Below are 72089 nucleotides of genomic sequence, written 5' to 3'. Positions count from 1 at the left end.
AGGCGTGATTTCAGGGTGCGGTGGCAGACTGTGTCGAAGGCAGATAGGTCCAGGAGGATGAGGGCTGATGTTTCGCCGTTGTCCATTTGGCGTCTGATGTCGTCTGTGGCGGCGAGAAGGGCGGTTTCAGTGCTGTGGTTTTGTCTGAAGCCGGACCGGGAGGGGTCTAGGATGCCGTTGTCTTCGAGGTGGCTGGTTAGTTGTGTGTTGCCGATTTTTTCAATCACCTTTGCTGGGAAAGGGAGCAGGGAGATGGGTCGGAAGTTCTTGAGGTCATTAGGGTCTGCTTTAGGCTTCTTGAGGAGGGCGCGGATTTCTGCATGTTTCCATTTTTCAGGGAATGTCGCTGTTTCGAAGGAGTTGTTGATGACCTTCCGTAGTTGGGGGGCGATGGTGGAGTCGGCTTTGTTGTATACGTAGTGGGGGCAGGGGTCTGACGGAGATACTGAGTGGATGGAGTTCATGATCTTGCGTGTCTCTGTGTTGTTCACGTTGGTCCAGGAGGTCAGGTGGTTTGCACAGGTGGAGTGTTCGGGGGTGGGGTCTGGCGTGGGAGTGGCGTCGAAGCTGTCGTGGATGTCGGTGATCTTCCGGTGGAAGAAGGTGGACAGTGCGTTGCAGAGTTCTTGGGATAGAGGGATGTCGTTGGCGTTGGGGTTGGAGAGTTCTTTCACAATGCTGAAGAGCTCTTTGCTGTCGTGTGCATTGTTGTCCAGGCGGTCTTTGAAGTGGGATCGTTTGGCTTGTCTGATGAGTTGGTGGTGCTTGCGTGTGGCGTCCTTGTGGGCTGTGAGGCTGTCAGATGTGTGTTTAAGGAGCCATTCCTTTTTTAGCTTCCGGCAGTCGCGTTAGGAGTTTAGGAGCTCGACGGTGAACCAGGTGGCTTTTCTTCTGGCTTGGTTGTCGGTGTTTTTTTTGAGTAGCACAAGGGTGTTTGCGCAGTCGTTGATCCACAGGGTGAGGTTGTGGGTGGCGGTGTCTGGGTCGGTGGAGTCGGGGGGTGGGTTCTGGGCGAGGGCGTTGGTAAGCTGGTCTTCCGTAACTTTGCTCCAGCATCGGCGGGGTGGTTGTTGGGTGCGATGGTGCTTGGTATGTTTCTTGTAGGTGAAGTGGATGCAGTGGTGGTCGGACCAGTGGAGTACGGTGGTATGGTTGAAGGTGACGTGGGCGCTTGAGGAGAAGATGGGATCAAGCGTGTGGCCGGCGATGTGGGTTGGTGTGTTGTCTGAGGCCGTGGTTGGTGAGGTTGTCGATCAGAGTAGTGGAATTGGTGTCGTTGTTGTTCTCCAGGTGGAAATTTAGGTCCCCGAGGAGGATGTAATCCATTGAGGTGAGTGCGTGGGTGCTGGGGAGGTCGGCAAGGTATTCGCTGAATGGTGCTCGTGGTCCGGGGGGGTCTGTAGATGAGCGTTCCTCTGAGAGTGGTGTTGGGGTCGGTGTGGATGCGGAGGTGTAGGTGTTCGGCGGTCTTGAGGGAGTCGTCAGTGTGGGTGTCGACCTTGAGGGAGGATTTGTGGGCGATGGCAATGCCTCCTCCGATTCTGTTGTTTCGGTCCCTACGGATGATCTTGTAGCCGGCCGGGATTTCTATTGCGATGTCGGGCGCCGAGGAGTCATTCCACCAGGTTTCAGTCAGGAAGGCTACGTCTGGGGTGGTGGAGTCGAGCAGGTCCCAGAGCTCGATGGCGTGCTTGCGATGCTTGTTTCCGGTCCAGGGAGGACCTGGCCTGGCAGTTCGGGCTGGACTGTTCCCATGAGGAACAGGGTCAAGACTGATTTGCATATGGCTGGGTCCAAACTGGGGTGGCATGGTGAGCAAAAGAACATGGATAAAACCCATATCTGTGACTGGGGGTGAGTGTTTGCATTGTCAGCACTCCGTCCATCATCCTTTTGTGTTGCTAAAGTTGCCCTAAGTGGGAAGGGTATGCCCAGACATGGGTCCCTTGCTCACTGTGCCACTGGAATCAAACTAGCCTAGCTGATGAGTGGTGAAACCCCGAAACCGGTCCCAGGATGCTTGTTTCCGGTCCAGGGAGGACCTGACCTGGCAGTTCGGGCTTGACTGTTCCCATGAGGAACAGGGTCAAGACTGATTTGCATAAGGCTGGGTCCAAACTGGGGTGGCATGGTGAGCAAAAGAACGATGGATTAAACCCAGATCTGGGACTGGGGGTGAGTGTTTGCATTGTCAGCACTCCGTCCATCATCCTTTTGTGTTGCTAAAGTTGCCCTAAGTGGGAAGGGTATGCCCAGACGTGGGTCCCTTGCTCACTGTGCCACTGGAATCAAGCTAGCCTGGCTGATGAGGGTTGAAACCCCGAAACTGGTCCCAGGATGCTTGTGCCTGGTCCAGGGAGGACCTGGCCTGGCAGTTCGAGCTGGACTGTTCCCATGAGGAACAGGGTCAAGACTGATTTGCATATGGCTTGGTCCAAACTGGGGTGGCATGGTGAGCAAAAGAACGATGGATTAAACCCAGATCTGTGACTGGGGGTGAGTGTTTGCATTTTCAGCATTCCGTCCATCATCCTTTTGTGTTGCTAAAGTTGCCCTAAGTGGGAAGGGTATGCCCAGACGTGGGTCACTTGCTCACTGTGCCACTGGAATCAAGCTACCCTGGCTGATGAGGGGTGAAACCCTGAAACCAGTCCCAGGATTCTTGTTTCCGGTCCAGGGAGGACCTGGCCTGGCAGTTCGGGCTGGACTGTCCCCATGAGGAACAGGGTCAAGACTGATTTGCATATGGCTGGGTCCAAACTGGGGTGGCATGGTGAGCAAAAGAACGATGGATTAAACCCAGATCTGTGACTGGGGGTGAGTGTTTGCATTGTCAGCACTCCGTCCATCATCCTTTTGCGTTGCTAAAGTTGCTCTAAGTGGGAAGGGTATGCCCAGACGTGGGTCCCTTGCTCACTGTGCCACTGGAATCAAGCTAGCCTGGCTGATGAGGGGTGAAACCCCGAAACCGGTTCTAGGATGCTTGTTTCCGGTCCAGGGAGGACCTGGCCTGGCAGTTCGGGCTGGACTGTTCCCATGAGGAACAGGGTCAAGACTGATTTGCATATGACTGGGTCCAAACTGGGGTGGCATGGTGAGCAAAAGAACTATGGATTAAACCCAGATCTGTGACTGGGGGTGAGTGTTTGCATTATCAGCCCTCTATCCATCTTCCTTTTGTGTTGCTAAAATTGCCCTAAGTGGTAAGGGTATGCCCAGATGTGGGTCCCTTGCTCACTGTGCCACTGGAATCAAGCTAGTCTGGCTGATGAGGGGTGAAACCCCGAAACTGGTCCCAGGATGCTTGTTTCTGGTCCAAGGAGGACCTGGCCTGGCAGTTTGGGCTGGACTGTTCCCATGAGGAACAGGTTCAAGACTGATTTGCATATGGTTGGGTCCAAACTGGGGTGGCATGGGGAGCAAAAGAACGATGGATTAAACCCAGATCTGTGACTCGGGGTGAGTGTTTGCATTGTCAGCACTCCGTCCATCATCCTTTTGTGTTGCTAAAGTTGCCCTAAGTGGGAAGGGTATGCCCAGACGTGGGTCCCTTGCTCACTGTGCCACTGGAATCAAGCTAGCCTGGCTAATGAGGGGTGAAACCCCGAAACCTGTCCCAGGATGCTTGTTTCAGGTCCTGGGAGGACCTGGCCTGCCAGTTCGGGCTGGACTGTTCCCATGAGGAACAGGGTCAAGACTGATTTGCATATGGCTGGATCCAAACTGGGGTGGCATGGTGAGCAAAAGAACGATGGATTAAACCCAGATCTGTGACTGGGGGTGAGTGTTTGCATTGTCAGCACTCCGTCCATCATCCTTTTGTGTTGCTAAAGTTATCCTCCTGGGCACAACAAATTTATCTGACAGTGTGCCCACGTGGTCAAGCTGCACCAGTCCTATATCGCTGTAAAGATTACTTTGCCTTGCAGATGTTGAGTACCACATAGTTATACTAGATGGTTCCTTTGAAGTTGGGAGTGGTTCAAAGGGTTCTCTTTCGAACCACAGATGACTCCCCTACATTTCCTTTCTGTCCGCCCTGAGGCTCTGGAATGAAGACCATTATCTTTAGTGGGGCCATACTCTGGGTTCAAGAGGCCAAGTGTCAAAAACCTCTCGCTCCAATCTACCTATCCAGGCCCCAAATTGCAGGGATCTGTCATTCCGGATGTCTGAATTTTATAGCAGTCACCTGGGGAATGCACAGATGTTCTCTACCCCCATGACTTGTAGGATGAAGCCTAATTTGCAAGGCAACAGAACCATTTCAGCACCTATAAATGCCCACTTCCTAGAAGTGACATTTTTATGGCATCAATGACAAAACCACCTTTACCATCAGAAGGGTTTTGTCATCCTGACTACAACAATAGTAAACATCATCAGGCTGCTCCCCTGCAAGCCACTATTGCAACCAGACTTAATAAGACTCATTCTCCTGTGTTACCTTATGGGTATAGCGCAGTACTAATAGATAGTGCAAACATGCATGAGTATTTGGCATTCCCTGGCACATATGCCCTGGTGCACACCATTGCCAATTGGGGCATGTGGGACACCTTCATTAAAGCCACCACAAAGGTGCTAATGTCCCAATACTGACCTGTTCTATCAGGCTTTGTTCATATCTTAGTTTACCCATGCGGAAATGTGCACATCCTGGCAAGTGATACCAGCTCCAGTACCTATACAGGAAAAGCACAAGGGTGCAAGTTGCACACCAGGCGAGTGTTACTAGTCACCACTCACACATGGCAACACCTGTGTGCAAGTACGCACACACTGGCAAGTTGTGTCAGTTTCATTTAAGTGTATGTCACCATGGTGCAAGTACGCACATCAAGGCCATCTATGCCAAGATCCCCCTATACATGAGCTACCACATGCACATGGGCAAGGAGAGCCCCCCTGGGCCTGGCTCACTGAATGAGCCAACGCCCCATGACAAGTTTGCTCCTAATGGTAAGCTGTGCCAGGCTCAACATAAATAAAGTCCCCAATCGTGTAAGTGTGCACCCACTGGCCTGGTATGCCACACGCAGTATCTCTGAAGGCCTTGAGGCCTGTGCGCACACCCTAGGCCTGCCATGTGGACCCACACACGGTCAGCACCATGTCTCCTCTAGGGGAGGACATGCGTGCACCATTCCCCCCTGCTCATAAGGGGGACAGTGCCCATGGCCCACAGCCACTAGTAGAGGACCAGTCCACCCTTATGGTTGTATCCGACTCCCCTTTAGGTAAGGGACACCCACATGGTGGTAGTCCCCCACCTGGACAGGGTATACTTTTGTATCCCTGCCCTGTCCTCTGCCTACCACCAGCCCCACCATTAGGGCTATCTGGGGAAGGTGTAAGGCAGCTCAGAGTTAACCCCATCATTGGAACTGCCACCCAGAACTCTGGTGCACTAGTGCCTTTGTAGGCCTTTTCCATAGGCCTAGGACATGGTTAACAGGATTATCTAGGGAGTGCCACACCCAGTGCACATCCCCTAACAGCCAGGGCCGTTCCCACCCCCGAGTAAGTGGTAGACCTGTTTCACAGGGCCCTCCTGGGCATAGCACCTCAAACATGTCCCTACCTGCCCCCTCATACCATAGGTAGGACAGGCATGCCCACTTTCCCACTGCCAGGGAGTGGGGAAGTGCCCAGATTCCTAAGATCATGAACAGAGAGTCAGCAAAGACTGTTGACCTTTGGGAGAAAAAAGCAAAAGGTTCAGGAAATTTCCCTCAGCAGACCTATGCCCAACAGTATCTGATTGTTTTACCATATATTATTTTCATGCAGTGACATAGTTGTTAGCCTCGAAACAATAAGACATTTTTAAACATTACATATTTTGCCATGTCAAAAATGAGTGGTTCACACAGTTCTGTTTTTAGTTTTATCGTATGGCCACTTTAACTCTGTCAGGTAGTAATTATTGCTTAGGTATTGCAATAGAGTGGAATAAAGTTACACAGAACTTCGTATTTGACCCCCTCCCACAATATGCTACAATTTCTGTGCATGCAGTGCATTCAATATATGTTGTGATGGAACATGAAAGGAGTGTGGTAGGTGTCGTTTGGGAAGGCGATGACTTTGCCCACTCTGGTGTTTCACCCTAGTGAGATATATGTAGGAGGGATCTTGAGATTGGCAATCATAACTCAGGAGTGTTGGCTGTGCGTTGCTTATAAGTAGTAGTTGAGCAGTGGTAGCTTACTTCTCATGACTCTACACGTACTCTACATCATTTAGGCACACCACTCTCTGTGTGAGTGAATGGAAGAGTGTCTGTCTATATGAATTGGTGGATATATGTTAGCCGTAGACCGATTAACAAGTGCGCTGGGGGAGCATGTGATATTTACCAGTATCACTAATTACCAACATCACAATCAATAAATAACTTCCTGTGCAGAGTTCAAACTTGGAAACGGTGCATAACATGCAGAGTTCGGTGCCAAACACACTGAAGCATGCCCTCGTGAATACCAGATACTTTTCTCCAGGGAGAACCTGTTGAAATTGATCTGGTGTAATTGCACAGATGCACAGCAAATTTGTGGTCGGAGTTGTAGACAGCTGTTTAAGTACTCTGCTTCAATGTCGTACCTGAGCAATGGTGTAAAGGACTGGGTGAGAAGGTACCTCGATTCAGGTTCTTACACGTTGGAAGCAGTGGCATAAAGAGTGAACCCTCAGTCTCCCATATCGCAGAGCTATCTAATTGCCTTGGAGCAGATTGCCCCCCCCCCCCCCCGACCTCCCACCCGCCCCAAGGGTTGGAGGCCCACCCTGCACCACAAGGGCTTCAGAGGCTTGTGTTACCACCTAGTTGGAAGGGCTCAATTGTCTACTAATATAAATATTGTTTTTATACAAATTATTGAAAACCAAGATGTGAGTTGAGACAGCCATGTTGGAGGGCTGGCTTTCAGTGCAGTATAAAGCATGTTGGCTTTATTACTGTTACAAAATGCAAATACGTGCAACGTGAGTGAAAAAGTAGTTATACTTTTACTCGCATGGACACTGTATTTTTACAGAATGAGTGAGTCCAACTTCATTTAAAAGGGGGCCAAGCATTACTCGTCAGTGATGAATACTTGAAGCTGCAAGAATGTAAAATATTAACAACCAGTGGAGCATACTCTGAACGAGTGAAAATTGTACTGTTGTTGCCCATGCTATCCCTGCCTTTGTGTCTGTGTGCTAGGCCTAGGCGAAATTTAAATTACACCGGTGTAATTTGAATAAATTGAGGAATTTCACGTTACTCTTCTTACGGGAAATTCCTGAAATACGGCCGTCGCGCCACTTTGTGTAATTATGTGCTGTTTACGAATGGCCACAATGTAAGTGGCTGTTACTCACGCCTCATGTGTTTTTCACACTATTGTTTACTGCAAAATGTGTCCCTGTGTAAAAAATTGTCACGAGAGCACATTTCAAACTAAAACACTGTGCTAATTGTTGAATTTGCATTTGACATCAGTATGCGTAGTTTTGCATAATTTTCTTGAAAATGTGCGTAGCTACGCAAAAGCAAATCACAAGAATTTCACTCTCCTTCGAGTGTGTGTATGTGTTTGCGATGAAAACTTGCACTGTAGGGCTCTCTCTTCTGTACTCATGTTTGTGTTTAAGTTAGATTGCATGACTGCTCTGGTGAGATACCTGTTCAGTGTGTGAGGGAAGCTTGAAAATACACTACTTATGTTCCACCCATCATTTGTGAGTGAGAGAGGTTCATGCTTCGCCACCATGCTCTCTATTTTTTCCTTGTTTGTGAAGGTGTGTGCACTTCTGCTGGCCTTGTTAAATGTGTTCTGTCTGTGAGGGAAGTCTGTACTTCTCTGGCCATGCTGTGCCTTAGTGGTACTTGAGAATGCATTTCCACAAGCATTAGCCAATATTTTTGACTTAATACTACTTTTAACTACTAATAATGATACCAATAACAATATTAATAACAATAATATGAATAAAGCTTTTGCATATGGTTAGAATAATCGTAGTGCCGGAGTAGAACTATGAACAATAAATTACATAAAGATGCGGAAGGAAACCTTGAATAATGTGAGAATAGAATTAACTAGGTAGCATGAATTCTAATTTTCCTGATAAATCAAATTCGGCCATATTAGAAGTTGGCAGGCTGTCAGTTCATTGAGATTCCTGGCTGCACAGACAAAACATAAGGACAGAAATGAGAGAGCGCGCTATCATATTTAATGGGCTAGGACAAACGAACTGGAACTTGCTAAATTAAGTCAGAAGCAACTTTAATTATTTGGCTTCAGCTAGGTAAACATAAAAGCCCTGAACAACTCATTTTGGCAGAAATTCGCCCGAATTTGCATTTTAAGCCTAATTTTGTCAAGCCCTAGCTCCAGTGCTGTAGCAGTTCACGTTCATTGCGTGTGAACTAGGGGCAATGTCCGCGATATCCCTAGCTGGAGTTTGATGGTGTTACAGGCAGACTGGGAAACAAAAGGAGACCTGGCAAAAATGTTCAAATTGACCCTCTCCCTTTCTTCCCTCTCCCAAACTCTTTTTCTTTTCATTCATTCTTTCTAGCGCTGCTTCTTTCCTCTCTGCCAACTCCCTCTCATATCTCTCCATCTCTGCTCTTCACAAATTCACCGCTGTGCTTGCCACAGCTAACCTTACATAACTTTAGAGGCAGAAGTGCCAACAGTGGACACAGGGCTTCGAAAAGGGGCCTCCAATGTCCCTAGAGCCTTCCAACCTTTCTCCCTTTTGGGAAATGACCAAGAGGATAAATAGCCACTCTGGCCCTCTGTAGGGTAGTGTCTAGCAAATTGTAGAATAGTGGGCCAAGAGTATTCCAATTTAAAGTGAAATAGTGCCCTGTCATTTTGAACCACATTAAATCTGACAGTCACAACTAAGAGTTCAATATTCGACCCAAGGAAAAGATGAATGGAACGTCTTTCAAATAATGGGGTTCAAATGCTGTTAAAGGCTTAAAGAATGATGGTGAATGCATAGGACAGCGTTCTGGTGAGAACCGCAGTGCAGAACAGTTATCACTGCGGAAGTTCAACAAGGTGCTATCCATGGTGCTGATCCAGTGAATTTTCCTGACTGTGATGCCTGCTTGCGGATGCAAGAGACTGAAGAGAGACTTAAGACACGTTTTCACAAGATGGACTGCTAGTAACTGGTGTAGGGGGTATGCACACAAAAGATGGTTACGGAGAGCGACGGTGGGGGAAAACTGATTATTGTAAAGCTATGGCAAGGGCAAATGACATTTAGGTCTTTTATGAAGCTACATAACTATGTATTTGTAAAGTGCACATTTACCTTGAGGGGCAACTTGTCACTGAATGACAGATGTTACCCATCTCAGTGATTTGAACTCGGAGGGTGAAAGTTTGAGTGGATCTCGAAATCGCACCTGTGAATATGAGGTCAACCAAAGATTTCAGGAGTGGACACATTAGCAGGGACGGCTCCTCCATAAGGTTGGAGGAGCGTCACCCCACCCAGCCAGCAGCAATACTTTCACAAGGAAAGGATAACAAAATAGTTTACTATCCTTTCCTTGTGAAAGGGGCGGGGTATTGGGGGTGACAAGCAGAGGGGAGTGCACTCCCCTAAGTGCGCATGTATGTTAGTCTGGCTGTCTCGGGCCGCCCAAACACACATGCACCCTGGCTGGGCGCTCCCAGCCAATCTTGACGCTGCTTTGAGCAGTGTCAGGATTGGCTGCAGGGAAGGCTGGGAGCCTGTTCAGCAGAGGAGCATCGCGGATGCGCAAGTATGTTAAAAAAAAAATGCTATTAATCCCCCCTGTGCGCCGCCCCGCCCCCAAGAATCCCTTTGAACTGCGATTGCACATTAGTTTGCTGCACCACCAGCCAAGCTCCCACTTCTGCCACTGGATGTGCAAGTAGTGCCGAATTGTGGAGCCTAACACTGCAAAGACAGTGGCCCTGTCAGAATGAACACCTCCCTCTAGGTCATTCTGAACACATTTGCAAATCTGGACTTTTGTGAGACGAACAAATGCATTTTGGGTGCTGTCATCTGATTTTGCTTCTAATGAATAACTTGAACAAACACACCTTAAAACAATGGCATTGGTGTAGGATACAGAACTTGAGGCAGTTCCTAATGACCGGGAGTGAGGTAGTCACCCTAAACATCTGAGCATTGTAGGCCACTGTCAGTGTCTATTTACCAGTGCTCCTTAATGATGGCCTTTGAATGGTCTGTACTTTTCCCAGCATACCACACTCAAAGGAGTCCACTTGCAGGAGGAGAGAGGGGAGACAGCCTTGTCAATTCCTGGATTGCTTGGCTCACTATGGTTGGTGGAGACATTGCACTCACTTTGCTGAGGCTACTTTGGCCTTTTCGCATGTGATAAACCTAAACAAGCAAGCAAAGGCAAAGGAGGCCTTCTCAACACTTTATTTATTTTGCCAGTAGGATAATCTTGGGAGCAATTGTGCTGCTCCTACTGCAACCCAGCTTAGCAGCTAAAGTAATCCATCAAGTGCCTTAAAGCAAGCTAGTACTTTAGGGCAGCAAAGATGCAAGGATTTGTCCAATGAGAACTGTTAGGCTGTAACTTCAACCAGTTCGATAGTAGCATACCTTTATTGCCCCATTGTATAAAGGGCTTGTGCAAGTTGGCACACAAAGGGCATCTCTGGTAATCAATGAAGATGATCCTACAAAAGTGCATATGTAGTCGGCAGGAAATTCATGGTTGGCATCTGTTTTGTGTTTCTAGGCAGGAAGTTGTTGTGGCCAAATATTTCAGCCCAACAAATGCACACATTGTAAACACCTTGCATAGGCATTGCCAAAATACTCCTTCCAGTCAACCATTTATGGAGCAAATGTCCACTCTTGGCTATCTGTCCACAGCAAACATGAGAATCAACACAATTCACCTTTGGAGAGCAACACATTTCCTCCAAAAAAAAGAGATCTACACACGAAGCCATCTTGGTAACTCTGTAGGTTTTACGTTTAAGATGGAGCTGCTTAAAATGGCAGTCCGGATGCTCCTTTTGGTCATGTTTGCACAAAGTATTCTTTTAATCTTGCAGGGAACAACTGCCCAGATATTTTACTAGCCTCTAAAGAAGCTACACACTGGTATTTTGAAAGACATATTTGTCTGTCTGTAGCACTGAGGCCCATATTTATACTTTTTGACGCACAACTGCGCCAATGCAGTTGTGCGTCAAAAATTTTACCGCCGGCTAACGCTATTCCAACGCGCCATGCAGGCGCCTTATTAATGGAATGACGTTAGCCGGCGCTGCGGACTGGTGTGCGTCAAAAAAAATGACTCACACCAGGCAGCGCCGGCGTATGGGAAAATGGGGGTTGTGCGTCAAAAAATGGTGCAAGTCAGGACTGAGGCAAAATTCAGGCCTCAAACCGGATTTGCGCCATTTCTTTTGACGCCCAACTTCCATTGACATGACTCCTGTCTTAGCAAAGAAAGGAGTCATGCCCCCTTGCCCAATGGCCATGCCCAGGGGACTTATGTCCCCTGGGCATGGTCATTGGGCATAGTGGCATGTAGGGGGGCCCAAATCAGGCCCCCCTATGCCACAAAAAAATTGGAAACAAATGCTTACCCGAACTTACCTTTACTTCCCTGGGAAGGGTCCCTCCATCCTTGGGTGTCCTCCTAGGGTGGGCAAGGGTGGCAGGGGGTGTCCCTGGGGGCAGGGGAGGGCACCTCTGGGCTCCTTCCGAGCCCACAGGTCCCTTAACGCCTGCCCTGACCCAGGCGTTAAAAAATGGGCACATCAGGCTGTGCGCCGTTTTTTAAGGCCCACCCCCTCCTGTGCGTCAAAATGACGCCAGAGTATAAATAAAGGGCACAGGCCTTAAAGTCATTTATTGGAAGGGAACGCCTACCTTGCATACAATTAACGCAAGGCTGGTTCCCGTGGAATTTTGACGCCCGCGGGGTCGGCGTCAAAGTATAAATATGGGGCAGGGTTTGCGCTGATTGTGCGTCAAAATATTTGACGCACATACGGCACAAACAGAGTATAAATATGCCCCTGAATGTGCAGAATGAAATTCACATTGAGTTCAAAAGGAACAATGTTAGACCATGTTCGGGGGCACAGGGCTAGAAGGGGCTATTTGGCCTCAGCTGTGGGGGCTAGGACTATTTGCCTCTGATGCTCTGGGAGCCATTCTGTCATGGGCCTGCAAACTAGGCCAAGTACAACCCCTTCAGTACCAGCTTCTCAGTGGTAGTGATGGTGAGCAGTCATAGGCTTCATAGAGCAATAGTCTGGAGATGCTTACATTTCAGAAATCAACAGTCACCCAGCAATGCAATAATTTGATGCCCAAACCTTTGCCTATCATTTATTTCAATGTAATAAAGAAAACAAAATATTATACACTGCCGGATGCAGGTCCGAAACCCACTAGTGTCACGCCATTGTATCCTGGCTTCCCACCTTCCCCCATTCTCTCCTAAACTCAGGGTTGGATCTGGAATGGCAGTTTTGAGGAAAAAGTGCACTGCTATCCCTTTCTTTTAGTGTTTGTGCACTCAGTTATAACCGTCCAATCCTCAATATTTATATTTCACCAATGTGAGCTCTTCTGAAGTGCTTGTCACAGCTGGGACCCTCAGCCCATGTTTTTTACCCTCCCTCGCTCCTGGGAGGAGACGTGCTAGGTGCAAGTGCTTTGACACACAGGTTGAGACCTCAGAAGCAGCAGCAAAGGCCGCCAGCTACAGTCTGTTCTGGTGGGTAGTCTCTGATGCCACTTATAGTCTCTAGCTGGTCAAAGACCCTTTTCTGGACATTGGATTAATCTGGACAGTGAATTACCACGTAAGATGTCACCGAGGCATAGCAGCCACCTTTTTTTGCTTTGACACAGCTTCGATTCATCACCCAGCAATCAGAGATGGTACAATCCACACAGATCTAGACAGTTGCCACAGCAGTGCAATCCTATTTGGCTACTCATTTAAGACATGTAGTGTTCATGTCCACTTGGGCACAGTTTTCAAATTCACAGCAGAGCAGTCTGCTTGGACATTCCTCAGGGCAATGCCATGATGCAGTGTGCTTCAGCATATTATGAGCTTAGTCCTTTTGGGCACATATAACGGCAGTGCCACGATGCAGGCCCACTAGTCACAACCTAAGTGTTACAGTGGCACCATCCTCTTGGACACTCATTAGTGGAGTGCCATGATGTAGACTACTTGAGAAAGACAATTCTTGAACTGGTCCAGAGCTCACTGCAGATCTCTCTTTCAAGTCTCTTTCATGATTGATCCTCAGATCTGGGGTCAGCTGCTTCCAATCACACTGGTCAGTCACTCATCATGTAGGGTTGTCACAGTCCTTCACTTTCTTCTCTGGCAGGTCAGTCCCCAGGGACTTCAGGAGAAGTAGACAGCTCTTCCTTCCTGGTAGGACACCAGGTGATGTCCACTTACCTTTGGTAAGCTGACTGCCAGGCACACCAGTTCACATTTTACAGCAGACTAGTGAGTAATCTGCATAGCACTCCCTTTCCATGGTAAAATGAAATTTGAAACTGGAAGTAGGTCAGCATCTCACACTTTTATGTAGTGAAAACATGTATTGGATGTGTATTATCTGTCTGCATCCTTAAACCACTTTGGGTTGGTCCTTCTTTTGTGTGTCATCTCCAAGTTGTCTTCTACACAAAGCATTTTTGTAGAGTGATGCTTCTCACAGCAGGCTCATCTCCATTTCAGATCACACACTACAGAGGCAAAGGAGAAGTGAATATTCTGAACTTTCCTATCAAGCAAGTTACTTCCCTTCGGTAACGCTTTTTCTGGTGGATACATTAGCTACCTGTGGATTCCTCACCTAATGAATTCTCCCCATGCGTAGCATTTGACGGAAACTTCTCTCTAGCTCTGCACGTCGGCGAGGACGTCACAATTGCCCGACTCCACGCGGCTCCGTGTGACGTCATCGTGGCAATAAGAGGCCCTCGCTGGCGTGCTGACGTCAGTTTATGCCATTTTTGACGTGCCTTTGAAACATGTAGAGAACATCGATAATCTAAACACTTCATGATCATAAAGAATACAACTTTATAGAGAATCTTCATATAAAAACTTTTACATAACTCTATAAAAAGAGCATACCATCATGAACAGTTTGCAAACTTGGAAATAACCTGAATTGCAACTATAAACGTATATACATATGTAGAAATATAGAAATTAAGGCACTGAAGTGCACACCCAAGGCGATCCTGGTATGACCAGACAGACAACGGGGAGGTGGGAGGGACCGTGAGGAATCCACAGGTAGCTAATGCATCCACCAGAAAAAGCATTACCGAAGGTAAGTAACTTGCTCTTCTGATGGATACAACTACCTGTGGATTCTTCACCTAATGAATAGAGTCCCAAAGCAGTACCACCTCGGAGGAGGGTGTCTGTCTAGTCACACCAGGAACTCCTGCAGCACGGACCGCGCAAAATGGCCATCCCTCCACACCTCTGAATCCAGACAATAATGCTTTACAAAGGTGTGGAGGGAAGACCAAGTCGCGGCCTTACTGATGTCTGCCACCGGAACACCTCTGGCCAAAGCCGATGAGGTCGACTTGGCTCTGGTGGAATGGGCTCTGATCCCCTCAGGAGGATCCTTCTTCGCCAATGAGTAACATATTTTTATACAAAGAACGACCCACCTGGAGAGCGTTCTCTTGTGGACGGCCTTCCCCTTCCTCTTCCCCACTTATCCGACAAAGAGTTGTTCATCCAACCGGAACTCTCTCGTCCTGTCGATATAAAAGCTGAGAGCCCTCCTAGGGTCCAGACAATGGAGTCTTTCCTCCTCCTTAGAAGGGTGCGGAGGAGGGTAGAACGACAAGAGAGTTATGGACTGTCCCAAGTGAAAAAGAGACACCACCTTGGGGAGGAATGCCGCCCTGGTCCTCAAAACCACCTTGTCCTTATGAAAAGTCGTGAAAGGCGGGTGAACAGAAAGGGCCTGTAGTTCACTAACACGTCTAGCCGACGTAATGGCTGTCAAAAACACAGTTTTGAAAAACAAATACCTCAAGGGAGAAGAATGAAGTAGCTCAAAGGGGGAGCCCATAAAAAAAAAACAACACTAAATTCAGGTCCCACTGCGGCACAATAAAAGAAGTGGGAGGAAATCTATTAGTAAGCCCCCTCAAAAATCGTAAAACCAAAGGAGATTTGAATAAAGAGGGTTGATCTGGAAGACATAAGAAGGCCGAAAAAGTAGCCTTTAACAGTGGCCACAGCACAACCGCGCTGAGCCAACGACAATGCAAATAACAAAATATCAGAAAGATGGGCACTCAAGGGATACATTTTCTGCTCTCCACACCAACGAACGAATTTAGCCCACCTACTCGCATAGACCGATTTAGTGGAGTGTCGCCTGGCCGATAAAAGAACGTCTACCACCTCTGGTGGGAGAGAAAAGGAACTCAGGTTGCCCCGCTCAATCTCCAGGCATGAAGGCGCAGGCTCTGGAGGTAGGGGTGTAAAACCTGCCCCAGCGACTGCGAGAGGAGGTCTGCCCTGAGAGGGAGACAGAGCGGGGGGCACAGCGAGAGTTGAAGAAGGTCTGCATACCATACCCTTCATGGCCAATCCGGAGCTATTAGAATAACTTGGGCCCGGTCTTGGCGAATTTTCCTCAAAACCCGAGGAATCAAAGGTATGGGGGAAACGCGTAAAGCAGCTGGTTGCACCAGGACATCTGAAACGCGTCCCCTAACGTTCCTTGCATTGGATACTGAAGGCTGCAGAACAACGGACAGTGCGCGTTCTCCTGAGTGGCAAACAGGTCTATCTGGGGAAAACCCCACATCCGAAAGAGGTGAAGAGTGAGATCCGGATGCAGACGCCACTTGTGGTCATCTGAGAAGAAGCGACTGAGTCTGTCCGCCCGTACATTTTGGACCCCAGCCAAATGGTTTGCTACTACGCAAAGCTGATGGTCTGGAGCCCAGGACCAGAGTTGCAGAGCCTCTCTGCAAAGAAGGTACGACCCTACACCCCCCTGTTTGTTGATATACCACATCGCGGTCGTGTTGTCTGTCAGAATCTGAACTGACTGACCGCAAAGGGACTGGAGGAAGGCCTTGAGGGCCAAACGAATCGCCCGCATTTCCAGCAGATTGATATGAAACCTCTGCTCCACAGGAGACCAACGACCCTTGATCTCCAGATCCTCCAGATGAGCTCCCCACCCTAAGGTGGAGGCATCCGTTATCACCGTGGTCACCGGAGTTGGCAGCGAAAATGGCTTTCCTTGAGAAAGGTTGCCTTCCGCAGCCCACCATCGGAGATCCGCTGCAGTGTCTCTGGAGATCGTTATCGACTCCCCGAGATCTCCTCTGTGTTGAAACCACTGCCTGCGGAGGCACCACTGAAGAGCCCTCATATGCCAGCGTGCATGAGTGACCTTGAGGACCAGAATTACTGCTCCTTCTTGAAACATCGGAACCAACGCCTGAATATCCTGTATCCGCTGTGGAGGAGGAACGGCCCGATTCAATGTCGTATCCAGTAATGCTCCTATGAACAGGAGGCGTTGAGAGGGCTCTAGGTGAGACTTGGGCACATTTATTGAAAAACCCAGACTGAACAACAACTGGGTTGTCAGCTGCAGATGACGCAACACAAGCCCCGGAGACTCGGCTTTGATCAACCAATCGTCCAGGTAAGGGAATACTGCTACTCCCTTCCTCTGGAGGTGTGCTGCAACAACCGCCATCACCTTCGTGAAGACCCGTGGTGCAGAAGTAAGACCAAAAGGAAGGACCGCAAACTGATAGTGCTGCGACCCTACCACAAACTGGAGATACTTGCTGTGGGACTTGAGAATGGGAATGTGAAAATAAGCATCCTGCAAGTCGACCGACACCATCCAATCCTCCTTGTTCAATGGCAAAAGCACCTGTGCCAAAGTCAGCATTTTGAATTTCTCATGTTTGAGGAACCAATTCAAAACCCTCAGGTCCAAAATAGGTCTCCGATGACCATCCTTTTTGGGGATCAGGAAGTGCCTGGATAACACCCCTGACCCCTCTCTTGCTCCAGAAACCAACTCTACTGCGCCCTTCAACATTAGGGAGAGAACCTCCTGTTCTAGCAACAGGAGATGATCTTCTGAACAAAAGGAAGGACGGGGAGGGAAGGGAGGAGGAATCTCCCAAAAGGGAAGAGCGTAACCTTTTCCTACCACACTGATGACCCAGGAATCTGATGTTATGGACTCCCATATGGGAAGAAAAAGAGAAAACCTCCCCCCTACCGGAGAGACATGAGAGACAATGGCAAGAGGGCTACGGCTGCTTTCCTTGAGGTAACCCTCCAGAGGAAGAGGAAGGGTGCTGCTGCTGGGTGGCCCCTCTTGTGCGGACTCTACCCAGGCCCCTAAACGATCGATAAGGGAGGCTGGAAGACTGCTGCCCTTGCTGCTGTGACCTCCCACGAAAGGAAGCCCCTCTACCAAAAACTCGCAGCCATCTGAATGACCGAAACGGGGTGGAAGCAGCCTGCAGACCCAAAGACCTAGCAGTGGCCCTACATTCTCTAAAGCGCTCTAGCGCAGAGTCCGCTTTTGATCCGAATAGTTTTGCCCCATCAAAAGGCAAATCCAATAGCGTCACCTGGACATCAGATGAAAAACCAGAAGTGCGTAACCACGCATAACGCCTGGTGGCAACGGAAGTCCCCATTGCTCTTGCAACAGAGTCCGTGGTATCCAGCCCTGACTGAATAACTTGCGTAGCCGCCGCCTGAGCATCCGAAAGAAGGCTATGCAAGTCCTGGGGTATGTCTGGAAGAACAGTCTTTGCCGCATCCATTATAGCATGTATATACCTGCCAAGAATACAAGTAGCATTGGCAGATTTTAGAGCCATGCTGCACGACGAAAACACCTTCTTGGCCGATTGGTCCATTCGCTTGGATTCCCGGTCCGATGGGACTCCCGGAAACGAACAAGGGGCCGACCTCGAAGAGCAGGATGTCTGCACTACCAGACTCTCTGGTGAAGGGTGTTTGGACAAAAACTCTGGATCCCCAGAGCTATAACGCCTGGCCACTGACCTACTAACAGCCGAAGAGGTGACAAGCTTCTTCCAAACCTCTTCGATTGGTTCCATCAGAGCCTCATGAAATGGCAAAAGAGGATCCGCCATGGCTGTAGCAGGGTGCAAAACTTCCGTCAATGGGTTGGTGTTAACCTGTGCTGTAGGTAAGGGAAGTTCCAAAAATGTTGCGGCTTTCCTAATCACTGAATGGAAAGTGGCTGCCTCCTCTGTATATTCTCCTGGGGAGGCCAGATCATATTCTGGAGAAGTGTCAAGTCCACTTGCAGTATCCAGTCCTGGGAAGTCACCCTGGGGATCAGTGATCTCCCCTTCTTCAAGGAATTGCTGTTGATATTCTCTGTCTTCCAGCAACCTAAGGGCCTTTCGCAGAGACCTCAACTTAGCCTCCAGCCCCGGCGTCAACATGGAGTGCAACTATGTCAGTGAATGGTGCCGGGAAGGCGTCATGATAGGATCCCCGGATCCACCCGCCGCCGCAGATGGATCCATCGGCGCCATAGACAAGGCCCCTGCATCCGACGCTGCCATCCGACCTCTAGGTTCCATCCCCTCCGACACTGGCGTTGAAGGTCTCTCCCTCGACGTCGAGGGCTGCGCCGCCGGCAGAGGTGCTTGACCTGAGTCTCCAGCTGAACAGAACTGCATAAACGGCGTCGGCTTGTATGGGGCCGGAACGCCGAGATTGAATCCAGGGGACCGGTGGGGCCAGCCGGCGCACCACCTCCCGGAGCCATATTTTGGAATATGGCAAACATGGCATTAAGAAATGCCGCCGTATCCGTACCCGGAGCCGGGAACGAAGGATAACCTTGTGGAGCCGGCGCCGGGCTGGACTCTTCAGCGCCTGGATGCACTGGTGAAGCCAGATGACTCTGAGGCTCCACGACCTCGAAGACTGACGGCGCGGGGGACGTTTGCGGTGTCACAGGCTGTGGGGACACCGTCGGACTCACTTCCCAAGACTTGCGGCGCCGAGTCGATGGAGACCTCGACTCCGACCGACTTCTGGACCAACGCCAGGAGACACGATGACGCAGCTTCTTGTGAGACGACTTTCCTGAAGAGGACCCATGGTGCCGCTTCCTCTCCTTCTTCGACTTAGCTAAAAATAGCTTCGCCTCACGCTCCTTCAACGCCTTCGGATTAATCTTCTGACAGTACCCGCATTCCTGGACATCGTGATCTGAACTGAGGCACCAAAGGCAATCGTTGTGAGGGTCAGTCTCCGACATCCGACCTCCACACTCCCTGCAGGGCTTGAAAGCCGATTTCTTTGGAGCCAACATCAAGAAAAAAACAAAGTATCCCTTCCGAAGAGCGAACGATACAGGTAGCCAGAAAAGTAACCGTTATCGAAGGCACGGAAAAAAGGGAACTGACGTCAGCACGCTGGCGAGGGCCTCTTATTGCCACGATGACATCACATGGAGCCGCGTGGAGTCGGGCAATTGTGACGTCCTCGCCGACGTGCAGAGCCATCGAATGCTATGCATGGGGAGAATTCATTAGGCGAAGAATCCACAGGTAGTTGTATCCATCAGAAACAGCTGTACTGAACAGTGATCCAGAAAGAGACAAAAGGCTCAACTCACCTAAAGGGCCCTTCATGCTCTTCACACAACCATCTGCCAAAGGGCAGATCTCAGGGAGACCTGTCAGCAGTTCTTCTCACAAAAATACCTAATTGAATTTCTTAAGGGAGCCCATGATCCTCCTTACATACTTCAGTGTTTAGACCGCCTCCTTCCAGCTTCAGTAATGACATTAATACACTTCAACTGTCTAGGAAAACAAACTTCTCTTCATCTTGCTCGTAAAAGAAGGCCTGGGGCTTCCAAACTGTAACCCACAGGCCTCCATTACTCTGGTTAACTCATGCACAAAATATTTATGTGCCACATGGCTGCACCATACATATGCACCTAACATGCACTCTAATATTAAGTCAAGCGCCCAGTTAAATCTTAAAGATGGAATTTTAATTGAGTGTGCCAGTAGGCCTCCAATCTAGTGGCACAGAAAAAAGGTCTGCTCACAACTACTGATTCACAAGTCGGCTCTACAAGCTAAACACACGACAGGGACAATAGTGCCCTCTCCAACGAATGAAGGCATGTTTGGGATACTCCTGCTGATCTAGCAAATATCCAGCACCTACCCATGTCATGGTGTCCAGCACCTACCAATGTCAAGGGACAAGCCCAAGCCTTCATGAATACACTAGATTACCATGAGAGCTGGGGCCAAGATAAAAAAACAAAATACCAGATACTTACTGTTGGGCACTTGGAGATAGAGAAACAAGGTAATAAAACATGCAGGTTATATCCATGTTGTAGGACCCCTGTAGCACCTAGTTTGGGCACCTTTATTTTAGTATTAGGCCTGTAGCCTGTGCCTTTTATAGTCATATGCATTTTATTCATATCATAATTTTTAGTACAGCCAGATTGTAGCTTCCTATCTTAACATTTTAATCAGCTGCTTCTTTCCAAGAAGACATAGGGCCTGATTCTAACTTTGGAGGACGGTGTTAAACCGTCCCAAAAGTGGCGGATATACCACCTACCGTATTACGAGTCCATTATATCCTATGGAACTCATAATACGGTAGGTGGTATATCCGCCACTTTTGGGACGGTTTAACACCGTCCTCCAAAGTTAGAATCAGGCCCATAGTTATTCACATTGCACATTTTATCAGCCATTTGTACACAGTTCACTTTGTGCCCTGTCCAAGGCTGCCATGTACGGTACATGATACGCTAAATTCTATTGTCACTAAAGGAGTTCAGGAGTCAGTTCCCATTTTCTACACACATCAGTATGCCAGGTCTATTCTTAGAACCCTGTATGGGGCACACCACACCACAGACAGCTTCGCTGATCCTGGCCCCGACTCTTCAGCTTCCAGTCACGATTGCCATACAGACAGGCAGACTCTGCCATCCTGCTTAGGTATGGGGTCAGTTAACTCCCTTAGATTGGGACAGACAGATGGGTTACTACCACTATGCTCTCAGAGCTAGACATAGGGTGTTGGCAGAAATATCTAGGCTTTCTGCAATCATACAAAATGGATGGGTTGTTTTTCTTCTTTACACTGGTTTTATTGAGGATTGCCGTACTGTTTCATCTGCCTTATTTTCAAAGCTCATGTTTTTTATACTAGGATGCAATTGCTTCAATAAATGCATTGAAATCCAGTTTGCATCTTGTATCCTGCCCTGAAATGTGTGAGTCACCGAGTAATTGAGAGAAAAGAGTATGGGCTGTTTCCCCAACTTCTCTGAGCAGTCAGAATGTCAGGTTTAGGTTGACACAAATCATGTTTTCCTTTCTGGGGTTGGCCAAGGCACTGCGGGCTATCCAAGGGTCGGGCCAACAGCTTCTAAAGAGGTGTGGAGTTTACGCAGTCGCCCACTATGGGTGGTGCTGCTGCCCTAAACCTGCAGTCTTATTACCATAATAGGAACCGCACAACATCCCCATCCCAACAAACAGTCATTGAAATTAATTGGTCTGGTCTTGGGCCTGCAATGTTTTTTTGTTTTTTTTTATATTGCAATAGCCATTTAACCTTTTAGGTGCGGGCGTCGGCCAGTGGGTATTAATAAATCCTCGGGTGCGTCGCACCCGAGGATTTATTTATTTTTTTAAAACTTCCCCCGGGAGACACAGAAGCTTCCGTGTCTCCCCCCGCCCCCCACCCGCCCCTTTGTGACGGCGCGCTGACGTTTCAAAGGTGTTTTCCCCATCAAAGCAGGAAGCAGCCTTGCGGCCGCTTCCTGCTTTGATGGGGAAAACGGCCTTTCCCACGTTCGGGAAGGCCTCGTAAGAAAGGGGAGAGTCTCCCCTTTCTTACGAGGCCTTTTCAAAGTGTTTCCTGGCCCCCCGATCGCAGCTCTGCTGCGATCGGGGGGCCAGGAAACCTGAAAGTGTTTCCTGGCCCCCGATCGCAGCACAGCTGCCATCAGGGGCCAGGAAACACTTTCAGGAAGGCCAGGAAACACTTTCCGGAAGGCCTCGTAAGAAAGGGGAGACACACAGTTTCAGAAGGCCTCGTAAGAAAGGGGAGAGTCTCCCCTTTCCTACGAGGCCTTTTCAAAGTGTCTCCTGGCCCCCCGATCGCAGCTGTGCTGCGATCGGGGGGCCAGGAAGCCTGAAAGTGTTTCCTGGCCCCCGATCGCAGCACAGCTGCGATCGGGGGTCAGGAAACACTTTCAGGAAGGCCTCGTAAGAAAGGGGAGACACAGCTGCGATCGGGGGCTAGAAACAGTTTCAGAAGGCCTCGTAAGAAAGGGGAGAGTCTCCCCTTTCTTACGAGGCCTTCTGAAAGTGTTTCCTGGCCCCCGATCGCAGCTGTGCTGCGATCGGGGGCCAGGAAACACCATTAGACACCAGGGATTTCACTTTGGGGGGGCGGCCCCGCCGGAAAACGGGCCGCCCCGCCCCGGCATAATTTTTATTAAAAAAAAAAGGTAGGTGCCCCCTGGGGGGGGGGGGGGGTGGCGCAATCGCGCCCCCCCCAGGGTATTTAAAAAAAAAAAAAAAAAATGACAATTTTTTTTTTTTGATGTTGTAGGGTTTCCCTGGGGGGCATTTTGGCCCCCAAGGAAACCATACAAAAAAAAAAAAAAAAAGATGTATATATAGATCTATATATATCTATGTAGATAGATATATCTAGGTACATGGATATATCTATAGATATATCTATGTAGATAGATATATATATATATAGAGGTAGATCTATATCAATCAAAGAGATTTATAAAGCGCGCTACTCACCCGTGAGGGTCTCAAGGCGCTGGGGGGGGGGACGGGGGGAGGGAAAGGGGCTGGGAGGTTCACTGTTCGAAAAGCTAGGTTTTGAGGCCCTTCCTGAAAAGAAGTAGGTTTTGGGTCTTGCGAAGGTGGGTTGTGAGGGCGTTCCAGGTTTTGGGTGCAAGGTAGGAGAAGGATATGCCCCCGGTGGTGGTGTGTTTGATGCGGGGGACAGAGGCGAGAGAGAGGTCAGCTGAGCGGACGTTTCGTGTGGGGGTGTGGAAGGTGACTCTCGTTGAGGTAGGCAGGGCCTGTGTTGTGGAGTGATTTGTGTGCGAGGATGAGGATCTTGAAGGTGATCCTTTTGTCAATGGGGAGCCAGTGGAGGGATTTGAGGTGTGGAGAGATGTGTTCGTGTCGGCGAGGTCGAGGATGAGTCGTGCTGCTGAGTTCTGGATGCGTGTAGTTTGCGCTTGAGTTTTAGAGTGGTGCCGGTAGACACTTTGGAAAAAACAGCTGTGTTTTCTATAAAAAAAATAGGATGTGTCCATGTTGTGTTTTGGGGCATTTCCTGTCGCGGGCACTAGGCCTACCCACACAAGTGAGGTATAATTTTAACGGGAGACTTGGGGGAACATAGAATAGCAAAACAAGTGTTATTGCCCCTTATCTTTCTCTACATTTTTTCCTTCCAAATATAAGAGAGTGTGTAAAAAAGACGTCTATTTGAGAAATGCCCTGCAATTCACATGCTAGTATGGGCACCTCAGAATTCAGCGATGTGCAAATAACCACTGCTCCTCAAAACCTTATCTTGATCCCATTTTGGAAATGCAAAGGTTTTCTTGATACCTCTTTTTCACTCTTCATATTTCAGCAAATGAATTGCTGTATACCCAGTATAGAATGAAAACCAACTGCAGGGTGCAGCTCATTTATTGGCTCTGGGTACCTAGGGTTCTTGATGAACCTACAAGCCCTTTATATCCCCGCAACCAGAAGAGTCCAGCAGACAAAACGGTATATTGCTTTCAGAAATCTGACATCGCAGGAAAAAGTTACAGAGTAAAACATAAAGAAAAATGGCTGTTGTTTTCAGCTCAATTTCAATATTTATTTATTTCAGCTGTTATTTTCTGTAGGAAAACCTTGTAGGATCTACACAAATTACCCCTTGCTGAATTCAGGATTTTGTCTAGATTTCAGCAATGTTTAGCATTCCAGGATCCAGCATTGGTTTCACACCCATTCCTGTCACTAACTGGAAGGAGGCTGAAAGCACCAAATATAGTAAAAATGGGGTATGTCCCAGTAAAATGCCAAATTTGTGTTGAAAAATGTGGTTTTCTGATTCAAGTCTGCCCGTTCCTGAAAGGTGGGAAGATAGTGATTTCAGCACCAGAAACCCTTTGTTGATGGCATTTTCAGGGAAAAAAACACAAGCCTTCTTCGGCAGCCCTTTTTTCAATTTTTTTTGGAAAAAACAAAATTTTCACTGTATTTTGGCTATTTTCTTGGTCTCCTCCAGGGGAAACCACAAACTCTGGGTACCATTAGAATCCCTAGGATGTTGGAAAAAATAGGACGCACATTTGGCGTGGTTAGCTTATGTGGACAAAAAGTTATGAAGCCCTAAGCGCGAACTACCCCAAATAGCCAAAAAAGGGCTCAGCACTGGGGGGGGAAAAGGCCCAGCAGCTAAGGGGTTAATTGTCCAAGGGATAAAACGTAAACATATTGCTACCTAAATGTGGTGTCTCAATGTTTGCAAAGAAAAAATATGAATGACACTTGATCAGAATGCTCACACCAATGATTAAAAAAAACAGGCTGAAAGGCCAGGCTGCAAACACACAAATATATATATATATATATATATATATATATATATACACATATATATATATATATATATATATATATATATATATATATATATATATATATATTGTACATTCATACCTTTTTTTGAAAATATGAAGCTGGCAAGACATAGCTAAACTTCTCTCTAGATCAAGCATATAAAAATACAGAATGACAGAGCAGATGTCCAGATGCCTTTTGCCAAGAAAAACCTGAAAAGCAAGGTAACACACGCAGCATTAATCATTGATAAAAATTCGGAAGCAAATTCTCAAATTCTGTTGGCCAAAATAAGAAAAGGTGACATGTAAGACTTTCAAGATTAAGATACATAATAGATAAAGATTTCCGGGAGGCTTTTGCACTTGAGGAAATGCAGTTGGCGTCCTTGTTTCCCATGCACAGAGTATCGCCTCTACCAAAACAAGCTTCCTGCACTCTGTTAAGTTCACCAGCTTCTCCTTCTTACAGAAAGTGATGAAGTCATCTTGTCTCCTTTGGCGGTTGCTATGATTTCCCATTCCTAGAGAAAATGCGCTCGTTAAAATGGACACATGAGGGGAGAATTTGAGCTTTCCATGGCTGAAAATGTAGACGCAAATGTCCTCTCTGTGTTATTGCCGCCTCTGCTGGCAAACTGTCACCTTAGTTAATTAAGTTTATTTATTGATGTTGGCACAGTGACCATGCCACTAAATCAAGCAATTAACAGGCTTGCACAGAGCGAAGTAAGTGGGTGCCAGACAGGATTTATTCCTGTTTTAATGTTTTTTCCAGTGCCTTAATGTTTAGGCGTTTCACTTCCCTCAGGCTTCCACCAAGTAGGTAAGTGGCTCTTGGAGACTATTTCTCGTGATGAAGCAGGTGTACACTAAACACAAGATCAAAAGAACAAGCATTAGCAAACCCAATAGTTTGGGGTTTAATGTGCTAACTTATGCAGCTTTAGCACACTAGAGCAGGATAATCGAGAGAGACAGCAGAGGTGTAAAGAGAGGGCCGTAGTTGTAAAGCAGTCCTTCATACAGTTTCATGCAAGCACTGGAGTGGTGGTAAAAGGATACACCCGAACACCTAATAGCATTAGGTGAGACATGAAGACCCTGCTGGTTGAGCCAAGTCCTAAATTACAAAATTCACAAGTCAATGGCGGGAAGAGGCTGGTTGATTAAAGGGAAGGATTAAAAGGAGTGAACCATATCCCACTCTTGACCTTTTAGCAACAGGTCTGTTTGAAAGCTGCACCAAGAGAGTGTCTGTTCATTCTGCTGCAAGTACTGAAATAGGACCTGTGCTAGAATTGAGTGTTAACAGAAAAGCCTGTTTCTGGGGAAAGTGGCAATTCAAGAGCAGAATTTCTGGGAATACTTCCCTCTTCTATACTGTCCCTTTGGTGAAGGGGGTTGTGCCACTGGGGTTTCTCACAGATTTAACATTTTCACCAGAAATCAGTGGATGTTCTCATGCCACCCAACTTGAAATCAGAGGTCAGTACAGGGAACTTTATTTCTTCATTTACTGCAGTACCAGCTATAGGAAATTATTTTATTTTTATAGCTTTGACTCCATCAAGATGGCATAAAAGTGTGCCAAACCTTTGTCATTAATGCAGAATATCAGCGCGCATGTTTATTATTGGAACACTGTGGTAAAGCTGCAGTAGAACACTAGGATCTCAACTGACAGGTTGCCTCTGTTGAAAGTACAGTTTTTACTCAGCATTTTAGAGTTTTTTTCTGGCCTTGACAAGGACTGTATTTGAGAATTTATAGAAAATGCTTCCTCATTTTAGCCTCCTTAGTTCTAGACTTAGGCCCAGGTTTACAAGAAAGTGCACATCGGTCCAGATATGCCACTTTTCTTGCTTCCCCCCGCCCTACCCAACGACACCATGGTTGCCGCGTATTTACAATACAGTGGACCATGGCAGTCGTTTCCACAATAGTGTCATAATTTATGCTGCTATTGTGGCATTGCAGCATTAGCACCATAAATTATGGTTGTAGTGGAGCAAAGCACTAAAGAGGCCTATAGGTTACTATGGTTCTGTCACTTGAACGCCTGCCCTCTGCAGGCATTCAAAATGATGGCAAAAATGATGCAGTGAAATCTTATAGATTTTACTGTACCATTTTTCTGGGCCTCCTAACGGGGAACGCCCCCCTTACATACATTATGCCTGGTGCAGGTATGATGTGGCGCCAGGGCTTACAAAGTGGCGCACTGCAAGCATTGCATCACTTTGTAAATATGACGCTAGGTAATGGCCTCCTTAGCAACACATTAGCATTAAAAAATGATGGAAGTGTGCGCAAAGAGGCGCAAGGGCCTTGTAAATCTGGCCCATAGTTTCTATGATGAAATGAACACCCTCATTTCCTTCATTTCAACGAGATATGTTTTCATTTTTACAGCTTTGATTCCATCAATAGGGTGTTCAAGTGTACCACACTTTTATTATAAATGCCACACTTTTGTCATAAATATAGAATTTTAGCACACTAGTTGTTTATTAGAACACTGTAGTGAAGTTGCAGTAGAACAATTAGAAATGAAGTGAAAGGCCGCTACTGGTGTTAGAGTACATGTTTTGCTCCTAACATTAGACTTTGTTCTCACATGGTTGAGGTAGATGTTATGAATTTATAGAAAAGATGTTTTCATTTTAGCTTCTGTGGCATGTTCCATAACCTCCATGAGAAAATCATGAGATAAAAATGTTTTTTCCTCAAACATGGGTCGTTAAAATCCCAGCAGGGGATCATCAGCATTTTACATAGGGTAAAATCACCTTAGAACACACAATTCCTAAACTTTTACGGTACTACCAACAAATGATTTATATTGTTAATAACATCTGTTATCACCCTTCATAAATGTTCCTCAAAAACAATGCATTTGAGAGGACAGCATGTCCCCAGATCATGTAATGGCTGTCACAACACATTGTCCATACTGTGGCAAACCAGGCAAGATGGAGTCCCCCAACATGTCCTTCAGGGTCAGTGTGTCCTCGTCCTGCCGTATTATGGGGCATATTTATACTCTGTTTGCGCTGAATGTGCGTCAAACATTTTGACGCACATTCGCGCAAACAATGGCCCATATTTATACTATGACGCCCGAGCCCGCGGACGTAAAAATTCCTCCGTGTGCGTCATTTTTTGGATGCGGGAAACTGCCTTGCGTTAATGACATGCAAGGTAGGTGTTCCCGCCCAAAAAATGACTTTAAGGCCTGTGCGCATTATTTATACTCCTGCGTCATTTTGGCGCACAGGAGGGGGCGGGCCTTAAAAAACAGTGCACAGCCTGATGTGCGCTGTTTTTTAACGCCTGAGTGAGGGCAGGCATTAAGGGACCTGCGGGCTCACTTCCATGGTCTCTGACCATGGGAGGAGTCCAGAGGTGCCCTTCCCTGCCCCCAGGAACCTCCCCTGCCACCCTCGCCCACCCCTGGAGGACTCCCATGGATGGGGTGACCCATCCCAGGTAAGTAAAGGTAAGTTGAGGTAAGTATTTTATTTTTATTTTTTAAAAGTGGCATAGGAGGGGCTAATTTGGGCCCCCCCTACATGCCACTGTGCCCAATGGCCATGCCCTGGGGACAGAAGTCTTTGCTAAGACAGGAGTCATTTCAATGGGGGTTGTGCGTCAAAAAATGGCACAAGTCCGGTTTGAGGCATGATTTTTGGCTCAAACCTGACTTGCACCATTTTTTGACGCACAACCCCCAATTTCCCCTACGCCGGCGCTGCCTGGTTTGAGTTTTTTTTTTTTTACTCTGACCAGTCTGCAGTGCCGGCTAATGTCATTCCTTAAATAAGGCACCCGCATGGTGCGTAGGAATGGCGTTAGCCGGCGGTAAAATGTTTGACGCAAACCAGTGCCGGTTTGCGTCAAAAAGTATAAATATGGGACTATGGGCCTGATTCCAACTTTGGAGGACGGTGTTAAACCGTCCCAAAAGTGGCGGATATACCACCTACCGTATTACGAGTCCATTATATCCTATGGAACTCGTAATACGGTAGGTGGTATATCCGCCACTTTTGGGATGGTTTAACACCGTCCTCCAAAGTTGGAATCAGGCTCTATGTGTTTTAAAAAAAATAATTTCAGGGTGCAGGCAGCATATTCCCGAGTCCTGGAATGGATGCCTCAACATATTGTTCATGTTCATAACTTTGTAGTGCCGTGTGAGGAAGAAGGGCTATGTGGTAAGTGCCAAAGGCATGTATACACAGTGTTGTCTGCATACAGGCCATTTCACATTCCGCCTACTGCTGTCATTACCCATACTGTCTCCCTCATTAATTGTCACATTGGACCTTTTCAGGCAATTACCTGCAATGTACAGGACAAAATACGTATCACATGGATCTAAGTTATAATCCATAGAGAAATGTATGGATAGACACTTGGATATGTAAACGACTACACTGAATTTTCTGAATTTCATTACGTGATCTAAGTAAAAGTGTTCCAGGTATGTACATGAGTCAATATTTTAGAAGTGTTGATTTGGAGCTAGCTAGCCATACTCCGTCTATGTTAAAACTACCTGACACTGAGTCATTCCATGCTGCAATGTGTGTGAGGTTGTGTTGTTGCCATAGCAGTGAAGCATTGCTTAGGCACAATACGTGTACTTGCTACACATTACTCATTTCACAGTGGTGATTGGCCATATTTTTAACCCTGTTGTATGCTGCATGACAATCCCCAAGGAGTACCTAGATGAACCATGTATACCATTCCAGGTGTAATAACATCATTGTTCCCAATCCATCATAATATTAACCTGTGTTTAAGATTATTATGCCAGACACAGCCATTTCATGTACCTTCAAGGTCAAGACATTAGCACTTTAGAATTGTGAGTGTAGGAAAGGTAGGTTTCTCACGATGGTTAGTCATGATTCTTTCCATATATACCTATTTTTTGGCTGGACATGCCATTTGTGCTTCTAACACCTGTTTATGCATGTCATGACAACCTGGACAACTTCAACTTGTCTGAGATAAATGTCCTTCCTCTCCAACAGACAACATGGCCCAAGAACAAGCGAAGACATATTGGACCCACTTAGAATGTTATTGGCACCTTGGACATGTTGCCAAGGCCTTCAGGTGTATGGGGAGGAAGCATGAGGAGTGGAAGGCAGCAGGGACCTGGACTCCACCACCTCAGGGCCAGAAACTGCTGGAAAGGCCAAGCACCAGTGCAGAGTTTGTGGGATTCCATGCAGTCAATCTGGAGGCAATTGCTGGACCCTCTACAGCAGTTGTTCACAACCTGTGGACCAGGGACCACTGGGGGTCCACAAAGCCTCCTCAGGGGGCCCACAACTGCTTAGACATAAATTAAAGAATATTAGCAGATTAATAAAGTGTATATAAATAAAGTGGCCAAATGTACAATTGAAAATGTTACCCTCAGATTAATTCGTGGGAACAGTGCAGGTGCTTCAAACAGAATATAGGCCCTCATTCTGACCCTGGCGGTCGGTGATAAAGCGGCGGCCAAGCCGCCAACAGGCCGGCGGTCTAAAATATGCAATTCTGACCCTGGCGGGAACCGCCAACAAAGCCCGCCAACTTAACACTCCGACCGCCACAGCGGTACAAACAAACAGCGCGGCGGTTCCCGCCAACCGCCCGGCGGCAGACAAAGTACCGCCCACCCTATTACGACCCACCAATCTGCCACCTTTTCCGGGGCGGGAGCACCGCCGATAAGAACACGGCGGAAACAGACTGCGAACGGGAAAACGCTCACCTCTACGCACTCCACGCGAGATTCCGGCAGTATGGAGCCAGAGTTACAGGTCATCCCCGCACTCCTATTCCTCCTCATATACCAGGAGCACGCCCGGCGGCGCGGAAGACATCGGTGAGTACTGCACCTACGACACAGGGGAGGGAAAAGATTACCGGCACACACCCACCCACCCACACCCACTACAACACACACATCAATGCATTCCCACAGATCACTGTCACAACCCACAAACCACCCCCCTCCGAAATAATGCAAAGACCAAAAGAAGAGATCATAAACGGGCAGATATATTGAAATATGTACGCCATTAATCCCAAAAAATAAATAAACTATGTACAAAATATATACAGCTACTAAATGTAGTCCAACCACTGTCCGTGGATCACAGGGGTCCTGTGCAAAGGGGCAAGGCCCAGTCCCACGACAAGAACTCCACGGAGAGAACACTGCAGGGGCATCAGAAAGAAAATAGGACAGGCACCTCAGGGGGAAGGGAAGGGGGGGCACCTCAGCCACTTGAGTACACGACGCCAGATCCACGAGGGGACTCCATGACCACTGGGCCATCCTGGGGAGAGCAAAGCCACAGTCCATACAGTCCATACAGTGGGTGGCCTGCCCACTGGGCCATCCTGGGGAGAGCAAAGCCACAGTCCAAACAGTCCATACAGTGGGTGGCCTGCCCACTGGGCCATCCTGGGGAGAGCAAAGCCACAGTCCATACAGTCCATACAGTGGGTGGCCTGCCCACTGGGCCATCCTGGGGAGAGCAAAGCCACAGTCCATACAGTCCATACAGTGGGTGGCCTGCCCACTGGGCCATCTTGGGGAGAGCAAAGCCACAGTCCAAACAGTCCATACAGTGGGTGGCCTGCCCACTGGGCCATCCTGGGGAGAGCAAAGCCACAGTCCATACAGTCCATACAGTGGGTGGCCTGCCCACTGGGCCATCCTGGGGAGAGCAAAGCCACAGTCCATACAGTGGGTGGCCTGCCCACTGGGCCATCCTGGGGAGAGCAAAGCCACAGTCCAAACAGTCCATACAGTGGGTGGCCTGCCCACTGGGCCATCCTGGGGAGAGCAAAGCCACAGTCCATACAGTCCATACAGTGGGTGGCCTGCCCACTGGGCCATCCTGGGGAGAGCAAAGCCACAGTCCAAACAGTCCATACAGTGGGTGGCCTGCCCACTGGGCCATCCTGGGGAGAGCAAAGCCACAGTCCATACAGTCCATACAGTGGGTGGCCTGCCCACTGGGCCATCCTGGGGAGAGCAAAGCCACAGTCCAAACAGTCCATACAGTGGGTGGCCTGCCCACTGGGCCATCCTGGGGAGAGCAAAGCCACAGTCCATACAGTCCATACAGTGGGTGGCCTGCCCACTGGGCCATCCTGGGGAGAGCAAAGCCACAGTCCATACAGTCCATAACAGACCCCACTGCCACTGGAGGAGGCAAGTTGGCCAGAGGACATACTGCAGCCCTGCCCGAGATAGATCCTGCCCTGCCACGTCTGCCAAAGGGCCAGCGGTTCTTGCCCTGAAGGGCCCAGTTCAGCGGTTCTTGAGACGGCGGGGCCCAGTTCAGCGGTTCTTGCCTTGAAGGGCCCAGTTCAGCGGTTCTTGAGACGGCGGGGCCCAGTTCAGCGGTTCTTGCCTTGAAGGGCCCAGTTCAGCGGTTCTTGAGACGGCGGGGCCCAGTTCAGCGGTTCTTGCCTTGAAGGGCCCAGTTCAGCGGTTCTTGCCTTGAAGGGCCCAGTTCAGCGGTTCTTGAGACGGCGGGGCCCAGTTCAGCGGTTCTTGCCTTGAAGGGCCCAGTTCAGCGGTTCTTGCCTTGAAGGGCCCAGTTCAGCGGTTCTTGCCTTGAAGGGCCCAGTTCAGCGGTTCTTGAGACGGCGGGGCCCAGTTCAGCGGTTCTTGAGACGGCGGGGCCCAGTTCAGCGGTTCTTGAGACGGCGGGGCCCAGTTCAGCGGTTCTTGCCTTGAAGGGCCCAGTTCAGCGGTTCTTGCCTTGAAGGGCCCAGTTCAGCGGTTCTTGAGACGGCGGACGGTCTATGGCCAACTGCTAAATGCCTGGTGGTGCCCTCCTGGGCAGCGGGGATGGTGCTCCTTCACTGCCCACCTGGGCTGTGGGTGGTGGGGCCCTCCTGGCCAGCTGGGCTGGGTCCTCCCTGGGCAGCGGCTATGGGGCTGGTGGGCTCTCCCGGGGCAGCTGTGCCGGTTCCTCCCGGGGCAGCGGCTATGGGGGTTGTGGGCTCCTCCTGGGCAGCAGGCCTGCTGCCTGACCTCTCCAACTTGCTGCCCTTGCCCTCCTTAGTCGTCGGCCTGTGGCCCTTTCCTCCCTTTGGAGCTGTGGCTGGTGACTGTCTCTGGGTGGTGTCCGGGGGGGATGTAGAAGGCGGGCTCCTCCGGCGCCCCTTCCGCCTTCTGCTCCTCTTCCCAGGGGGTGGGCTGGCTGTCCCCTTGCTGCTGGGCGAAGATCCAGACATGCGGGCTGGCGGGCTCCAATACCCCTGCACCCTTGTCAAGGGGGCTGCAGGGATGGTGGTGGCTGAGGTGCTCTTCTTACCCCGACGAGAAGGAGGGGGGGGCTCAGGGTCAGGAAAGAAGTTAGTAGTGGCGAGGAAGAGCTTCTTGGGACAATGGAGAGTGGTAGGTACAGTGGGAATGGGAGTGGAGGGAGAGGATGTGGTTGTAGGTGAGTCACGTTTGCTGTCTTTGGGTGCAGGTGCAGGAGGGATAGGCTGTCGTGAGGTGGATGGCTGTTGGGTGGGTGGGTGGCTGCGTTTGTGTGGTGTGGAAGAGGGGGTGACAGACACAGTGGGAGAGGACACAGGGGACGTGTAAATGGCAGTGGGGGTGGTGACTGCACGTGTGCGGACTGGAGTGGAGGGTGTGCTGGTGATGGAAACACTGGCTGATGGTGAGGTGAATGGAGGTGTGAGTGTAGACGTCACAGGGAGGGAGGAGGGAGACGAGGAGGTGGGGGTCACAGAGGTGGTAGTGACTGTTGGCATGTCTGCATCGGAATGTTGCGTGTGTGAATGTCTGCGTGATCTGTGGTGCTTATGTTTGGATGAGCTTCTCTTGGGTGTTGAGGTGTGTGCAGGCTGGTCTGATGGTGTGGGTGGGACAGGCAGAGGAACAGGAGACTGGGAGGAGGGAGTTAGTAGAGGCAGGCAGGAGACAGGGACAATGGCTGCCGTCAGTGCTGAGGCCAGAGCCTGGAACGATCGCTGATGGGCAGCCTGACCCGAATGAATGCCCTCCAGGTACGCATTGCTGCGATGAACCTCCCTCTCCACCCTCTGGATGGCATTCAAAAGGGTAGTCTGCCCAACAATGAGCGTTCGGAGGAGGTCAATGACCTCCTCACTGAGGGCAGCGGGGGTAACAGGGGCAGGGCCTGAGGTGCCTGGGGCGAAGGAGATGCCCGGCTTCCTGGCAGAGCGGGCACGGGGCGAACGCGGAGGGGCTGCTGGGAGGGCGGAGATGGTGCGCTGGGTGGCGGCTGTACCTGTAATGGCGGGGGGCACGGATGGTGCCACCCCCGCAAGGGAGCCCCCTTCCGAGGACGTGTCCGTGTCGCTGCAGGCTCCAGTCGTCCCCGTCGTGGAGCTCCCCTCGCCCTCCGTCTCACTGGTCCAGTCTGACTCTGTGGCATGGCCCTCCTGGGCCATGTGAGATGCAGCTCCCTCCTGCCCCGATGCCACTTCTCCTCCGCCTGATGATGCTGATGCACACAAGCACAGAAAGACAAACAAAAAGGGGAGGGGAGAGAGAAATAAAGGGATATTGAGTACATGGATCTCCGGTACAGTTAGCGGACATGACAGACACAGATGCCCCCTGCACTAAGTTGCGCACTTGGGGTCCGCTACGCATTCCGTGGAACATGCCCTACACGCCTAGAGTTGACAACTGCACCCATGGATGACACGGCCCAGGGATGGCTGTACTGACACACTACTGAGGGTGGTGGCTGGGGACACAGGGGCTTACGGGGGTGCCCAGCCTACAGATATCGCCCTGGCCTAGGGGGACCCACAGCCCTCCTCCCCCACCCAGACACCTCCACTGCGCAACAACAGAGTAGATAATGCTTGGACTCACCCCCTTGTGTCTGCTGTGCTGCCCTCACGCGCCCATCCAAATCAGGGTAGGCCACCGCCAGGATCCGGAACATCAGGGGGCTCAGTTGACGGCAGGCACCCCGCCTACGTTGGGAGGCCATCCCCAGCAGAGACTCGGCGGTCTTCTTGGTCCCGCGGCGGATGTCCTCCCACCTCTTGCGGCAGTGGGTGCCCCGTCGATGGTGGACCCCCAGGGCCCGGACTTCCTTGGCGATGGCACGCCAAATCCCGATCTTCTCATGGGCGCGGACCTATGTGACACGTACAGGGAGGGAGAAATACCACGTTCAAGTTACTCAGCATTTTCCTTTCCAGTGGCCCAACGCCCCCCATCCCCGCCAGGCCCCCCGCCAGGCCCAACATGCCCCCCATCCCCGCCAGGCCCCCCGCCAGGCCCCCCGCCATGCCCAACATGCCCCCCATCCCCGCCAGGCCCCCCGCCAGGCCCCCCACCATGCCCAACATGCCCCCCATCCCCGCCAGGCCCCCCGCCATGCCCAACATGCCCCCCATCCCCGCCAGGCCCTCCGCCAGGCCCCCCGCCATGCCCAACATGCCCCCCATCCCCGCCAGGCCCCCCGCCATGCCCAACATGCCCCCCATCCCCGCCAGGCCCCCCGCCAGGCCCCCCGCCATGCCCAACATGCCCCCCATCCCCGCCAGGCCCCCCGCCATGCCCAACATGCCCCCCATCCCCGCCAGGCCCCCCGCCAGGCCCCCCGCCAGCCCCAACATGCCCCCCATCCCCGCCAGGCCCCCCGCCAGGCCCAACATGCCCCCCATCCCCGCCAGGCCCCCCGCCAGGCCCCCCGCCAGCCCCAACATGCCCCCCATCCCCGCCAGGCCCCCAAGCCAGCCAGTGGCCCCAAATCCAGATAGAATTAAACTCACTTGTTGGTCTGGAGGACCGTAGAGTAGCGCATACTGGGGGAGGACCCCATCCACAAGTTTCTCCAACTCCTCTCCAGTGAAGGCAGGGGCCCTTTCCCCAGTCGCAGCAGCCATTGTCCCTTCCAGACCGAGGTCACAGCAACACTTGCAGTATAGGTCCTCTCCTGTGAAAGTTCAAGTCGCAAGTGGATAAGTAGATAGAAAATGGCGGTCACGTCCGCGGCGGTGCGTACCGCGGCGGTGCGTCCCGCCACCGCCGGCGCCCTTCGCCATTGGCTCCTGAAACCCATAGGCTTCAATGTTAACCAATGCGCCTTCGCGCCGCGGTCTTCGCCCGCCGCCCGCCGCGGTGTGCCACGCCAGCGCATTGACCTCACATCCCATTGTCACACTTCACAGGTCAGGCAGCCGCCATTTCCAGGGCCCACATGGCTCAATTTCAACTGCGTCACACAGGCCTAGGCCTTGCATAGCCACTCAGACACGCCATTCACTGCATAGAGAATCGTATACTGTGCTAGCTGTGAGTACGTACCTGTGGGTTGCCTGACTGTGTGCTCCATGTTGTCCTTCCTAGGCACCGTCCGCTGGGTTGGGCGAGGAGACGGATGAATCCTCCCGTGTACCGACCGCTGGTGGACCTGTCGACAATGGAAGAACGCCACATTATCCTGACCTACCGTCTTAACCGTGCCACTATCCATGAACTGTGTGCCCGGCTGGAGCCCGACCTGATGTCCCCCATCCGCCAACCCACAGGGATTCCCCCTCTGGTGCAGGTCATGTCAGTACTACATTTCTTGGCAAGTGGGTCATTTCAGACAACCGTGGGAATTGCTTCCGGGATGTCTCAGCCCATGTTTTCAAAGGTGTTATCCAGAGTGTTGTCTGCCCTGATGAAATCCGTGAGGAACTACATCATTTTCCATGAGGTGGGCGAATTGGCTACAGTGAAGGGTGATTTCTACGCCCTTGGACATATTCCCAACGTAATTGGTGCCATTGATGGGACCCATGTGGCTTTGGTTCCCCCAAGAGACAGGGAGCAGGTGTACAGGAACAGAAAAAGTTACCATTCAATGAACATCCAGGTGGTGTGTTTGGCTGACCAGTACATCTCGCATGTAAATGCCAAATTCCCAGGGTCAGTGCATGACGCCTACATCCTGAGGAATAGCAGCATCCCTTACGTGATGGAACAGCTACAGAGACACCGTGTATGGCTAGTGGGGGACTCTGGGTACCCCAACCTGTCGTGGCTACTGACCCCAGTAAGGAATCCCTGGACCAGGGCAGAGGAACGGTACAATGAGGCCCATGGGCGTACTAGGAGGGTGATCGAACGCACCTTTGGCCTCCTAAAGGCCAGGTTTAGGTGCCTGCATATGACAGGTGGATCCCTAATGTACTCACCTAAGAAGGTGTGTCACATCATCGTGGCCTGCTGCATGCTTCACAACCTGGCTTTGCGCCGCCAGGTGCCTTTCCTGCAGGAGGATGGTCGAGACGGTGGTGTTGTGGCAGCGGTGGAACCTGAGGAGAGTGACGAGGAGGAAGACGACGGGGCTGAAACAGACAACAGGGACAGAATCATTGAACAGTACTTCCAATAGGACACAGGTAACATTTCAAAGATAATTTAGTAAATGTTAACTACTCTGCAGCATCTCTGCTGCCTGTCTATTTGCCCCAGTGTATGATGACTGAGTTTTGGCTTTTCCCTCCCTATTTCAGATCTGGGGTCCCCACTACGAGTCCTGTGCTTCGTTTCCCCATGGACTACAGCTTTGTGGCAGCTGTTTGTTGACTTCACCATGTACAAGGACATATTTGCACTGTCATGTCAATTACAATCTATTGAAATCACAGCCAGACTCCTGATATTTTGGTGCAAAATAGGTGTTTATTGAAGTGCTCAAAATGGGATGGGTGGTTTCAAGTGGGTGGGGGCTATGGTGAAGGAATGTCCATGGCAGAGTCCAGAGTAACAGTCACACAGGTGCATTGTCCAGAGGCCTGTGGAGAGATGGAGCATGGGCAGTTCGAGGATGGACAGGGTGACAATGTGGGACAGTGGGATGACATCAGGTGGTATCCATTGCTGGCGGGGGTCTTGACATCCTACTCTGTCTTGCGAGATCTCAGGGCCCTCTTGCGGGGTGGTTCTTCTCCTGCAGGAGGTGGGGGTCTGGTGGGCTGCTGCTGTGCGGGGGCCTCCTGTCCACTAGCGCCGGCGGAGGTGGATGGCTGTTCTTGGTCCAGGCTAGTGGCAGGGGCCCTTGGGTGTTGTTCAGTGTCCGCCCTGCTGTTTACGAGGTCCTGCAGCAGCCCTACCATGGTAACCAGGGTGGTGTTGATGGCTCGGATGTCCTCCCTGTACCCCCGATAGTGTTCCTCCTGCAGCACCTGGATCTCCTGGAACCGGGCCAGTACCGTCGCCATCGTCTCCTGGGAGCGGTTGTATGCTCCCATGATGGTGGTGAGGACCTCGTGGAGAGTGGGTTCCCTGGGCCTCTCCTCCCCCCCCTGTCGCACAGCTGCCCGCCGAGTTGCCCTGTTTCCCTGGGCCTCTGCCCCCTGGCCGGTGTGCCCACTACCACTGCCCCCAGGTCCCTGTTGTTGTTGGGGTGGTGGGTTATCCTGGGTGCCCTGTAGTGGTAGACACACCGCAGATTGACGCGCCCTGGAGACAGAGGCATGGGCCCGCTGGGTGGGAGCTGTGCTGGTGTTCCCAGAGGGGTTAGGGTCTATAGTGGCCTGTGCCTGTGTGAGGGGAACCGACTGTCCAGAGGTCCCCGATGGTCCGGGCTGGTCATCGGTGTCCAGATCGACAGAGCTGCTGTCATCGCTGACGGCCTCTTGGGTGGGGGGTGTGGATAATTCTGGCCCCTCCGCCGCGGTGTGTTGACGGTCGGGTCCTGCAGGGGTATAGAGGTATGGTTATAGTTTCAATGTGTGGCATATGGGTGTATCTGTGGGTTCCCGTGTCCCCAAGTGCTGGCATTCGTGTGTGGGGGCTTTGGTGAGGGTGGCTTGTGGGGGGGATGTGTATATGCATTGGGCATGCTTTGGTGATGGGTGTCCATGCTTAGTGGACGCATGCAGGCCTAGGTTTTGGGATGTGTGGGTTGTGATGGTGAGACATTGGCGGGGAATAGGTGTGCTGGGGGTGGGGGTGAGGATGGTGGTGGGGGTGAGGATGGTGGTGGGGGTGAGGGTGGGGGTGAGGGTGGGGGTGGGGGTGAGGGTGGGGTTCGAGGATGGGGGTGAGGGTTGGGGTCTGATTTGGCATGCAGGTGGGGGGGAAGCAGTATTGAAGCTTCAACTTACCAGTATCCATTCCTCCGCCGACTCCTGCGAGGCCGTCAGGATGCAGGATGTTCAAGACTTCCTCCTCCCATGATGTGAATTGTGGGGGTTGAGGTGGGGGTCCTCCGCCAGTCTTCTGCACGGCGATGTTGTGCCTGGATACCATGGAACGCACCTTCCCCCGTAGGTCGTTCCATCGCTTCCTGATGTCTTCCCGATTTCTGGGGTGCTGTCCCACTGCGTTCACCCTGTCGACAATCCTCTGCCATAGCTCCGTCCTCCGGGCAATGCTGGTGTATTGTATCTGTGTGCCGAACAGCTGGGTCTCTACACAAACGATTTCCTCCACCATAACCCTGAGTTCTTCGTCTGTGAAGCGGGGTTGTCTTTGGGGTGCCATGGGGTGGTGTGTATGATGTGTGGGGTGGAGTATGTGTATTTAAGTGAGTTGAGTGTGGTGGTGTGTGTTGTTTTGTGTGTGGATAGTGTGTGGGTGATGGTGTTGAGTGGCTGTGGCTGTTATGTTTTGGATGCTGGTGTCTCGCTCTTGCCTTCTTTACGAATTTTTAAGCGTAGGGGTTTGTGGGTGATGTGGGTGGGTGTTTTATATTGTATTGTGTGTGTGGGAGTGGTGTGTGTATGTGTATCAGGTGTGTGGGATTCAAATCGTCCAATGTGGGTGAGTTTTGTTCGTTTGTGTGTATTCTGACCGCGCCGGTGTGTCCCGCCAATGGAATACCGCGTTTGAATGACCGCCGCGTGGATTCGTGGGTCGTAATGGCATGGGCGTATTTCTGTTGGCGTGGCGGTGGAGGTTTGGTCACCTCCACCTTTCCGCCGACCGCTGGTCTGGCGGTCTGTTGTGGCGGTCGGATTTTCGGAGGTTTGCCTTCTGCGGGTCAGAATGACCGTGGCGGGTTTCCGCGACCGCGGCGGGATTATGGAGGATTTCTGACCGGCGGTAGGCGCCTTTTACCGCCGAGGTCAGAATGACCACCATAGTATGGTCAATGTGTGGCATCAACTGAATTAAGAAAGGTTCCCACCTTCCTATTAAAATTTTTTTTTATTTGTTTTTATTTATATTTGTTTGCAAATTAAATAGAATGTGTTATCATTTGTGTTTGATGAATGCTTGTTTCTGTATGTTTCGTGTATTGTTTTGCTTTTTAAATCATCAACAATGTTTAGGCCGGGGTCCCAAGCTTCTAGTAATGACTCAGTGGGGGAGGGTCCCAGACTCCAATAATGATTCAGTAGGTGTTCCCAGGCTACAGTAATGATAAAGTGGGGCGTCTACCAAAGTCAAAACATTGGGAACCACCACTTTACAGCACAGCCGGCAGTGACACCATAGGCTGACACCACAACACCAGGACAAAAGACAGACTTTGAGCAGCATGCCTTGAAGGACAATGCCAAAGTGAAGTTGAGAATGGCTGGCCTAGAACTTCAGATGGCCAAACTTATGCAAATGGTCACGACCTTGCAGAAAACTGTGGACCGGATTGCGGACCAAATCTAGGACTGCCTCTGACTTGCTGTCCATCCCCAGTTCATGTCTCTTTTAATAAATGTATACATTTTAGCATAGTCTTAGATAGGTTTTAGAACAGGGATAGGTTATGTTAGTTTTAGTGCTTTTCTAGATTATAATATTTGATGGTTATTAGTTGGCTGTATGGGTGGGTAGGTTACTTAGTGGGTGTGGGTCAATGCTTAATATATGTATAAAAAAATAAAAAATATTAAAAAAACAAATTCTAGAAAAATACAAACAAATATAAATGCGTGGGTTTTATTGTTTAGTTAGTCTATGTATAGGTGTAGTCTATGTTTGCTTGCCTGCTAATGTGTGTTAAGGGGTGGGGGTTGATGTTTAACATGTCTGTTGTGGTATATGTGTAGAGTCAGATAAGTTAAGGTTAGGTTAGTTGTAAGTTAAGGTAGTGTAGGCAAGTTAGCATAGGTTAGTTTAGGCACAGATTACACATGATTACTTAGTTAGTGCAGGTTACTTTATAGCGTTTTTAGCAGCACTTCATGCATGTGACCTTAGGTAACTACTTGCTAATTTAGGTGCTCATAAGGTTCACAAGTACTATTTTACTTGGCCTGTGCAGATTTTGGCATGGGTCCATAGAACACAATTCTCTTTTGAAAGTAGGTTGTGTCTTTAGGAGCAGCACATCCACCATGGTCTACTTAGTGAGATCATGAATTGACATATAACACACTGATTTCGGCAAGTGATTTTATTGACACATGAACCATAGAGCAAGGGGCAAGTGGCAGTCCTTGCAGAGACAACTCCAACATTGTTTGTGAGCCATAAGATGTTCAGACAGAGTCCATGGGAGATACATTGCATGAGACATGTGGAAGAGAGGAGTCTTTCAGTGAGGAAGAGGAGGAGCAGATTTCCAATAGGGAAGTTAGGTCCCATCAACAGTCCTCAAATGGGTGAGATCAATAGGTGGGACAGCAAATTGAGGACAGTACCCGTTGGAAAGTATACTATGATGGTCATCAGCACTGAGCAAAGGAGAAGTTGGCAATTTGACACAGAGAAATGCTACCGGGAAGTTTATCGGTGGAAAGAGGTGAGGTCCACATCTTCCTCTTCTGATGTATTTGGTGCTCCTGTGAGGGAAGTGTTGGTGTCAGAGGCAACAGAAGTACACACACATCAGGTGCTAAAAATGTTGATCCCCTGTCTTCAGCAGCATTTTCTGAGCCAACAAGTGAGGCAACACTGCACTGAGAAGGGCCTGCTGGTTTGCCAGCACAGCCCCAATGTTGTGGTGGTAGGCACCCATAGTGGTGATGTACATCTCCTGTTTCTACTCCATGGACTCCATGATGTTGCAGATTGCCCCCAACTGTTTGGCAACCTCACTGGTGCCACTTTGGCAGGGCAGTTGTTCGTGCCCCTGCCTCGTGACACCAACAATGTCAGTCAGGGGCTATTTGAGGCCACAGAGCAGAGGGTAGGTGCTTCAGACAGCCTCCAAGGTGTCCTTATTGTGACTGAAGCACCCACTGCCTGCCTCTAATGTGCCCGCTGTGGTCTCCATCACCATCCACACCACATGTAGCTTCTCCCGATGGACTCCTACTGTATGACACTGGAATTCAACTTAGGGGTCCTCAGAGTCCAGGGGTGGGGATAGGCTGGCTAGTGGTGTTTGTTGGGTGATGGGTAGACCCTATGGAGACCCTGCAATGCAGTTAGCCCTTCTCTCAGCTGGATATGGTGTAGAAAAGGATGCCAGGATTTGCCGGAGAGAGGAGGTGTATGTACACCCTCTGCAATGAGACAGAGAAATGTTAATGGTGTTCTATGTTAGATGGTGACATAAGTAATATGATTGACAGTCTAACTTGCTAATATTTGACTTTCAGTGCAACATTGATGCGTAGGATGTCAGTTCCACTGAGGCATTAAGTACAAGTTGCACTCTAGTTGCCTTTCAGATGGCAGTATCTCTGCATTGCTCATACAACTCCTGTGACAAGGCTGACTGTTTATGTCGTGACACATTTTCCAACACAGTTACACAGATTGCTGGGCCTACCATTCCTACATGTATGATAAGATGTCAGGTCCACATTTGCCATAGCGATTTGAATTCTCTTCCATGATGCCTGTACTGATTGTGCACTGACATATTGACACCACTACATTTCACATTGCGCCTAACCAGCAGGGTGCCTGCATTCCCTGTGGCCAGTATTAAGCCCACAGCTCATGTGTAGGTGATGTGGGTCTGGCCATGAATGAGTTATGATCCTGCCATCTAGCTTTCTCACTGTATTCTATGGCACTCTGCCTTGTTGTGCTGTCTTGCAAACACTTTGTGCGTTCGTGTGACTAAGGGTTGATTTTGTAACACATAGGCCCTCATTCTGACCTTGGCGGGCGGCGGAGGCCGCCCGCCAAAGTCCCGCCGTCAGGTTACCGTTCCGCGGTCGAAAGACCGCAGCGGTAATTCTGACTTTCCCGCTGGGCTGGCGGGCGGTCGCCTTCAGACCGCCAGCCAGCCCAGCGGGAAAGAGGCTTCCACGAGGAAGCCGGCTCAGAATCGAGCCGGCGGAGTGGAAGCTGTGCGACGGGTGCAGTTGCACCCGTCGCGTATTTCACTGTCTGCGCAGCAGACAGTGAAATACTTGTAGGGGCCCTCTTACGGGGGCCCCTGCAATGCCCATGCCAGTGGCATGGGCACTGCAGGGGCCCCCAGGGGCCCCGCGACCCCCCCTACCGCCATCCGGATCTCGGCGGTCCGACCGCCGGGATCTGGATGGCGGTAGGGGGGGGGGTCGGAATCCCCGCGGCGGTGCAGCAAGCTGCGCCGCCGCGGAGGATTCAATGGGGCCGCGGTACACTGGCGGGACCCCGCCAGTGGTGCCGGTCCGACCGCGGCTTTACCGCCGCGGTCGGAATCCCCATTGGAGCACCGCCGGCCTGTCGGCGGTGCTCCCGCGGTCCTCCGCCCTGGCGGTCAAAGACCGCCAGGGTCAGAATGACCACCATAATCTGTACAGTTCTGTGCACCAAACAACCTTGCTGTACTGTCAGAATGTGTGAGGGCATGTACTTACCATGTATTTCCTATTTGTGTATACTAATATGATTTGATATGATACATATTTGGCTTCATATATGTGGCTACTGGGCACTGTGTACCAGTGTATCAGGGACTCAGCAAATTATGGAATCCAGATCATGCACTGGCTCTCATGTGCCTACAACACCAACAATATGTGTGGCCATTTCCAATGAACTGACATGGCTGGCTGTTATTTGTAGTAATGCTGGAGTTGGTGCATGTATCTACCCAGGTTTGCAACATTACTTTGCACATCCATCTCAGCCTCCAGCCATTGGCGACTCATGCCCTTTGTGGTGGAAGATTAGTTTTTCATGTGCCTTTAACAGATCCCTATTTCACATCCTCAAACTGAGACATATGTGGCATGGTGAGACATTTTCCCCTCAGACCCCCTCCTGTCACATGCTACATCATAACCCAGGACCACATCACATATAGGATGTTGTACCACAATGGGTTCTCCTCTGTCATCCCTTCCCAGCTGCAATACAAGTGTGACATTGTCATAAACATCAGTGCATGTGTATTGGTCAGGCTACCTTGCATAACACATATCTATTCTGACCTCCTTGCTATGCAATGTCTCCCTATTCAGACATCATCTTTGTTTTCAACACACATGGTCCTCTGGTGTGTATTACCTTGCATTCACCCTGACCCAGTCTGATTTTGTATATGGCATGAGTTCTGGTAGTCCCTACCATGGCAGTTAATACCTGTGTGGTCTCACCCTACACATCAGGACAGCTGCGCTATGTATTGTGAACCCAGTTAATGTACATGTGTCTCTTGCCAGGTTTCTGTCATAGGGCATTGCGTATATGAGGGCATGAGTCAGACATGTAACTGCTTTGGCATGTGTGGATTAATGACATGCCAACTCATACCGATCCTGTCTGCCGTGAGGTAGAAATAAACACAGCCTTTGTGGACCTGCTACACAAGATTGGCCATACATTGCCATGTGTCCGCCTACACTAACAATGTGCATCAGACAGGCAGATTGACGTTCATCCCTCCTATTTGATATTCACATCCACTTCCATGACAACATCCTTCATACCACCATGCTTTTTGGCATTTTGGGGGTCATTACAACATTGGCGGTAAAAGCCGCTTACCGCCGTGCAGAAGACCGCCAACACACCGCCCCGGCCGTGGAATTCCGCCACGGTCATTATGACCCACAGCTCGGAATCCGCCAAAATTTAGACACCCACACAAGTCCGCCACACCAAAGGTCAGTGATAAACTGGCGAAAACAAAACCTCCACCATCACGCCAGCAGTAATACGCCCACACTATCACGACCCACGAATCCACGCTGCGGTCTTTCAACCGCGGTATTCCATTGGCTGTACACACCACTGCGCTCAAAATACACACACTCTTACAAAACACTACCACATTGGACAATTCCAAATACACACACCTGATACACATACGCACACCACTCCCACACACCCAATAGAATGTAAAACACCCACCCACATCACCCACAAACCCCTACTACCAAAAATTCCGAAAGAAGGCGAGAGAGAGACACTACAATCTACAAACAAGCATCCACAGGCACTTAACACCATCACCCACATAACATCCACGCACCTCACACAACACACCACTAAATATCACCTCACACGTCACAACATACACCAACCCACACATCACCCACACCACCCCATTGCACGGCAAAGACACCCCAGGTTTTCTGAGGAGGAGCTCATAGTCATGGTGGAGGAAATCATCCGGGTAGAGCCACAGCTATTCGGAGCACAGGTGCAGCACACCTCCATAGCTAGGAAGATGGAGCTATGGTGAGAAATAGTGGACAGGGTCAACGCAGTGGGACAGCACCCAAGAAATAGGGATGACATCAGGAAGAGGTGGAATGACCTACGTGGGAAGGTATGTTCCGTGGTCTCACGACACCACCTTGCGGTTCAGAAGACTGGCGGTGGACCCCCACCTCCTCCCCCACAACTAACAACATGGGAGGAGCAGCTCTTGGCTATCCTGCATCCTGAGGGCCTCGCAGGAGTTGCAGGAGGAATGGACTCTGGTAAGTCTAATCTTTACTATTACATCCCCCACCCTACCTGCATGCCATCACATCCCCCCACCCTTGTCCTCACCCCCATCACTCCTACTCCTCACACATGTCCCAATATCGCAAACCACCCATCCCAACACCAAGACCTGCATGCAGCACCAAAGCATGGACACCCATCACCAATGCATGGCCACTGCACATACCCATACAACCCCCTAAACCATCACCACACAAGGTCCTACACAGGAATGCAAGCACTGGGGTACACGGTCACCCACCCATTGCACACCATGGCACATACAGATGCAATAATCATGCCTTTACACCCCTGCAGGACCCCTACCCAACGTCACCGGACAGGAGGGTCCAGATATGTCCACTCCACCAACAGAAGAGGCCCACAGTGATGACAGCAGCTCTGTCCAACTGGATCTAGATAACCAGACTGGCCCATCTGGGACCTCAGGACAGTCAGTTCCCCTCACACTGGCACAGGCCACTACAGAGCTTGCCCCCTCTGGAAACACCATCACAGCACCCACCCAGCAGGCCCATACCTTTGTCCCCAAGACACTTCAATCAACAGTGTGTCTACCACTACAGGGAACCGAGGCTAACCCACCACCCCAACAACACCAGGGACCTGGGGGCAGTGGTAGTGGGCACACGGTTCAGGGGACAAAGGCCCAGGAACACAGGGGAACTGGGAGGGCTGCTGTGCGACAGGGGGAGGACAGGCCCAGGGAACCCACTCTCCACGAGGCCCTCTCCAACATCATGGGAGCCTACCACCATTCCCAGGAGACAATGGCAATGGTACTGGCCAAGTTTCAGGAGACCCAGCGGCTGCAGGAGGAACAGTATTTGGGCTTCAGGGAGGAACTCAGATCCATCAATTCCACCCTGGGCACCATCGTAGGGGTGCTGAAGGAATTCCTCAACACCAGGAGGGACACTGTGGCACAACAAGCTGGGGTGGCATGGTGAGCAAAAAAACGATGGATTAAACCCAGATCTATGACTGGGGGTGAGTGTTTGACAATGTTCAGCATTCCGTCCATCACTTGTTGTTTTTGCTTTGTCGCCCTAAGTGGGAAGGGTATGCCCAGACGTGGGTCCCGTGCTTCCCGTGCCACTGGATTCAAGCTAGCCTGGCTGATGAGGGGTGAAACCCCGAAACCGGTCCCAGGATGCTTCTTTCCGGTCCAGTTAGGACCTGGCTTGGCAGTTCGGTCTGGACTGTTCCCATGAGGAACAGGGTCAAGACTGATTTGCATATGGCTGGGTTCAAGCTGGGGTGGCATGGTGAGCAAAAAAACGATGGATTAAACCCAGATCTATGACTGGGGGTGAGTGTTTGACAATGTTCAGCTTTCCGTCCATCACTTGTTGTTTTTGCTTTGTCGCCCTAAGTGGGAAGGGTATGCCCAGACGTGGGTCCCGTGCTTCCCATGCCACTGGATTCAAGCTAGCCTGGCTGATGAGGGGTGAAACCCCGAAACTGGTCCCAGGATGCTTGTTTCCGGTCCAGTTCGGTCTGGACTGTTCCCATGAGGAACAGGGTCATGACTGATTTGCATATGGCTGGGTTCAAGCTGGGGTGGCATGGTGAGCAAAAAAACGATGGATTAAACCCAGATCTATGACTGGGGGTGAGTGTTTGACAATGTTCAGCATTCCGTCCATCACTTATTGTTTTTGCTTTGTCGCCCTAAGTGGGAAGGGTATGCCCAGATGTGGGTCACGTGCTTCCCATGCCACTGGATTCAAGCTAGCCTGGCTGATGAGGGGTGAAACCCCGAAACCCCGGTCCAGTTAGGACCTGGCTTGGCAGTTCGGTCTGGACTGTTCCCATGAGGAACAGGGTCAAGACTGATTTGCATATGGCTGGGTTCAAGCTGGGGTGGCATGGTGAGCAAAAAAACAATGGATTAAACCCAGATCTATGACTGGGGGTGAGTGTTTGACAATGTTCAGCATTCCGTCCATCACTTGTTGTTTTTGCTTTGTCGCCCTAAGTGGGAAGGGTATGCCCAGACGTGGGTCCCGTGCTTCCCATGCCACTGGATTCAAGCTAGCCTGGCTGATGAGGGGTGAAGCCCGAAACCGGTCCCAGGATGCTTGTTTCCGGTCCAGTTAGGACCTGGCTTGGCAGTTCGGTCTGGACTGTTCCCATGAGGACCAGGGTCAAGACTGATTTGCATATGGCTGGGTTCAAGCTGGGGTGGCATGGTGAGCAAAAAAACGATGGATTAAACCCAGATCTATGACTGGGGGTGATTATTTGACAATGTTCAGCATTCCGTCCATCACTTGTTGTTTTTGCTTTGTCGCCCCTGACACTAGCCTGGACAATGAACTGCCCACCACCTCCGCCGGCGCTAGTGGACAGGAGGCACTGCCACAGGACCACCACACCAGCACCCCATCCCCTGCAGATGGAGAACCAACCTGTAAACGGTCCTTGAGATCCAGGACAAAGACAGAGAACGATGCCAAGACCCCTGCCAAGAAATGTCATCCTTTTGTCCCACCTTGTCACCCTGTCCATCCTCAAACTGCCCCAGCTCCACTTCCTATGACCCTTTGGACAATGCATCTGTGAGACTAATAGACTGGACTCTGCCATGGACATTCCTCCACCATCACCCCTCACCATTTTACAACCCCATCCAATATTGAGCACTTAAATAAACACCCTTAAAGCACAAAACAATCTGGAGTCTGTCTGTGATTTCAAATTAGTGTATTAGCAGTTACAGTGACAAAATGCTCTTTCAAATGTAATGTCAACATACCTATGTCACACAGCTATAGTCCATGAGGAAACAAAGCTGATGTCACACAGTGGGATCCACATCTGTGAAATCGTAAGGGAAAGTGAAAACTCAGTGACCACACAATGGGTGAAAAGGACAGACAGTAGAGAGGTAGTAGTGTTAAAGTACATGTAGCAGGCAGGTTTGTCTTCTTACCTGTGTGTCACTGGAAGTATTGCAGGATCACAGAGTTTATGTTGTCGATGTCCTCTTCTTCTGCGTCCTCGTCTTCACTGTCCACATGCTCCACAGCTGCCACAACACCTCCATCTGGGCCATCCTCCTGCAGAAAAGGCACCTGTCGTCGCAAAGCCAAGTTGTGAAGCATACAGCAGGCCAGGATGATCTGACACACCTTCTTTGGAGAGTAGAATAGGGAACCACCTGTCATATGGAGGCACCGGAACCTGGCCTTCAGGATGCCGAAGGTCTGCTCTATAATCCTCCTAGTTCACCCATGGGCCTCATTGTAGCGTTCCTCTGCCCCTGTCCTGGGATTCCTCACTGGGGTCAGTAGCCATGACAGGTTGGGGTAACCAGAGTCACCTGCAAATGTCGAGGGACAACTGTTAGACACACACTAACTCTTAGGGATATCCCCAGACAACTATTCCCACTGATTTGGTTCCAGGTGCTCACCTAATAGCCACACACGGTGCCTGTGGAGTTGCCCCATCACATAAGGGATGCTGCTATTCCACAGGATGTAAGCGTCATGCACTGAGCCAGGGAATTTGGCATTAACATGGGAGATGTACTGGTCTGCCAAACACACCATCTGCACATTCATCGAATGGTAACTCTTCCGGTTTCTGTACACCTGTTCACTCCTGCGTGGGGGACCAAGGCCACATGTGTCCCATCAAAGGCACCTATGATGTTGGGAATATGTCCCAGGGCATAGAAGTCACCTTTCACTGTAGGCACATCCTCCACCTGAGGGAAAGCAATGTAGGTTCGCATGTGTTTCAGCAGGGCAGACAACACTCTGGACAACACGTTGGAAAACATAGGCTGGGACATCCCTGATGCTATGGCCACTGTAGTTTGAAAAGACCCACTTGCAAGGAAATGGAGTACTGACAGCACCTGCACTTGAGGGGGGATTCCTGTGGGATGGCGGATAGCTGACATAAGGTCTGGCTCCAACTGGGCACACAGTTCCAAGAATGTGGCACAATCAAGCCTGTAGGTGATGATCACATGTCTTTCCTCCATTGCCGACAGGTCCACCAGCGGTCTGTACACCGGAGGATGCCGCCATCTCCTCACATGCCCCAGTGGACGGTGCCTATGGAGGAGAACAGCGAGCACAGAGTCAACCAACTGTGAGGTACGTAAACACAACTTACTCCAAAAACTATTCATAAACTGAAATTTGCCTGTATGAGTTTTGAGCCAAGGCCTAGGTATGTGTGACACAGTTAAAAATAAAGCCATGTGGGACCCTGAAATGGCGGCTGCCTGACCTGTATAGTGGGACAAAGGGATATGAGGTAACTGTGCTGGCATTGTACACCGTCGCGGTAGGTGGTCGAAGACCGCAGCGCAATTCTGCATTGGTTAACATTGGACCCAATGGGTCCCAGGAGCCAATGACGATGTACGCCGGCGGTGACGGTACGCACCGCCGCGGACTTGACCGCCATTTTCTATCTGTTCAATCACTCGATACCTGATCTTCGACAGGAGAGGACCTACACTGCAAGTGCTGCTGTGACCTCAGTCTGGAAGAGACAATGGCTCGTGCGTCCGGGGAAAGGGCCCCTGCCTTCACCACGGAGGAGTTGGATAAACTTGTGGATGGCGTCTTCCCCCAGTACACGCTACTCTACGGTCCTCCAGACAAACAGGTAAGTACACTGTGAGCATGCTGTTTTGGCAATGCCTGTGTGGAGTGGTGGGGATACGGGGGGTGGGGAGAATGAGGCATGCATGAAACGACGGTGAGTGCATGTGCCACATGGCAAGGATAGGGATGCGGGCCAATGACTGTGACGGTGCAGCTGCTAATTACTTCTCTTTTTCCCCCTGTACAATTCCTGTAGGTCAGTGCCCACCAGAAGAAGGATATTTGGCGTGCCATCGCCAAGGACGTCCGGACCCTGGGGGTCTACCACAGATGGAGCACCCCCTGCCGGAAAAGATGGGAGGACATTCGCCGCTGGAGCAAGAAGACGGCGGAGGCCCAGCTGGGGATGGCCTCCCAATGTGGGAGGGGTGCCTGTCGCACCATGACCCCCCTGATGTTCAGGATCCTGGCGGTGGCGTACCCGGAGTTGGATGGGCGCTTGAGGGCATCACAGCAGCAACAAGGGGGTGAGTACACTCTCATTCAGCTGATTCAGCGTGCATTGTAGGTGTCTGGGTGGGGGAGGTGGGCTGTGGTTCCCCTAGGCCAGGGTGAGTTTGGTAGTTAAGTCCCCTTTTTCAGGCAGACCCTGTGGCACCCCACCCCACCCCACCTGGGTACAGTGCCAAGTATACCTAGTCAGGCTCCTGTGACACCCATGCGTGCAGAAATCGGCCATAGCCTTGTAAGCCATGTCCCAGGGATTGAATAGAGGACCCCAAGTGCGCGGCGTAGTGCTGGGGGCTTCTGTGTCTGTCGTGTCCGCCAACGGTAGCGGTATTGCATGCACTCAACATGTCTTTCTTATGTCTCCCCCCCCTTTTGTGGTCTCCCTGTACTTGTGTGCATTAGCATCATCAGGCGGAGGAGCAGTGGCACTGGAGCAGGAGGGAGCTGCATCCCAAATGGCCCTTGTGGGCGAGACTACGGACTCCAAATTCACCAGTGGGACGGAGGGCGAGGGGATCTCCACGGCGGGGATAGGAGCTGACACCAGCGATACGGACTCCTCTGATGGGAGCTCCCTTGTGGTGGCAGGCCCATTTGTGTCCCCCGCATCTACAGGTACAGCCGCCACCCCCTCAAGCACTGCCATCCCAGCAGCCCCTCAGCCTTTGCCTCGTGCCCGCTCACCCAGGAGGGTAGGCATCACCTTCGCCGCAGGCACCTCAGCCCCTGCCCCTGTCACCCCTGCTGCCCTCAGTGAGGAGGCCATTGACCTCATCGGGTCCCTCACTGTTGGGCAGTCTACCATTTTGAATGCCATCCAGGGTGTAGAGAGGCAGTTCAACAAACCAATGCATTCCTGGAGGGCATTCACTCTGGTCAGGCAGCCCTTCAGCGAGCTTTTCAGACTCTGGCCTCAGCACTGATGGCAGCAATTGTCCCTGTCTCTAGCCTCCCCCCTCCAACTTCCTCCACCCAGACCCACACCCCTGTACCTCAACCTATCCCAAGCACACCATCAGACCAGTATGCACACACCTCAATACACAAAGGAAGCTCAGGCAAACATAAGCACCACACATCCCTCATGCAAGCATCACACACATGCAGACATACCAACATCCACTGCCTCCACTGTGTACCCCTCCTCCTCGTCTCCCTCCTCCCTCCCAGTCTCGTCTCCACTCACACCTGCATGCACTACATCTTCAGCCACTACGTCCATCACCAGAACACTCACCACCACACCCCGCTCACGTGCACTCACCACCCCCACTACCATTCACTTGTCCTCTGTGTCCTCTCCCAGTGTGTCTGTGAGGCCACCTCCCAAGGTATACAAATGCAGCCACACACCCACCCAACAGCCATCCACCTCACGACAGCCTCCAGCCCATGCACCTTCACCCAAAGTCAGCAAACGTGCACCTCCTACGACCACTACCTCTTCCTCCACTCCCAAACCCCCTCCATCTACCCGTCCCAGTGTTCCTAAGAAACTTTTCCTGTCCAACCTTGACCTCTTTCCCTCACCTCCCCCACCCCGTCAGTCTCCTAGGGCCCGACTCTCCAGGTCCCAACCTAGCACCTCAGCCACAACATCAGCGGGACCAGTGGTGCCAGTAATCACCGGATTATGGAGTGCACCAGGCAGCAGGGCAGGCAGTGTGGCAAGGAGCCACAGCACAGACAGTCCCCCACCTGTCAAGCATCAAAAGTTGGCCAGTGCCCGGCGGGAGAGGGGGAAGACACCAGCCACCAAAGCCGCTCCCAGGGCTACAGTTGGGATTTCGAAGTCAGCTGCGACACCTTCCAAGGTGGGGAAGGGGCACAAGAAAACCGTTGCCCTGGAGGCGACCGCCAGCAGCCCTAGTGCCCCAGACAGGACCGCCAGCAGGAGCCCGCTGCCCGGGAGGCGACCGCCAGCAGCCCCACTGCCACAGACAGGACCGCCAGCAGCTGAACCGCTGCCAAGGACACCGCCGCCACAAGCACCGCTGCAAAGGACACTGCCACCACAAGCACCGCTGCAAAGGACACCGCCGCCACATGCACCGCTGCAAAGGAACACCGCCGCCACAAGCACCACAGGCCCATGAGCGCCAAAAGCTCTGATGCTACTGAGTCCGCCACGAGCAGGATGAAGCACTCCTGGCACAAAGCCCCCTCCAGAACCAGTGGAGATTGACATCCACTACCTCAGTCCTTGGCAGGATGAAGCACTCTGGGCACAAAGCCCCCTCCAGAACCAGTGGAGATTGACATCCACTTGAGAGACTGTGGCTTTGCACTCCCCAGGATAGAGCAGTGGGCAAACCACCCACTGTTATCCACTTGAGAGACTGTGGCTTTACACTCCCCAGGATATAGCAGTGGGCAAACCACCCACTGTAGAGACTTGAGAGACTGTGGCTTTGCACTCCCCAGGATTGAACAGTGGGCAACCCACCCACTGTAGAGACTTGAGAGACTGTGGCTTTGCACTCCCCAGGATTGAACAGTGGGCAACCCACCCACTGTAGAGACTTGAGAGACTGTGGCTTTGCACTCCCCAGGATTGAACAGTGGGCATGGGGCCCCCTCGTGGGTTTGGCGTTGTGCACTCAACCGGCTGAGGTGCCCACCCTTTCCCTTCCCCCTGAGGTGCCTGTTTTATTTCTATCTGATGCCCCTGCAGTGTTCTCTCCGTCTTGTTCGGGTATCTTGTGTGGGCCTCGCCCATGCATTTTGGGCCCAGTGGTCCACGGACTTTAATGGTGGAATACCTTGGACTTCTACTATCAGTGTATATATTTGTTAATAGTGTATATATATTTGTTGAATACTGAATTTTAATATATTACAATTATTCAACTCATTTCCTTTTGTCCTTGCATTCTTCCAGGGGGTTTTGGGGGGTGTAACTGTGATGTATCAATATGTATTAGTGTGTGTGTTGTTGTGGGTGAGGGTGGGGGTGTTGCGTATTGCGTGTGTGTGTCACTGTTTTTTCCCTCCCCCCTTCCCTGTGTCCTAGGTGCAGTACTCACCATGGTCTTCGCTGCCGGCGTTCGTGCTCCTGGTAGAGGAGCAGGAAGATAAAGGCTGGAAAAATCTGGAGCTCTTGTTCCATGGCGTCCTGGTTCCTCGTGGGGTATGCAGAGGTGAGCGTTTTCCCTTCCCTTCCAAGTCCTGTTTCCGCCGTGTTTTTGTTTGCGGTGAATCCGCCCCGGAAAAGGTGGCGGATTGGTGGGTTGTAGTACTGTGGGCGGTACATTGTCCTCCGCCTGTCTGTTGGCGGTGACCGCCGCAGTGTTTGTTTGTACCGCCGTGGCGGTCGGAGTGTTAAAGTGGCTGTCTATGTTGGCGGTTTCCGCCACGGTCGTAATTCAATTTTTTTTTCCGCCGGCCTGTTGGCGGTCTTACTGACGATTTAACACCGACCGTCAGGGTTGTAATGACCACCTTTATCTTCTGTCACTCCATCTCACATGTCACCGATATCAGTACTCTGAGGGATACAATGGTGCCCATGATGCGGGATGACAGTTGCCAGACAACATGATAAATGTGGGCTAATGGGTGAACCCAGGTAAGTCATTGGCCTGAACAATGGACTCACACACTCATGTAACCGATGGGGATATGTGACTTTGCCACTGGTTTGACTGTCGTGAATGATACATTTTAACTATGCCACCTCACAAGTACATATGCAGCATCTATACCAGGAAGGAATCATGTTTTGGTATGTGTTACCTGCACACATGGTCACCCAAGTTCATTGTAGTATAAACTTTAGCTAGACACTGAACTACTGGTACATGTATAGATCCCAGAACATTTTGCTGGTTGGGTGACATGAATGTCTGACTTGCCTTCAATTATTCAGACTGTACCAATTTTGGTAGGGCGGGGGACATATCCATCATACACAGGCATGGTATGATGTGTACACCAAATAGGAGGACAAATATTTTGGAAAAGATGTTCACTGTACTGTTGACAATTGGTAGTATTGTCTAGGATATGTGCTACATCCCAACCACACCTGTGTCCTGCTCAAATTTGGACTTGGGCAAACATACTCTGACAGGAAAATCACAGCCTATCCCATGCAACATTTCTGTCACATATTGCAGGTAACATGTTTGTCACTTACTGTCCATAGTATGGGGGAGAGACATTTGGACCAATTACCATTTGTTAGCTTTAGGGCAGTTGATGGAACATGTGCCATAAGCATCCGCATCATAGCTGGCACAAAATTGGCACAGCAGGTTCAGAGCCATCCATCAACTGGGCCAACATACATTGAAAATTATTCAGCATTGCAATTTGGCCCTATCAATTGCACATGCAACTTTGTCCTACTTCTGTTGTGTATCTACATGTCAGGTAAAGCTTTTTAAAACTGACTGATGATACCCCTTACACATTTTACTGCAACCAATATACATGGGCACACAAAATACTTACAGAGCACAGAAACCATCGGGCAACACTCACTGGTAGCATTTGGATCATGGAAGCTGTCCACCTAGCCAAGGGTGTATGGGTCAGTCCCACCTACAAGACAAGAACATGGAACATTGCTCTGTTAAAGATGAACATGTACTTTGTGTACCTATCAAGCATAATACATTGATTTCACAAATGTCTGGAAAATGTCTGTATGTTTGGCATGTAGCATAAGGAAAAGTTGGAATGTCCTAATGATGGACATATGTCTGCCTTGTTGCAGTGTAGTCAGATACTACCAGGCATATCACATATCAGGTGCACAGAATGCAGACAAGGTACAAGACCCGCACATCTTGCTAAATAATGCAAGGGTGCCTTGATTTGATGGCTATGTGAACAGTCCAATTCGACAGATAAAACTCTGCACAGTATAAAAAATGCTGGGGCCTGCTCAAGTCAATACGTTTTTTTCACACTGATACACATGTCAGACAGTACCCAAGCTTACTTAGCTCCTTCACTTACATGTAACCATTGCACTGTAAATAAACAATGATCATTCAAGGCCTGAACAGGCTCATAAAGGAATCATGACCATTTCTCCCAGTATACACGTATGTGTGATCATTTTAGGGGTGGGCGGGGAGCTCCGCTGGTGGAGATAACAGAGTTTTTGTCACTCTGTGCTCCGCTTGGAGTGTGGAGTTTGTCCAAAAACTCCACTAGCCGCGCCAGCGAAGTGCAGCTCATCCGGTTCGCACAGCAGCCCAATTAAGGGCTACACAGCACAAGTGCAGACTGTCTGCGCTTGCGCTGTGTAACCCATAACTGGGCTGCAGTGTGCACCGGCGTCGGATCCAGGACCAAGCCTCCCTCTGCCAGCAGCCTGGGAGCAGGTGGCAGAGGGAGGCAGAGAGCCAGGCCTCTGAGGAGGACGATGGGAGAGGACCCCCTGGAGTACCCAGGTAAGTCATTGTCTCTTTTTCCCCCCCTGCTTGTGCACACTAGTGCACAAACAAGGAGTGAAATGTCAGCTTTCACTGCCTACATCCCGGGCCTGGACGCTGCAGTTTCAGGCCTCTTGTGCACTGGCCAGTCCTGTGTGCGTGCTCAAAACCGCTCTGCTGGCATGCTTGTAGACATGAGATGTGTTGCATGTGTATGTTAACAATGAGCAAATGTGTGATGCCTTGTGTCCCTGGTGCAGACACTGGGACAGGCAACGTATTGCTGTGAGTAACACAGTCCTTTTGTTAACTGTGCAGACCTTGACATTATCAATATGAATAACAATTTGTATTATGTTTGCATTGATGTAGTTATCTGCGTAGAAGATATTTGTTTTTGTTTCCAGATGCTGCACTATTGTGCAAATGATATCCACATTGTCATATATGATTGTGGGCATGCTTGTAGTTCATACTATCTGTCTGCATTACTTACAAAGGTTATGGTTTGGGTGAAACCAAACTCATGAATTTACATACACTAACCACTTCAGCCTGTCTACATTGAATGTGACATCTAGCTCACAGATTGACTGTCTAGATGTGTATAGTAGTTTGCTACGCCAATAGGTCACCTTCTCATATGTGCATGATATCATATAGCAGACTATATTGTCCAACGACCACCATATGCTATACTGGTCCATTAATATCTACTGTCTGGGCTTAGTGTCTGGTACTATGTGTGTGCCAAATGCAAATTACACTTGCAGAAAAGGGTCAGCCAAGACTGATAGTCAGTATCTTGTTCTTCATAAGGCCTGTTTGAGTAGGCCTAACAAGTGTGATGTCTTCCAAGTAGGAATATGATTGCCATTTCTTTGCATCACAGTTTTTCCAACAGAGAGGGCTAACATGAACTTAAAAAGTGAGTTGACATTCACACCGGTTGGTCACATGTGTAGTCACTGGCATGTTATAATACTGTGACCAGGGATGCATCAGTGCATGCTAATTTGCCAGGAGTCACATCACAAGTAGTTAGACCTTGACATTTATTTGTCTATTAGATTTGCTTTGTGCCCAGGACAAGTTAGACCACATGTTTGGAGCTTTAGGAGTCACAGCATTGCTTGTTTCAGAGTAAGACAGAACAACACGGTCACATCCATTCCTGCATGTGACATTTGCATCCATGCCTATTGGGCCTAAAGTGTGCCTTCTGGCTAGGTAGCTAATACAGCAATGACACAGGTTAGAAATCTACATTTATGCATGTTATGTAACACTCAACACTGATGTTGCAATGTACTAGCAAATGTTTGTGTTGCATATGTGGACTAACTGGGTTGCAATGTGTGCTCATGCACTTCATATGGGCCTCTGATCAGTCATAGGACAATCAAGTCACTATACTGCTCTCTATGAGTGTGGCGCAGTAAATAGATATATAAATACGGAAAACACATACAGTCATTGCACACCATTGACATTTACACTTTCTTTGGATTGTGCTAGGAGTATGTGTACACAGTTGCACCACATATGCTACCTTTGTTTGGTGTGACTCTTCCACACTCATACATTTGGCAAATGTTGTTAATTTGCAAACATTTGTTTGACAACATCTTTGTGTCCTAAGGTGGGAATCACACCTAGTTACAGAACTTTATGATGGCCCAAATGCAATTAGGTGAGATGTCAATGTATGTATGTTTACAGTGACTGTAAAGTGAAAGTAGGTACACCAATGATATCTTCTTTAATTTATTTACATTTGTACAGACTATTTCAGAAGAAAATTTAAGACTGGCATTTATGACCATCCCACAAAATCAGTCTCCCATGAATTAATTCTGAACTATGGTGTCCCTTCGACGAGTCCCAGGAACTGTGCCAATATTTTCCCGTCTGCCTTATCTTCATCATCATCCTCCTCCACTGGTTCCTTCTTCTCATGGCACTGGTCCCATGGAACATTTGTCTGCACACAGATATTGTGAAAATTACAACACACAAGTATGATTTTGCAAACTGTTGGTGGGGAGTATAGCAGTCGGCCATCTGATATATCCAGGCAGCAGAATCGTGACTTTAGTAGGCCGAACATCCGTTCAACAATACCCCTGGTCTTGCACAGTGCTTTGTTGCAGGTGTGCAGCGCCTCGATCTGGGGATGTGCATACGGGGTCATTACCCATGCCTGCAGAATATATCTATGGTCAGCCGGGGCCGGGGTTGGCGGGAGCACCGCCAACAGGCTGGCGGTGCCCCGCAGGGCATTCTGACCGCAGCGGTTTGGCCGCGGTCAGAACAGGAAAACCGGCGGTGTCCCGCCGGTTTTCCGATGCCCCAAGCTGCGCCGCCATGGGGGATTCCGACCCCCTCACCGCCATCCTCACCGCCATCCGACCGCCAGGAACAGGATGGCGGTGAGGGGTGTCGTGGGGCCCCTGGGGGCCCCTGCATGGGCACTGCAGGGGCCCCCGTAAGCGGGCCCCACATAGAATTCGCGCCCGTCGCACCCTTCCCACTCTTCCCACTACGCCGGCTCCATTCGGAGCCGGCGTCCTCGTGGGAAGGGGTTTCCCGCTGGGCTGGCGGGCGGCCTTCTGGCGGTCGCCCGCCAGCCCAGCGGGAAACACAGAATGGCCGCCGCGGTCTTTTGACCGCGGTGCGGTCATTCGGCGGTTCCCGCCAGGCGGGCGGCTCCCGCCGCCCGCCGGGGTCTGAATGACCCCCATAGGGAGAAAAGTCAGTCAAAATTTATGAAGGTTGATCAACCCACATTCAAGTACATTGATGTTATGTGTACTGAATGACTGTTACACATTCCTCCTACTATTTTACGCTATTAATAACACAAAGATTGGCACATTTAATTCCACATGTGTAGTCCTGTACTCTGTGTCAGATTGAAACATGTACATGGCCTGCTACTTTTGGCAGTGCCACAATGGGACACACCCTATCGGTCTGTAGCTTAGTGTGCTAGGAGTTTTGTAGGTCCATAGACACTGTAAGTGACAATATGTTGATAACAAAGTGGGGTGTGTTGTCATCCATAGGTAGTCTTCACCAGTATGAACCTGTTTCACACGCACACATACATGTGTCTCTGAGGAACCACAGATGTTGTAGCTGCGCTTCCTTGATTCACTTCCTTTAGGGAGTGTAATCTAGTGAGTATATATGGTGCATTTCACACAGGTGCCCAGTTGTGGGTTACATGACATACCTCACACACTATGGGGGTTACATTTGGACACACAGACAACAATTATGGCAGCCCTTCCTTGCGCACAGTGTTGCAATATGGAATTGTTTCAAGAGTAGCACTGCTCAGATCCCACTATTGATAGACACAGTGGCTCAGCATGTCTCAACTGTGTGACTTTGTGGCGTGCATTGCAGAAGTGCCCAGATGAATGGTGCAAGTATGAGGTACACCCCTGCTACATATGCACTGTCGGAGGTACCACGCACAGATATGTCCACTGGGCCATTCTTCATTTTCTGTCATTAGGTCTGTCATGTCCTTCAGATGTACTTACCAACCACTAGGCCATTCCTATATTGGCTATTCTGGAATAAATTGTCTATGATGAAGTGGAAGAAGATGTATGCATTAAGTACACTCCCAGGGTATTTGGCAAGGATGTTGGTGAAAATGCCATGATGCTCCATGATGGCCTGGACATTTATGAAGTGCATGTGCTTTTGGTTCTTGTAGATATAGGATGTAGCTGATGGGGGAACCAGTTGCACATGTAAGCAGTCCATGGCACCCAGCTCATGTAGAAAGTCGGCAATGACATTGAAGCACTGCTTGATCTCCAGCTGTAGTTGTCATGTGTTGAGGAAGAGGAGGTACTGCAGTGTTAGGCGTATGATGACATCCAAGACAGTGTTTAGGAAGGCTGAGAAAGATGGCTGGGAGGGACGAGCCTCTCTGGCTGTTGTAATCTGGAATGACCCCAACTCCAATATGTGAAGTACAGCCATGATTTTCATCTGTGGTGGGATTTTGATGGACTTCCCAGTTGGTGGCTAGAGCATTGGCACTATCTGGTGTAGCAGTTGGATGATTGATTCCCTCCGGAGCCAATACTGGGTGATGACCTCATCCTCCCTGAGGTGAATGAGGGTAATCTGCTGGCGATAAACTTGCTCCCTTCTCCTGTGCTGCCTCTGTGGTGGTGAGGGGAGGTGTGCGGTTGGGATGGTAGCGGACTTCTCCTTGAATAACCCAGCTGCAAAATGAGGAGCTCCATGTTGCAGTTGAGCTTGCCAGACTGTTCTGTCTGACTTATTTTTATATGCCAAAGCCAATGCGTCATTTTCTATGCATGAGCTATTAATGCACAAAGTTTTTGATGCATTTGGACAATGGTGCAACACTTACCAGTTTTACAGTGGAAATTACCTAGGAACACCCACCTTGCATATATTAATACTTACATGATTCAGTCGTTTCATATGCATGGATATTTTGATGCAGGACTACTATAAGTGACTCATCAGCCTAGATACGTCACCATGTAAATGTGGAGTACTGACTGCATCACCAAAAGGCTACAAAAAGTTCAAACTATGACACGTCTGTTAGAGGGAGGACAAGCTGATAGACAGCATCTATGCTCAGGTGAGGCAGGTAGCAAGCATATATTTTGATGATGAACAACCCAAAGAGGTGAGGCTGCAGACCACTCAGCATTTTATGTAATCAGTACTGAAGTGCCTAATACTCCGCCAACTCAGCACCTTGCTAGAAATCACCTTGGTGACAGGATTCTGTTAACACACCATGTTCAAAATGATGCTCATCAAGACAAAAACCATGCAGCAAGCACTGCCTCACACTTAGACAGCAAAGGTACAATGGTCAAATCAAGACAAATGCCGGAAATGCAGCCTGGACTTCCATACACTGAAAACTGTCCTGCACAAGATACAGCATGCTCAAAGTGTAGCAAAGGTGGGCCATTTTGCCAAAGTATGTAGAAGGGGAGAAAGAGGGCGAAGAACTATGTGACGCTTGCAAGCTACAATTTCCGTCTGAGAGTTGATGCTGGAGAACAATCAGTCCAAGGCATCAGTAGTAGTATCAAAGATGACAAGGAAGACCTATTTATAATCTTGTCTGCAAGACATGATAGGAAAGGGGGATGCCCCTCTTGTGCACACTGACAATTACTGGCATCAAGGTACCATCCCTCATTTAAGCTGGGGTGTTGGTTAATGTCATGGATCCTTGACAATACCAGGCACTGAAACACACCTCGTACATTTACACATTGTAGTGTGTGTAGATGTGAGAGGTGGGTTTCAGTGCCTAGTATTGTCAATGACCATACTACAATGTATGCATATGGAGGACAGCAACCATTGGCATTGGCCGGAATGATTGAGGTGTCAATGGAGAGGGCAACATTGAAAAATAAACCAGTTTTCATGTCACCACAGAAGGTCAAGGGACACTCCTCAGCTGTCACACAGTAGAAGATTTGGGATTGGTATTCTTCACACAAAGAGTACATGACTGCCAGGTCAAGGATATACTAAAGAACTTCCCATTGTTCTTTGAAGGGCTATGGTGCCTCAAGGGCATATCGAAATAGCTGCACATAGGCTAAACAACAAATTCCACAGTTCTCAATGTCAACCTGTTCCATGCCATCTTTTGCCTTTGGTGGAACAATAGCTTCAGAGGCTGGAACAACTCGGAGTCATTGAAAAGGTGTCTGGGCCCACTCCATGGGTGTGTTAGCGCGTCAGAACCTAATAAGTTAACTTACAAGGGGATGCAAATAAGTCGATGAACCTTTTGACTCGCAATTAAGAAGTTCTTACCATAGCTCCAGTACATAATCAATATTTAATATACAATAATCAATAGTCATTAGTAATCAATAGAATCGATAATCAATGGAGTCAGTAATTGTCACGCATCATGACCGTTCAGTCATGAATAACCAGATCTTTAGAAAAAGTTTAGAATGTATATTTCCCTATATTAACAACACTAAGGTCATGTAGATTAATCTATTGAAATACATACAGAAACAACACTGGTTTTCCAAAGCGGCTGAAGAAATACAATCTAATCAAAGCTTGAACTACAACACATTCTAAAATTATGGTGCAAATCAATAGCAAAGTCAACTGCGACAAAGTTATAACATACATGGAATTCAGCAGAGAATTTCATCAAGCATTAGTCCCTGTTATCATCAGTCAGTCATTTGTGAGAATCCTTAATTAACATCAGATGAAAATTGGCATGTTGGGCTTCATGCAAAACAATTTAGTAACCCAAATTTGGAAAAACATCTAACTATGGCTCTATCAAAACAGTGCAGTTTGTACCTAAAAAGAAAAATCAAATATGCAGAATAATAAGAAATACCTATCCTTAGGGTGGATCAGCAAAACAGAATCAGTCTTCGTCCTGAGGACATCAGTCGATCATCAAGGCATCAGGCTTCAGCATCAGAAATTAAAAGGGCAAAGCCATTTAAGCATTAAAGCATTAAAGTTAAGCACGTCTCTTACCAAAACGCATAAGAAAGTAATAACCTCTTGGTCAGGAAAAATATGGGCAGAATGAGCCAGAATGTCGGAATGACGGAATGACTGTCTTCTCTCAGAATTAGCATTGTTATATTAAAGTCATCCTAAACTATCCCCTTATTCCCTATTGGTTCAGTTAATCGTATGTTCACAATCTGTCCAATAAAACTACTATCCAAAATCTATGAATTCTAATATTTCTCTGTTCTCATATTGTTGACTGGTTCATCTTGCGATGTCCTCATCATCCGGCTTGTCAGGTAACAATATTGTTGCAGCTTCTACTCTAGTCAGTATCTTCATTGTTCTTGTTCTGGGAAAGTCAGTCTCACACACATTACACACAATGTTGCATTAGCAAGAACATCATCTCCTAGCAATTGGTTCTTACGAAAAGCTTCAGTTATGAGCACATTTAAACAATACAATAGACATTTCACAGTTTAATTCTCTGGATCAGTATTTTTATTAAACGCTAAGAAATACAGCTTTTACATGAGGCCTCGCAAAATAGACCAAGACACTTGCTAAGTTAAGGCCTACAAATAATAAAGCTAAAGCTTAATTCATAACCCATAATATGACATGTTACTGCATTAGTCTAACAAATATTTAATATTTCATAAGTATTATTCATTGATTAGTACACTTCGTTAACATTAGTGGCCATTCTGCGTGATCACATTTTCAAATGCATGCATTATTTTTCGACGTTCTTTCGTTTTCTACATAAACTCATTATTCAAAATATATAAACATGCATTAATAATTTTTAGTAAAGCACCTGCTAGTGAGGGTGTCTCCTATGGTTGTCACGCCAAAAACAAATCAACTTTGAACCATCTGCTTGTGTATAGCCATGAAACTACCAAATAAAGCAACACACTATGCTTCACTCATAACAACAACAATTCTTGACATTACCGCTGAGTTGAAAGGAGTACAGTGGTTCTCCAAACTAGACCTGAAAACCGGATTCCACCAGGTGGTGTTAGACCCAGCCAAGAGATTCATTACACAACTCTCTACACACTAAGGGCTTAGAAGGTATTAATATCTTAAACTTGGCCTGTCCTCAGCAGCTGAGGTATTCAGAAGGCTATTAGAGGAACAATCTAGTGCTAGTAAGGGGTCCTATACATTGGTGATGACATTTTGATTTTTTCAACCACTTTGGAAGAGAATCATCACAGTCTAAGAGCAGTACTGGCCAGACTAGCAGACTATGGGCTAACCCTTCACAAGAAGAAATGCTCCTTTTTTAAGAGACATATCAATATTTTGGATATGTGTTATTGGAGGGGGCCTCCAAGTTGATCAATGGAAAGTAGAAGCTATACAGAATGCAGAATGTAATCCATAGGTCACAGACTGCAAAGTGGCCAAGACTGTCTCACACAATTAGGGCCAGATTTACTGAGGGCTTGTATTGCTATTGCATGACTCAAATCAACACAAGGCAATGCAAATTCTTTAGTAGGATTTACTAAGGCACACAAAGTCATCATGCGTTGTTCTGCGTGGATTAGTAAATACAAAGAAACGCAAGGCAGCATTATGTTGCCTCAGGGAGACATCCCAATTGTGGAGCACAGGAGTTCCCGCGCATCAACCCATCGATATAAGCACACTCTCAGATTTACAAAGAGTTTTAAATCTAGGAATGATATATTCTGCAGCACCTATAGAAAAAGGAAATTCCTTTAAGGATTATTTGTGCAGGAAGGTACTCCTTCCTGCACCAAAACATTCCTACCTGTAACACAGGCACCCTTGCACCAGGCAAGGGTGCCTATGTTGGTGATAGAGACCACACAGTGTACCAGTGCAAGGAGGCAGCAGAAATGTACGCCATCTTTATAAATATGGAGAATTTCTGATATCTCCTTTTTCAACTAGTTGCCTTGCTGAGCTGCGTTGTGTGAACCGTTAGTACATCTGATGCTCAGTTTCCTAGGGTTAGACTGTGTTAATACATTTTTTTTAGGAACTCACAGCTTCACAAAGTTTTGTTCACCAGCAGTTGGTGAGTTCAAAGGTGTGTCATTATCCATGGCTTTTTAATAATAAACTCCAATAAGAAGTCATTCATCCGCTACCAGGAAGAAATACGATAAATGTTTATAAGATCGACATATAGTTCCTGAATAGGTTTAGATAATAAGGCCCTGATTTAGACTTTTTTTGCGCCACATTACCGTCATTTTTTGATGCACAAACGGTGCAAACTTACAAAGTACATTTGTATTTTGTAAGCTTGAGCCGCTTTTGTGTAAATAAATGACGGTAATGCGTCACTAAAAAAGTATAAATCAGGGCCTAAGTATCACACTCAAACGACCCTCTTAGCTAGGTGAGGGGACTGAATGGTATCAAGAATGCCTTATTTATCAACAAGGGGGCAAGAAACCCAAAAGATTGTCTCCCGTCCTCTTTAGTATTGTATGCCAGTGTCTGAAATGGTTGCCTAGAGCGGGGGTCTTAATGTTCGGTGGTCTCTAGGGTGGAGGTATTAACACAACCATCATAATACCTAGTGGTGACATTCTACTGCTTGCAGTCTAATTCCACTTGGGATAATCTAATGCAACACCCATCATGTAGTGCAGACATTTGGGGGAATATTTATACTTTGTTTGGTCCAGATTTGCTAGCGTCAAAATATTGGAGTAATCGTCTTTTCTTTACAGTGAAAACCTACCTTGCGTCAATGAGATGCAAGGTAGGCGTTCCCGGGCAAACAATGACTCTAAGGCCTTAGGCCCGTATTTATACTCCGTTTGCGCCGAATTAGCGTCGTTTTTTTCGACGCAAATTCGGCGCAAAACGAACGCCATATTTATACTTTGGCGTTAGACGTGTCTAGCGCCAAAGTATGGGTAAATAGCGTCATTTTTTTGCGTGAACGCCTTCCTTGCGTTAATGAGATGCAAGGAAGGCGTTCCCGTCTAAAAAAATTACGGCGACGCAAATGCATCGTATTTATACTCCCGGGCAAAAATCACGCCCCGGGAGTTGTCGGGTCAAAAAACCCCGCATTTGCGCCACTATTTAACACCTGGGTCAGGGTAGGCGTTAAGGGGCCTGTGGGCTCAAAATGAGCCCACAGGTGCCCTCCCCTGCCCCCAGGGACCCCCCCTGCCACCCCTGCCCACCCCAGGAGGACACCCAAGGATGGAGGGACCCACCCCAGGGACATTCAGGTAAGTTCAGGTAAGTATAATTTTTTATTTTTTTTATTTTTTTTTGGTGGCATAGGGGGGCCTTATTTGTGCCCCCCTACATGCCACTATGCCCAATGACCATGCCCAGGGGACATAAGTCCCCTGGGCATGGCCATTGGGCAAGGGGGCATGACTCCTGTCTTTACTAAGACAGGAGTCATTTAAATGGCGTCTGGGCGTCGAAAATAATGGCGCAAATCGGGTTGAGGTGATTTTTTTGCCTCAACCTGACTTGCCCCATTTTAAGACGCCTTAACGCCATTTTCCCCCTACGCCGGCGCTGCCTGGTCTACGTGGTTTTTTTCCACGCACACCAGGCAGCGCCGGTCTGCTAGCGCCGGCTAACGCCATTCCATAAATACGGCGCCCGCATGGCGCTTCAGAATGGCGTTAGACGGCGCTAAATTTTTTGACACTAAACTGCGTTAGCGCAGTTTAGCGTCAAAAAGTATAAATATGGGCCTTAGTGCCTTATTTATCCTCCCGTGCAAAAATCACGCACGAGAGGGGGAGGGCCTTAAATAAAGCCACTAAGCTTGCTTAGCGCCATTATTTAACGACTGGGTCAGGGCAGGTGTTAGGGGACCGGTGGGCTCATTTCCATGGTCGGAGACCTTGGAAGCAGCCCACAGGTGCCCTTCCCTGTCCCCAAGGACACCCCCACCCACCCCTCCCACACACGGAGGGCACCTAAGGATCAGGGGACCCATCCCAGGTAGGTCCAGATACGTTTTTTAAATTTTAAAAGTGCCATGGGGGACCTAACTTGGGCCCCCCTACATGGCACCGTGCCCAATGGCCATGCCCAAGGGACATACGGCCAGATGTATCAAAGCTTTTTGCATTCGCAAACGGTGCAAATGCCTGTTTGCGAATGCAAAAAGCCATTTCAGAATGTATCAAAGGCATTCTAAATGCAATTTTAAGGAATCGCTAAAATAGCGATTCCTTAAAATTGCGACCCAGTTTGGAGAGTCGCAAATAGCGACTCTCTAAATAGGAAATTGCAAATAAGGAATCCTTATTTGTGATTTCTAAAGCACATGTAACAAGCAATTCCTTAATGCGAATTAAGGAATCGCTATTTACCACCAAGTTGAACTTGGTGGTAACCATGTGCAAATTTTAAAAATGCATTTAAAATGCATTTTTAAAATTTACATGTAAAGCACACATGCCCTTTTGGCATGTGTGCACCTTACATGTTGTAAAAAAATATTTTGGGGTGCAGTAGAGGGGGCCTAAGTCCCCCAGCACCCTGGAGTTTGCATTTCCAAAAATTGTGAATTCCAGTTAGGAATTCGCAATTTTGGAAATGCAAAAAATTCGCAAATATTGGCCTACAGGCCCATAGGTGCGAATGGGGGCCGGTATCGCAATTTGCGATTCGGCAATAGCATTTGCGATTTTTAAGAAATCGCTATTACTGAATTGCAAATGTGATACATTGCATTTTGTGAATCAGAAATAGCGATTTCTTAAAAATCGCTATTTCTGATTCGCAAAACTCCTTTTTCATACATCTGGCCCATAAGTCCCCTGGGCATGGCCATTGGGCGGGTGGGCATGACTCAATCAATCAATCACTACATTTGTAAAGCGCGCTACATACCCGCGAGGGTCTCAAGGCGCTGGGGAGGGGGGGGTGCTACTGGTCGAAGAGCCAGGTCTTGAGGAGTCTTCTGAAGGCCAGCAGGTCCTGGGTCTGTCGTAGGATGATGGGGAGAGTGTTCCAGGTCTTGGCGGCCAGGTAGGAGAAGGATCTGCCGCCAGCGGTGGTTTTTCGGATGTGGGGGACTGTGGCGAGGGCGAGGTTGGCTGAGCGGAGGCTTCGGCTGGGGGTGTGGAAGCTGAGTCGGTTGTTGAGGTAGGTGGGTCCGGTGTTGTGCAGTGCTTTGTGTGCGTGGATCAGGAGCTTGAAGGTGATCCTTTTGTTGACGGGGAGCCAGTGCAGGCCTCTCAGGTGGAGTGTGATGTGGCTGCGGCGGGGGACATCGAGGATGAGTCGGGCCGAGGCATTCTGGATGCGTTGGAGTCGTCTCAGGAGCTTGTTTGTAGTTCCTGAGTAGAGGGCGTTCCCGTAGTCGAGTCTGTTGGTGATGAGGGCCTGGGTAACGGTTTTTCTTGTGTCGAGGGGGATCCATTTGAAGATCCTGCGGAGCATACAGAGGGTGCTGAAGCAGGACGCGGAGACGGCGTTGACTTGCCTGGTCATGGAGAGAGTGGAGTCGAGGATGACCCCCAGGTTGCGTGCGTGGTCCGTGGGTTCCGGGGCTGTGCCTAGTGACGTGGGTCACCAAGAGTCGTCCCAGGTTGATGGGGTGGGTCCGAGAATGAGGACCTCCGTCTTGTCTGAGTTCAGCTTCAGTCTGCTGTCCTTCATCCAGTCGGCTACGGCCTTCATTCCTCGGTGGAGGTTAGCTTTGGCGGTGTGGGGATCTTCGGTGAGGGATATGATCAGCTGGGTGTCGTCGGCGTAGGAGATGATGTTGAGGTTGTGTTGTCGTGTGACATGGGCGAGGGGGGCAATGTAGATATTGAACAGTGTCGGGCTGAGGGAGGATCCCTGTGGGACGCCGCAGATGATCTCAGTGGTTTTGGAGCGGAAGGGTGGGAGGCTGACGCTCTGGGTTCTGCCGGAGAGGAAGGATGTGGTCCAGGCCAGGGCCTTTTCTTGGATACCGGCGTCATGGAGGCGTGCTAATAGGGTGCGGTGGCAGACCGTGTCAAAGGCTGCTGATAGGTCCAGGAGGATGAGGGTGGCTGTTTCTCCTTTGTCCATCAGGGTCCGGATGTCGTCAGTGGCAGCGATGAGGGCGGTCTCGGTGCTGTGGTTACTGCGAAAACTAGATTGGGACGGGTCCAGGATGTTGTTGACTTCGAGGTAGTGGGTCAGCTGTTTGTTGACAATCTTCTCTGTCACTTTTGCCGGGAAAGGGAGCAGGGAGATGGGACGGATGTACTTGAGGTCCTTGGGGGTCCGCCTTGGGCTTCTTCAGAAGGGCGTTGATCTCGGCGTGCTTCCAGCTTTCTGGGAAGGTTGCTGTCTCGAAGGAACAGTTGATTGTTTTCCGGAGGTGGGGCGCGATGGCTGCGCTGGCTTTGTTGAAGACGTGGTGAGAGCAGGGGTCCGATGGGGATCCGGAGTGGATGGAGTTCATGGTTTTGATGGTGTATTCGTCGCTGACGCTGGACCAGACGGTCAGGCGACTGGTGCGAGTGGTAGTCACAGGGGTGTTGGACTCGGTGGTGGGTGCGGCAGGGTCGGGGTTGAAGCTGTCATGGATGTCGGTGATCTTGCGGTGGAAGAAGGTGGCCAGGGAGTCGCACAGGTCTTGAGATGGCGGGATGTCGTTGGTGATGGAGCTGGGGTTGGAGAGTTCTTTCACGATGCTGAAGAGCTCTTTGGTGCTGTGTGTGTTGTTGTCTAGGCAGTCCTTGAAGGCGGTCTTCTTGGCGGTCCTGATGAGTTGGTGATGTCTTCGGGTGGCGCTCTTGAGGGCTGTGTGGTTGTCTGGTGTTCGGTCGTGAAGCCATTTCTTCTCCAGCATCCGACAGGTGTGCTTGGAGATCCGGCGGTCCTCGGTGAACTAGGCGGCTTTCTTGTTGGTGTGGTTGGTTGTAAAGGTCTTGAGAGGGGCGAGGGTGTTGGCGCAGTCGTTGATCCACTGTGTGAGGTTGGTCGCGGCAGTGTCTGGGTCGGTGGGGTCGGTGGGTGGTCTCAGGGCGAGGGCGGTAGTCAGTTGGTCCTTGGTGACCTTGCCACAGCAGCGGCGTGGTAGCTGTTGGGTGCGGTGGTGTGTGGTGGGTTTTCTGAAGGTGAAGTGGACGCATCTGTGGTCGGTCCAGTGTGGTTCGTGGTGTGGTTGAAGGAGACGTGGGGGCTTGCAGAGAAGATGGGGTCGAGCGTGTGTCCAGCGGCGTGAGTGGGTGTCGTTACGAGCTGTTTGAGTCCGAGGTTGGAAGTTCAGGTCCCCGAGGAGGATGTAGTCCGTGGAAGCGAGGGCGTGGGTGCTGATGAGGTCGGCGATGGTGTCACTGAACTGTGGGCGGGGTCGGGGAGGTCTGTAGATGAGAGTTCCTCTGAGGGTGGTGTTGGGGTCGGTGTGGATCTGGAAGTGCATGTGCTCGGCGGTGGTGAGGGTGTCATCGGTGTTCGTTGAGATTTTGATGGAGTCTTTGTGGATGATGGCGATTCCTCCTCCCACTCCGTTGGTGCGGTCTCTGCGGGAGATCTTGTAGCCCTCTGGGATGGCTATGGCGATGTCTGGCGATGTCTGGTGCTGAGGTGGCGTTTAGCCAGGTCTCCGTCAGGAAGGCGACGTCGGGGGCAGTGGAGTCTAGGAGGTCCCAAAGTTCGATGGCGTGCTTGCGAGCGGAGCGGGTGTTGAGGAGGATGCAGCGGAGGTGGTTGGGTTCTCTAGCTGGTGGTGTGGAGGGTTGGATGCTGGTGAACCTGCAGTTCCGGCAGGTGAAAGGCCCCTGGGTGCGTCTCGTCTGGTGTTGAGTGCTTGGAGGGTGCTTGCGTCGTAGTGCAGTCTGGCTTTGCGGGGGGTGCGGGTTCCAGGGGTTCTGGTGCTGGGTGCGGTCCAGGCGCGGACGGGCGCAGACGGGCTTGCCTTAGGTGAGCCTTCGGGGCGCCAGCGGCGCGCCCGCTTCGCAGGCCTCCATATGAGGGCAGAGGGAGGGAGGAGCAGCTGGGAGGTGGGAGCGGGGCGGCCAAAAAAGGGAGCGAGTAGTCAGGCGCCAAAAGCGGCAACGGAGGTTCAACCCACAGGGGGCTGCGTGGCAGATGGGGGGAGCGACCTGCCTGGTGACAGGGTCAAAGGTCGCTCTCTACCATCGCTTCGCGGCCTCCATATGAGGGTAGAGAGAGGGAGGAGCAGCTGGGAAGTGGGAGCGGGGCGGCCAATGGGAGTGAAGGGGGCGGGGCAGCAGGGGCTCAGCAGCAAGGGAAGCGACCTGCCTGGTGACAGGGTCAAAGGTCTCTCCTGTCTTAAATAAGACAGGAGTCATGTCCATGGGTGTTGTGCATCAAAAAATGACGCTAGTCAGGTGAGAGTCCTTTTTCTCACTCTAACCTCACTAGCGCCATTCTTCCACGCACAACCTCCTGTTTCTCCTACACCTCCCCCACCCGGTTAGCATAATTTATTTTTACGCTAACTGGGCCTTACCGCCGGCTAGCGTAATTCCTTAAATATGATGACCGGCTGGCATCCAGGAATGGTGCTAGCCGGCGGTAAACTTTTTGACTCAAACCTGCGCTGGTGCAGGTTTGCATCAAAAAGTATAAATCATGGCCTTGGTAGCTACTTTTTATCGCTCAACCAAAGAGTCTTTTATGCCTTCGTACACATGCAGAGAGATTCTTTTTTAGGCCAGCCCTCATTCTGTTGAATATGTTCAAGGATATATTATTCCATCTCAGGATGACTTGCCTAAATGTTATTTTAAGATCAGAGATTTTAAAGTGAGCGTTAACAACCTGTGTTTGTGCATATTTTATTTGATGGGCTTTATATTTGAATGGCAATTTTGAACAGTGATCTTCTCGCCTCACTCGTTTCTGCATGGGTCGTAGGTTGCTAAAAGAGCAGGGACAGTCACAGATAGTTAAGAATTACATATATATCTCTTTCCTCAATACATAGTCAACTTCTATATAATATCTCTCCGAAGCCTACACTTCTTACCCTTAAACACAAACCAGTATCTAAAAGGAGCATATGGGATGAAGGCATCAGATAGCTCTGCCTTACACCCCAAAAGAGAATATGGAACTTTTTATAGGTGATATTTCACCAGGGATCATCCACATCCTGGGATATAGTAATTAGTGGATGAGGTATTACTTCACCATTGTGAACTGGTGCCCCAAGAATGAAGATTCATCCTAGGTATCTATAACTGAGCACTAGTTGTTGCTGTTTTTCCGAATTACAGGCACTTTCTCCATTTACATTGTGCTAAGTATTTTCCATAGCGTAATTTGAATGGGTAAAAATCATGTGTGGGTTCTTCGACTGAACTCTTAATTCCGATTTAGCCTACAAATCTTTAGTAAGGCTGATTTGGGATGTCCAAACAACTTGTAATGTGGGGCTCAGTGAGATCAATGTTCAGCAATTCGCAGAAAACTATGTCAAAACAAAGTGGTCATTTGACAGATCATCTATTGAAATCAAATGCCATGTGGGTAGCAAGTTTAGTTACATCTGATCTGGCAAAAGGTGCTTTGAGCATCA

The sequence above is a fragment of the Pleurodeles waltl genome, chromosome 11 (assembly GCF_031143425.1).
Source record: "Pleurodeles waltl isolate 20211129_DDA chromosome 11, aPleWal1.hap1.20221129, whole genome shotgun sequence".
Lineage (NCBI taxonomy): Eukaryota > Metazoa > Chordata > Amphibia > Caudata > Salamandridae > Pleurodeles > Pleurodeles waltl.
This window is presented reverse-complemented; position numbering follows the sequence as displayed.